This window comes from Mirounga angustirostris, unplaced genomic scaffold, assembly GCF_029215605.1.
Source record: "Mirounga angustirostris isolate CCGP_5_RB_7025 unplaced genomic scaffold, mMirAng1.0.hap1 SCAF_5, whole genome shotgun sequence".
In the NCBI taxonomy this organism is placed as follows: domain Eukaryota; kingdom Metazoa; phylum Chordata; class Mammalia; order Carnivora; family Phocidae; genus Mirounga; species Mirounga angustirostris.
In genome coordinates, this window is record NW_026991713.1 from 16,721,119 (window position 1) to 16,793,207 (window position 72,089).

The following is a 72,089-nucleotide window of genomic DNA, read 5'->3' on the forward strand; positions in this document are numbered from 1 at the left end:
ACAGCATAATGGCCATAATTAATAATAGTGTATTAAATACTGGAAATACGCAAGAGAGATTTCAAGTGATCTCATCACACATGAAAAAAAGTAACTATCTGAGGAGATGATGTGTTAATTAGCTTGATTGTGTGTTTATCAAATTGTGTTGTATAACTTTAATATATACAATTTTTATTCTAAAATATACAGATAACTTACAAAGCTACTGGTCAACAATAGATCTCATCTCCCTCCAAAATCTCTTCCCAGCAGCCCTCCAACCTCTCCCTTTTCTCTCCCATTTGCAATCTTTGCCCAGCCACACTGAATTCTTTGCTCTCTTCAAATATGCTAGACGCACGTCTGCATGGGACCTTTTAACTTGTCCCTCCCATCTCCTTAAAATCTTCTTCCTCTGGATACCCACATGGGTAAGTAGCTACTTCTTCTTCAGGTCGTTGCCTTCAAGCATCATATTTGAAGTGAGAAATCCCCTGATCATCCTATTTAAGATTAAAGTTGCAATTCCCACCTCCCCAACTAGCTCTCTATTCCCTTTTCTCTGGGTTAGTCTTCCCCATGGAACTTATTACTCTGACAAGTACGTATATAATATTTTTTTCATCTAGTGTGTCTCTCCTTTGTAAAACATAAGCCCCACGATGTCATGGGCTTTTTTCTGATTTGTTCACTGCTGCATCTCCAATGCCTAAGGCAATGACAGAGTGGCTGCTCAGGAAATAATTGTTGGATAAGTAATCAAGCAATGAATGAATTCTGCTAACAATTTTAGAAGAGAATTAGAAGAGATTTTTGTCCCATTCACTGGAATTTGCTGAGGTGCAGAAAAACCAAATGACTTGCCAAAGGCCTTAAAATTGTCTCAAAGGTACTACTGTTCTAGAGAAGACACCAAAGTTGCTCCTTGTCTGGGAGAGAGCCACAAATTATTTTGCTTTCACTACCAACATAAGGTCATTTCCTCATAGTGTGGGTCTATGGGACCCAATTCTAAGAAGAATGGAAAAGAATGTATCATTGTATACACATATACAGGAATACACCTGTCTTCCAAGGAGTCTGCAGTACTTTAATATTAAATATTTAGAGAATAAGCAAAATATGTAATTGAGTGCTAAGTTATCTAAGTGTTAAAGTCTCCGCTGAACAAAAAAGTTTGACTTCATTTAATGGAATGGTTTTTGTGGAAAAAGAAATGAGAGAAATGAGTGAAACAATAGGATGACCTCAACATTATCAAGTTCCTAATGACTAGGTATCTGGTTATATCTGGTGCTGGAAGGGGCATGACCCTGTCTTAAGGCAATGTTTCTGATATTCTTTTTTTTAAAAAAAGATTTACTTGAGAGAGAGAGCAGGGGGTGGGACAGAGGGAGAGAATCTCAAGCAGACTCCCTGCTAAGCACAGAGCCAGACATGGGCCTCATTCCCTCAACCATGAGATCATGACCTGAGCCAAAACCAAGCGTTGGATGCTCAACCAACAGAGCCACTCAGGTGCCTCAATGTTTCTGATATTCTTGATGGAACCTTTCATTTGGAACAGATGCCTATGTTTCTTCATTTGCCTTGACCCTCTGTGTTGGTTTCTATGCATTAGATAAAGAGCCACCTCTCCCAGTCTTGAAGATGTGGTCTTGTGTAGGACACAAACCTTATCAAACTCTTGGTTATCTCTCCAACCTTTCCATAAATTGCACTGTGTCTGAAAACTCCAAGTATTTTGTGTTATAGATTAAATGGGAAGGCCCCACCTTCACCATATAGAGCTAATAGTATTACTATTACTGGTAATTACTATTATAGTAAATACTACTTACCACAGTAAATACTATTAATAGTATTACTCTGTGGCCTCCCACAGAGAGACCCGCAAACCAGGAGTTGGAATAGATGGCAAGAGCAAACCTTCCAATGGCGCCCAAACAATGGGTAAATGGAAGGACCCAGCACATAAGTTCCACAACTGCTTCTCTCCCCAGTGGCTCCCCACCGCCTTCAGAAGTTCCAGCATGGCTCATGAAGCACCTCACCAGCTCACCTTGTCACCCCACCCACCCTCTTACCACCAGCTCCCACCTGGATGAACTCCTAGCAGTTCCCAGGACACACCAAGGGCCTTCAGGGCCTTCTTTGCCCCTAAGATTCTCTGCCTGAAGTCTCTTTCTTCTCCCACCTCCGGCTGGCCAACTCTCGCTCTCCCACCTGGTTCTGCAGGGGATGCCCTCTGGGGAGTCTTTCCTAACCCTAAGTCTGACTTAGCTGCTCCTGTTCTGTGCTCCCAAAATAAACCACGCCTACACCGGGCATTGCTCTGTATGTACATCGCAGGTTACCCAGTACATCCCCACTATTCTAGAGAGCCTGGAATGGGGGCACCTGGGTGGCTCCATCTGTTAAGTGTCTGCCTTCGGCTCAGGTCATGATCTCTGGGTCCTGGGTTTGAGCCCCGCATTGGGCTTCCTGCTCAGCCGGGAGTCTGCTTCTCTCTCCCTCTCTTTCTGCCTCTCCCCACCGCTCGAGTTCTCTCTCTCGCTCTTAAATAAATAAATATCTTTAAAAAATAAAAAGCCAAGAATGCAGGGACTGGGGCTTTCAGCCATACCCTTAGTAACTAGTACCCACCTGGGACACAGCAAGAACTTGACTGGTGATGGTTGATAAGTAACTGAAAATCAAAACTGGGTATTAGAACGCAATCTATGGAAAAAAGCACATCACTTTGCACTGCTTGAATTTATCATATGCATCAAGTATAAATAAGCAAATATCTTCCTGGGAAAGTCTCTTACATAACTTTTCCCTCCTGAAATTCCTCATAACCCTTCTCCCATTTGCAAAACTGAACCTGTTTTCTCTTCCTCTTCAAGTTCTTGCCAATTCAAACACTCAGAGACAGCTTCTCCATTGTGCTAACTTAGCATTGTCTATCATTCTGCCTCTCTCCCCAAAGCCTATTCCAGATCATTTTTGAGTACTCAGTTTATCAGGCCCGCCACTCTTATATAACACCCCAGATATTGGCTGTACTTGCCAAAACCACACTTCTTCATTCCAGACTGGAGCAGTTTCTCCTAAAACTAAACTCAAGCAATCTTTCTTAACAAAGACTAGGAATAAATGTCTCCAAGCTTAGAAAGTTGCTTAAGAAAACCTTTTCTAATCTATTAATCAGAAATTCTCTAAAACTCATCTATATATTTTTAATAATAATCTTGCAAAAAACCAGGATATATTGTTTGAAAAGATGTTACCTTAAATTTCAGGCATTTTTAAGGTTTCACTAATCTCTCATTTTTCTTTTGAAAGATCTTCTATTTTTTGTTTTTATTTTATTATGTTATGTTAGTCACCATTCATCATTAGTTTTTGATGTGGTGACCCACGATCCATTGTTTTCGTATAATACCCAGTGCTCCATGCAATATGTGCCCTCCTTAATACCCATTACCAGGCTAACACATCCCCCTACCCCCCTCCCCTCTAAAACCCTGTTTATTTCTCAGAGTCCATAGTCTTTCATGGTTCATCTCTCCCTCCAATTTACCCCCCTTCATTTTTCCCTTCCTTCTCCTAATGTCCTCCATGCTATTCCTTATGTTCCACAAATGAGTGAAACCAGATGATAATTGACTTTCTCTGCTTGACTTAGTTCACTTAGCGTAATCTCCTCCAGTCCCATCCATGTTGATGTAAAAGTTGGGTATTCATCCTTTCTGATGGCTGAGTAATATTCCATTGTATATGTGGACCACATCTTCTTTATCCATTCATCTGTTGAAGGGCATCTCGGCTCTTTCTACAGTTTGGCTATTGTGGACATTGCTGCTATGAACATTGGGTGCATATGGCCCTTCTTTTCACTACATCTGTGTCTTTGGGGTAAATACTCAGGAGGGCAATTGCTGGGTCATAGGGTAGCTCTATTTTTAATTTTTTGAGGCATCTCCACTCTGTTTTCCAAAGTGGCTGTACCAACTTGCATTCCCACCATCAGTGTAAGAGGGTTCCCCTTTCCCCACAACCTCTCCAACATTTGTTGTTTCTCTCCCTGTCAATTTTTGCCATTCTAACTGGTGTAAGGTGGTATCTCAATGAGGTTTTGATTTGAATTTTCCCTGATGGCTAGTGATGATGAACATTTTTTCATGTGTCTGTTAGCCATTTGTATGTCTTCTTTTGAGAAGCGTCTGTTCATGTCTTCTGCCCATTTTTTGACTTGATTATTTGTTTTTTAGGTGTTGAGTTTGAGAAGTTCTTTATAGATCTTGGATATCAGCCCTTTATCTGTAGTGTCATTTGCAAATATCTTCTCCCATTCTATGGGTTGCCTATTTGTTTTGTTGACTGTTTCCTTTGCTGTGCAGAAGCTTTTTATCTTGATGAAGTCCTAAAAGTTCATTTTTCCTTTTGTTTCACTAGGCTTTGGAGATGTATCTTGAAAGAAGTTGCTATGGCCAATGTCAAAGTGTTTACTGCCTATGTTCTCCTCTAGGATTTTGATGGATTCCTGTCTCACATTGAGATCTTTCATCCATTTTGAGTTTATCTTTGTGTATGGTGTTAGAGAATGGTCAAGTTTCATTCTTCTGCATGTGGCTGTCCAGTTTTCCCAGCACCATTTATTGAAGAGACTGTCTTTTTTCCATTGCATATTTTTTCCTGCTTTGTCGAAGATTATTTGACCATAGAGTTGAGGGTCCATATCTGGACTTTCTATTCTGTTCCATTGGTCTATATGTCTGTTTTTGTGCCAGTACCATGCTGTCTTGGTGATCACTGCTTTGTAATATAGCTTGAAATTGGGCAACGTGATGCCCCCAGCTTTGTTTTTCTTTTTCAACATTTCCGTGGCTATTCAGGGTCTTTTCTGATACCATACAAATTTTAGGATTGTTTGTTCCAGCACTTTGAAAAATGTCATTGGAATTCTGATCGGGATGGTATTGAAGGTAAAGATTGCTCTGGGTAGCATAGACATTTTAACAATGTTTATTCTCCCAATCCATGAGCATGGACTGTTTTTCCATCTTTTTGTGTCTTCTTCACTTTCTTTCATGAGTGTTCTGCAGTTCCTAGAGTATAGATTCTTTACCTCTTTGGTTAGATTTATTCCAAAGTACCTTATGGTTTTTGGTGCTATTGTAAATGGAATTGTTTCTCTAGTTTCTCTTTCTATAGTTGTGTTGTTAGTGTATAAGAAAGCAACTGATTTCTGTGCATTGATTTTGTATCCTGCCACATTACTGAATTGCTGTATGAGTTCTAGTAATTTGGGGGTGCAGTCTTTTGGGTTTTCCACATAAATGATCATGTCGTCTGCGAAAAGAGAGAGTTTCACTTCTTCTTTGCCAAATTGAATACCTTTTATTTCTTTTTGTTGTCGATTGCTGTTGCTAGGACTTCTAGTACTATGTTGAACAATAATGGCGAGAGTGGGCACCCTTGATGTGTTCCTGATCTTAAGGGAAAGCTCTCAGCTTTTCCCCACTGAGGATGATATTCGCTGTGGGTTTTTCATAGATGGATTTTATGAACTTGAGGAATATTCCCTCTATCCCTATACTCTGAAGAGTTTTAATTAGGAAAGGATGCTGTATTTTGTCAAATGCTTTTTCTGCATCAATTGAGAGGACCATATGGTTCTTCTCTCTCCTCTTATTAATGTGTTCTATCACATTGATTGATTTGCAAATGTTGGACCACCCTTGCATCCCAGGGATAAATTCCACTTGGTCGTAGTGGATGATCCTTTTAACGTACTGTTGGATCCTATTTGCTAGGATTTTGTTGAGGATTTTGGAATCCATATTCATCAGGGATATCAGTCTGAAATTCTTCTTTTTGATGGGGTCTTTGCCTGGTTTGGGGATTAAGGTAATGCTGGCCTCATAGAATGAGTCTGGAAGCTTTCCTTCTGTTTCTATTTTTGAAACAGCTTCAGTAGAAAAGGTATTATTTCTTCTTTGAATGTTTGGTAGAATTCCCCAGGGAATCCATCAGGCCCTGGATCTTGTTTTTTGGGAGGTTTTTGATCACTGCTTCAATCTCGTTACTGGTTATTGGCCTATTCAGGTTGTCAATTTCTTCCTGTTTCAGTCTTGGCAGCTTATAGGTTTCCAGGAAGGCATCCATTTCATCCAGATTGCTCAGTTTGTTGGCATATAGTTGTTGATCATAATTTCTAATAATTGTTTCTATTTCCTTGGTGTTAGTCGTAATCTCTCCCCTTTCATTCATAATTTTATTAATTTGGATCCTTTCTCTTTCCTTTTGGATAAGTCTGGGCAGTGGTTTAGCGATCTTATTAATTCTTTCAAAGAACCAGCTTCTAGTTTCGTTGATCTGATCTACTGTGTTTCTGGTTTCTAATTCATTGATCTCTGCTCTAATCTTAATTATTTCTCTTCTAATGTGTGGCTTAGGCATCGTTTGTTGCTTTTTCTCTAGTTCTTTAAGGTGTAGAGTTAGTTGGTGAATTCGGGATTTTTCTATTTTTTTGAGTGAGGCTTGGAGGGCTACGTATTTCCGTCTTAGGACCACCTTTGCAGTACCCCATAGGTTTTGGACCGATGTATTTTCGTTCTCATTGGTTTCCATGAATTGTTTACGTTCTTCTTTGATTTCCTGGTTGACCTAAACATTCTTGAGCAGAGTGGTCTTTAGCTTCCAAGTGTATGAATTTCTGCCAAATTTTTTCTTCTGATTGAGTTCCAGTTTTAAAGCATTGTGGTCTGAGGATATGCAGGGAATAATCTCAATCTTTTGGTATTGGTTGAGACCTGATTTGTGACCCAGTATGTGGTCTATTCTGGAGAAAGTTCCATGTGCACTCAAGAAGAAAGTTCCATGTGCCACCCTAAAACAACAGAATACTAAATTTCTGTTGTATATCACTCTTGGGGTCTTTCTCCTTTTATAGAACCCCCCCCTTAATATTTCTTGCAGGGCTGGCTTAGTGGTCACATATTCTTTCAGTTTCTGCCGGACTTGGAAGCTCTGCATCTCTCCATCCATTCTAAATGACAGCCTTGCTGGATAAAGTATTCTTGGCTGCATGTTCTTCTCGTTTAGTACCCTGAATATGTCTTGCCATATTCTGGCTTGCCAGGTCTCTGTGGATAGGTCTGACGTTATTCTGATGTTCCTCCCTCTGTACATAAAGAATCTCTTCCCCTGAACTGCCCTTAAGATGGTTTCCTTGGTTCTAAGATTTGCGAGTTTTACTATTACATGCCGGGGTGTTGGCCTGTTTCCCTTGATCTTGGGAGGGGTCCTCTCCGCCTCTAGGACACGAATGTTTGTTTCATTCCCCAGATTAGGGAAGTTCTCAGCTACGATTTGCTCAAATATATCTTCTAGTCCTCTCTCTCTCTCTCCACCCCCGCGGGGATTCCAATAATTCTGACATTGGAACACTTCATGGTGTCACTTATTTCTCTGATTCTATTTTCATGGATGCTGAGTTGTTTTTCCCTGGCCTCTTTTCCCTTTTTATCTATTAAATTGTCTTCCAGGTCACTAATTCATTCTTCTGCCTCACTTACCCTAGCTGTTAGATTATCTAGATTAGATTGGATCTCATTGATAGCATTTTTAAGTTCTGCCAATTCAGCTTTCATTTCTGCCCTTAGAGACTCTGTGTTGCCATTAATCAATTTCTCCATTCTAGCTACTATCTTCACAATTGCTAGCCTGAATTCCATCTCCGACATCTTGGTTATATCTGAATCCATTTGTAAATCTGCAGCTTAAGTCATAATCTCTGAGTCTTTCTTATTTTGGGGGTTCCTCCTCCTAGTCATTCTGTTGATGGGTGTTTGAGGAAATGTATAGAGTCCAAATTATTGACCACAACCCAAGCAAGATGCACCTGTTTTCTAGGGACCTTAGGGTTGCTGGACTCTTGTTCTCCCAGCCTGTCTTCTGGGGGAGGGCCCTGCCACACTGTTACTCAGGCAACCCTGTTTGGGCAGAGTTGCCCTGCCCCCCAGTGGCGGGGGATGGGCTCAGTGAAAACCAGTTTTGGGGCGCTTTTATTCATTGGCAGCTTTCCCTGGCGGCTTTCCGCATCTCTTCCAAGAGTCAGAGCAGAAGAGACCATTTCCAACCCTCTGTCTCAGAGCAGAGAGATAGAAGTCTGTTCTTCAGTGAGCTCTCCAGGTCACACTGTCTCTGTTTCTGTCTGTGCTGCTATAAACTGCAGCGTCCTGGGTTGTGCACCCCTCGCAGCGCTCCCAGTCCTCACCTCCAGGTTGGGGCATATCTCTGCCCTTTGTGCTTCTAGAACCGCCAGCTGCCCCCAGTTCACAAGCGCAGCCCCGCCGCTCGGGTTTCCGTCTAAAGTCCTTTCCCCGCCGCTACAGGTCTGCAAGTCTGTGGCCCGTCCCCAGCAAGTGAGGCTGTCGCTCACCGGCAGTGTAGGATCCCCACGGACAGGCTCCCTCCCGCTGCCATTTATTCTCTGATAACTGCCCATGGAATCACGGCTCCCCACTTCGTACCTTGGAACCAACCACCTGCGATATTCTGTTTGTAGAGATCCAGATCTTCTTACATCTCAGGCTGATTTCATGGGTGCTCAAAGTGGTCTGGTAGATATCCAGCTCAATTTCGGGGACCAGTTGGAATAGGGTCCCCTACTCCTCCACCATCTTTTCCTCTCCTACTCTCCTTTGAAAGATTTTAATGTTAATAGTTCTCCTTCTTTAAGTCTTTCACTCAAGATTCTTGAAGTACTTAATAAAGATTATAATAATTAGCCTTAAGACAGAGGTAAGTGGGTGGAAAGTATTATTAGCATGTAAGAATCACAAGGTTCTAAATAAATAATGTCTAGTTGAAGGAAAATGTTAAGACTTGTCATAATATGGAAAACACTATTCATTTATAATAAAATTTGATGAAGTTTTAGGAATATGTTTTAACTTTTGAATTGGATTTTTATTTTATAGGCCAGCTTGCTGTTAAAAGTCAACCTAAGGTGGGGGTTTGGGGGGAAGCTTGGGCCATGTCAAGAACCAACTTAAACAAATGACCAATGGTCAAAACTCAAATATTTGGAGCAAAAAAATAATGACAGTACTGGATTATAACATAAAGAACAAAATAAATATCCATGAGTCAATGCTGATATAAATAAGGGATTGAATAAGTAAGTAAATTAGGGGAGAATGGATAATTCTTCCTTAGAATAGAATTCTGAGTAATACATGTGAAGGAATGAGGGAAGCAGAAAATCACCACTGGAACACCACAGTAATCAATGCTGCAGGCAACTTCCAAGGGTGAATGCTAAAATTTGTGGGCAAACCTTTAAGGAGAAACCAGACATTGTCAGGGTCTCCAAGTATCTCCCTCAAAATACTTGACTGTGGTGCTTTTAACAAATGTCTAAAAATTCCTTGATGTTCCTCCCTCCAGGAGGTGGAGCTTTATTCTCCTTTCCTTTGAGTATGTTATAAACTTAGTGACTCACTTAGGGATGCCTGGGTGGCTCAGTTGGTTAAGCATCTGCCTTAGGCTCAGGTCATGATCCCAGGGTCCTGGGATCAACTCCCGCATCTGGCTCCCTGCTCAGTAGGGAGTCTGCTTCTCCCTCTACTTGTGTTCCCTCTCTTGCTGTGTCTCTCTCACATAAATAAATAAAATCTTTAAAAAAAAAAAAAAAAACCCTAGTGACTCACTTATAAAGGGCAGAGTTTGGAAAAGAAAAACTAGAAATCTTATAGTGGAAAAACCTGACAGATGCCCCCCTAACCTACCGGGTGATCATGGTTAATATCACCAGCAACAAGTTATGGTGAAACTGCGAGGTAGGATATGTGATAAAGGGGTACATCGCCTCTGGTATTCTTCCCACAAATCTATAACCCCAGTCTAATCATAAGAAAACATCAGACAAATCCAAATTGAGGGAAATACTGCAAAATATCTATCAGGAGGCTTCAGAAATGTCAGGGTTAGGAAAAACAAGGTGAGACTGAGGAACCATCAGGATGGGAAAAGTAAAGAGACAGGAAGACCAAATACAATAGAATGCGATGAAATCTCAGATTGGGTCCTGGAACAGAAAAAGGACATTTATGGAAAAACTAAAGGAATCCAATGAAAAGCTGTAGTTTAGTTTACACTAATATTTAATTTCTTAGTTTTGACAAGTTTATGTAAGATATTCACAGTGGGAGAAGCTGGGTGAAGGGCATATAGGAACGGTCTGTGCTAACTTTACACTCTTCCGTAAATCTAAAATTATTTCAAAATTATAAGTTTTCAAAAAGTAATCTGCTATCCTTAATGGGAGAAACTGCTGATGTTCCACCTACATGCCATTATGGGACAGGAGTATGCGTATTATGATCACGTCTTACTGATTCTTACTTAAATATATATTTTTTTCATGTTGAAGTTCCACAGGCTTTTATAAAATTCTAGGTTTATGAGAGTGAAGACCAGAGTGGTGGGCAGTGTAAAAGGAAGAGTGAGACTATGTCTTGGTATCCAGGGACAGAAACCAACATAAGCTAAAGCAAAGGGGGGAATTTATTACAGTAGTGCCATGAATTTTTTTCACAGAAGCCAAGTCACACCGCCTGGGCAGACTGGTGCCAGGGCTGTTGAGTCATTGGGAACTAAGGCGGCTCTCCCTCCGCACTTGCTGTGGAGTCTTGTGGCCTCTCATTAGTGCTTCTTTCCACACAACAGCTTATCCTCATGTGCAAATGTTAATATGATGTACCGTATTGATTGATGTGTGGACATTGACCATCCTTGCATCTCTGAGATCAATCAACCTTGATCAGGGTGTATGATCCTTTTAATGTACTGTTTAATTAGGATTGCTAGTACTTTTTTTAAGATTTTATTTATTTATTTGAGAGCGAGAGAGAGCACGGAGGGAGAGAGAGAAGCAGACTCCCTGATGAGCAAGGAGCCCAACACAGGGCTCAATCCCAGGACCCTGAGATCATGACTTGAGCAGAAGGCAGATGCTTAACCAACTGAGCCACCCAGGTGTCCCTGGTTTGCTAGTATTTTGTTGAGGACTTTTTGCATCTATGTTCATCAGGGTTATTGGCCTGGCCTTTAATTTTCTTCTCAGTAGCGTCCTTGCCTGAAGATAGGTATTTCATCTTCTTTGAATATTTGGTCGAATTCACTAGTGAAGCCATCTGGTCCTGGACTTCTGTTTGCTGGGAGGTTTTTGATTACCGATTCAATCTCCTGACTAGCAATTGGTTCATGAGATTTTCTATTTCCTCAAGATTCAGTCTTAGAAGATTGTGTGTTTCTAGGAATTTATCCATTTCTTCCAGATTGTCCAGTTTTTTGGCATATAATTGCTTATAGTGAGCGGTCTGGTATTATGATGCTTTATATTTCCATAGTATCAGTTGTAACTTCTCTTTCATTTTTTATTTTATTTGAGCCCTGTCTTTTTTAATTGGTGGGCCTGCCTTAAGGTTCATCAGTTTTATCTTTTCAAAGAACCAACTCTTCATTTCATTGATCTTTTCAGTCTCTATTTCATTTATTTCCACTCTGATCTTTATTATGGCCTTCCCTCTACTAACTTTGGGCTTCGTCTGTTCTTCTTCTAGTTCTTTTAGGTATGGAGTAAGCCAGATCCACAGGCAGCAGCTTTCAAGGTACGTTAATAGACACAGTCTCGTGGGTCTACAATCCTAAACTCTGCTGACTTCCAGACCAAGAAATCTGGAGGTGTCCCCAGGGCGACAACTGCAAACCTCGTGGCTTTAGATGTATATAAGCTCCTTTCGGGGAGGTATCAGTGAGCTGCTATGTGGCCAAGGGAGAGCACTAATACGGCTATCTCCCTGCCCATCTTCCCTTGGGGCGCCTCTGTGGCCTAGGATATATGGCCAACCTGAAGTCTGTCCCTCAGGCTGAAGCTCCAGGACAAGAAAATATGCCTCTTTCACATGAATGCTGAGGGTGTGTTTCAGTCTGCTGTTTGTGCAGTGGCCTGGGGGTGGTAACCCGTCAAGGACTGTCTGTTTCAGGCTCAGGGGTTCCAGAAGCACAATCCTCCTTGGCCATCGGAGCCAGGGGCTCAAGGGGTGCCCCTGGTGTGGGTGGCACATACCCTGTGGCTGGCGGGGTGGGCCATGGGGGAAGGTACTCACCCTTGGCTGTGGCACACGGGGGCAGGATACTTCCACCAGAGCTAGCAGGCCGGGGCAGGGAGGGCCGGGTGTACAAAAATGGTGACCACCCCCCAGCACTAGTCCCAACAAGGCAGAAGGAGAATGCAAAAATCGTGTCTGGCCAGCACCTCTGTCTCCGAGAGTCCCAACAGGTTCCTGTCTCTTTGGCAGATGCTCTAAGATTAACAAATGAGTCTCCTAAGCATATGTTCTGGGTATCTTTCAAACTTACTTTTGTGCTGGGTCCTGGGATAAGTGGGTCTGTACGTGAGCTCTTTAAGAGGGGATTTTCCATTCCCTAAAGCCCTGTGGTTCCCCTGGCCGTAAGCCCTGTGGTTTTCAAGGTCTAGGTGCTTTGGGGGCTCATCCCTCTGATGCACTTCCCAAGCGCTGGGGTGTCTGATGTGGAGCAAAAACCTCTCACTCCTCAGGGACAAGCTCTGTATTAATGAGATCCCTCCCAGTTGCTGGTCTCTGTGCCGAGGCTGGGCTTTCTTGCAAGACCATGCCTCTGCCCCTCCCACCCATCTCAATATGGCCCTTTTATCCTTTGTTGTGGAGCTGCTGTTCAGCTAGCCTGCAGGTCCTTTTCAGAGGGAACTATTTCACATGTAGCTGTAGATTTTGTGTCTGTGGGAGGAGATGAGACTAGGATCCTTTTCTCTCGCCATCTTGAACCTCTTCCCGATAAACTTTCTTAATAAAATATTGACAACAGCTAGTAGGACCAAGCAGACCTCCTAGGTTTGCTTTACTTTCTCCGTGGAGCTGGCCCCATGCCTTGTCACATCCCCAGGTACAGCCAGCAACCTCTCCAGGCAAGAGCCAAGGCTCAGCTCTCACCACCTGCTCAGAAAATCACCTTTGACGTTTTACCAATTTGATATCCCGTTGGCTGTCATATGGACCAGATTTATAAGATAATCTTTTCCTTCTTATGAAAAACTTTGGTTTTTCATGGTAACCTATTTATTCATTAGCTATATATACTGATATAGTATCTATATTCCACAATGCCATGTGTGACTTCTTTGAAAGTGACCTTTTAAAAAACAAGAAATCCAGGTAAAGAGGAATAAAAATGTTTTAATTGTTGAAATATATTGGTAAATTGAGTAATCTACATTGCAGTACTAAATGGCTACACGTGGTCATCCTCAAATTAAGAGCTTTCCAAATACCCTTAACCATCAGTCACAAGTCCTTGAAAACAGTATAGGATTAACATGATGGGATGCTGGGATCCCACAAAGGAGAATGAGAGAATCAATGACTGCAAGGGATTTGTGGTGACATCAGCCTTCGACCAAAGAAAATGGAAAGTTAATCAAAACGTGTGTAGGGCATGCAAATTTCAGGAGCTTATTTTTCAACATTGAAAGGTCATACATCGTTCCTAACGGAAGACATTCTCTGACACTTACAGAAAGCTGAAAACCAAAAAGTAAAAAAGGGAAACAGAGAACAGTAAGAATCAATTTAACCATTTTACAGCTAAAAATTAATGTAACGTAGAAATAGTGAAAGGTAACCCACAAATATATTACTTTAGGGAGTTCATTTATAGTGCTTTCTTAGCTGAAGTTATAAATAGAATACAGATTTCATTATATAAAAACTATCAAAAAAGTATCAGTGAAAAGACATGATTTTCATGAGCTGTGTTGAATGGCCAGGGAGAAAATGCCGCCAGATACAGCAGGCTGGCTCCAGACACTAGTGGTTTGTCCACTTGTCTTTCTTAGCAGAACCCCAGAAAGTTCCATATACCTATGTATTGTTTACCTGATTCCTTTCTAGTACCACAGCATTCAACATGTACCCATGGTTTCAACTACAGACTTGAGAATTTGGGTGGGGAGTGGAGGCGGAGCGAGCGACTAGTTAGAATTTCCTTAGAAATTTCTGTGCACGTCACGACGGCCCATGGAGTGCAATTCCTTCCAAATCTTAATGAGCAAGCTGTGAAGACAACAACAGCAAGAGGGAAAAGAGTTAGCAAGCTTAACAAAGGACAACTTAGAAAAAAAAAAATCAGCTTTCAGCCTACGAATTATTTACTGATTTTCTTTTCAGTAAAACACACATTCAAGGTTCACTCGATACTTAAGACTGAATAAGCGGCCAACACAGAGCTAAGAACTGATGACACTTTATATAAAGAGAGGAAGAGCCATGGGGAAAGAGACTGATAAACTTAGAATTAAAATATGACGTGATAGGGACACCTAGGTGGCTCAGTCGTTTAAGCATCTGCCTTCGGCTCAGGTCATGATCCCAGGGTCCTGGGAATGAGTCCTGCATCGGACTCCTTGCTCAGCGGGGAGCCCGCTTCTCCCTCTGCCTGCCACTCCCCCTGCTTGTACTCTCTCCCTCTCTCTGACAGATAAATTTTTTTAAAATATTTTAAAAAATTAAAAAATAAAATAAAATATGGCATGATAATGCCCAGACCAAGCTGCACATCAACATCATCCAAATTAAAGACAGACTGCTCAGCCAAATTAAAGACAGACTCCCCTACTGGGTCAGCCCCTGCTGGGAGAGGGGTAGACATCCACCCTCTCTCCAGCTCTCCCAGGGGAACCTGCTCCAGCCAGTCCCTCCACAAGCATCTGAGAGCACCACTTCAGCTCCTCCCTGCCCAGGGATGCTCCACACATCTAGGTGGGCATAACGCTCACCTGAGAGTCATCCGTAGAAGAAACTACACGTTTGTACCGTGATATAAGTATTGTAAGAGATTCTGAAATCATTCCTCAATTTCTTTCAAAAAGTCACCAAAAGAACTTTGAACTCCAGTCATTAAGGGAGTTCAGTGGCATTATTTCAAGAGATTTGGCATGTTAGGTCAAAAAAAGTGTCTCCAGTCCTCTCCATAGAATAGCTTCCTCTGCAAAGGACAGTCTTCTCCTTGGGGTTTCTGCCCAATAACTTTTTTAAAAAGATTTTATTTATCTATTTATTTGAGACAGAGCACAAGCAGGGGGAATAGCAGAGGGAGAGGGAGAAGCAGGCTCCCCGCTGAGCAGGGAGCCCGATGTGGGACTCAGTCCCAGGACCCTGAGATCATGACCTGAGCCAAAGGCAGTTGCTTAACTGACTGAGCCACCCAGGCACCTCTCTGACCAATAACTTAAGCCCAGAGAGCCATGAGCTCAGACATGTCAAGTACCTGAGTGGATGCTTAGTAACTCTGGAAAAAGAAGAGCCTTTCAACTGAGAACACTTTTCAGACAATTCAAAGGGACAGGGATAGCAATAAAATAGGTTTATACTCATGAGAATAAAGAGATATTTTAGCTAGCAGTCTCAAGTTGCAGGCTGGTTTACCAGCAAGATTGCTAAATTGTTATCAGGGAATTTGAGATCCACACACAAAGTGGAACAACCATCTTGTCCAACCATCCCATGAGAAAACTGAATTTGAGAAAGCCTGAGAGAAGGTTAGGGATTCCTCTGAGGTCCTACGTTAGTGATGGAGTTACCACACCTCCTGATACCTATCTACATGGCACCTCTTTCCACTCTATTCTCATGCTTTTTGAAATACAACCTACTTTCAGGAGGGTAACATATGCTTGTTTTCAACTAGATTATCTTTCCTATTTGATGCAAATAACAAATGTACTTCTGTACAGTGGAAAACCGGCAGGGAACCTAGAGGGTTAGAACTCTTAAAAATACTAGAAATAGAAAATCTCCAGCAAATTCCCAAAGAGAAACTCAACACTCTATAATGTGGTCATGGGCCCTAGGGAATAAAGCTCCATAATGCTTTCACCTTGAGGAGATTGTCTTCAAAAAATGGCTACCCAAGATTGTGGTATCTCTTGTCAGGAAGACACTGCTTACAGTCTCTGTGTCCCTCTCCCCCAGCGGGAAAAGTTAGTCTCCACCCGTAAGCTTATTCTGTGACCCCCTCCCCATCCCAAACACCCAAATCCAGTAACTGGCCTTGAGCAAGAAGTGGGTATCAAGTCAACATCAAGTCAGTTTTGCTTTGGGTCTGCCAAAGGCTGGATTCTCGATACAAAACAGAATAGCATGACGATGAAAACAACAGTCACTGCAACTGCCCTTTATTTCATATTGAATCCTAACAACACCCTTCAAGCTAAGCTCTGGTGCCATTTTACAGATTATAAAATGGAGGCTACAAGGGGGAAGTAACTTGCCCCGCTAGTAAGTGAAAGAGCCTGAATTCAAATCCAAGGTTGTCTGACTCCCAAAAGAGAATGGGCTATCTCAGGAGATAGGGCATTCCTGATCACAGGACATTCAGAAGAGGCCAGATGTCAGTCAGCAAGACCGAGACGCAGTGGGGATCCAAGAGTCATGTCCGTCCTTGGACCAGATGAACTGAGACTTTCTGCCTCTGTGGAAATGCTGCACAGGATCTTTTAGAAACTGGCACACAGAGGGTTAATAAAGGAAAGCTTGTTTTTTCCTGTCCTTGTTCTTGTCTTAGGATAATTCTACCTCCAAGCTCTTCACCAGGACACCAGGTCCACAGTGCATCATCTTTCAGACAATGGTTTCTTCTGTGTACATTGAACATGTTTTATAATACCCAACCGAGTTTGGTCTGTGGCTTTACTATTCCTTCCTGCATAACTACATTTCTGTATAAGGATGACTGCCCATCTCATTTGGTACAGCTACATCTCCTCTCTGTATATTAACTGACCCCTGGCTATTGCCAACACTTAATATTGATCCTAACTTATTTGCCAGTCCCAGCCTCTCTGGTCTCTCCCTATTTGTCATTTCCAAAGTCTTAGCCCCTCAGCTTTTGGCAATGAAGAGTGAAACCTTCATGTTTTAGGCAAACACTTAGCTTGTTCTTATTAAATGAATTAGGTTGCATTTGAAACAAAATGAAATGAAAAATAAATTAAATGCAAAGAAAGTTGACCTAATTATCAAAGACCCCTTTATAACATAACATGCTCCATTTCACAGATTTAACCACAAGATGAGACCCCTCTTAATCTTGAAGTCCAAGATTTCTTAGAAACAGCTAGCAACAATATTTGTAGTTCATTCATCATCAAGGCTAAATACGTACAATTATTTAGAAAAATACAGTACCTCTTGATTATGGAGTCATGATATTTTCTTCTAATCTTAAAGAGAAAATTAAGAAAAGTTAAATATTTGGATTATAAAGAACATATCTGGTTTCCTAATAAATGACAAGTAGTAGTGACTTATATGTATTTGCTAGTCCAGATCAGAATGCAGAGAAACAGCAATGAGGAACAAGAGCTACGGTATGTTACAAATAAGGTAGTATAGCCTGTGTGTAAATAAAACATATTAACAGTCCTTTAAAACTATGCATCAGACAACTGTACAGTGGTTGGTAAACCAGCATTCTTACCACGAGCCACACATTTAAGCAAGAAGCTAGCTCTGAGGCTGTTGTTGTCTGTGTCTATTATCAAAATGACATTAGCCCCACAATTACTACTTGTTGAAACAAAAAGGGGCCTCACTTCATTTAATTATACAATACGCAGTTGATTTTCCTGTAATCCTCAGACTGTTATCTGTATATTACAGGAATATGTTATAAGAATTTACCTTTATTTCTACAAAAACTCCATAAACTTACTGAAACATTTGCTTTCATTGTCATACCGATCGTCACTGAAATTAACAATAAATTTAAATTATCCATGGAGAAAAACTTTTTTCATCCATGGAACATAGCCACAAATAGAAGCTAAATTTTGCTCTGGAACTACTCTCATCATGTAGGTGGCAATTTCAACAAATGATTACAGTGAACAGATAATGGTTTTTCTACATGGTTAACTGCAACTGAGTAATATGTAGGTTGAGTCAGGCAAGCTGAAATATAAATTTTATATTTTTTTTCAAAAAACAAAAAGATAAATATTTAGAGAAAGTAAATCTCATGATTTTACTTACTTTTTCGTATAGTCTTTGTTTGATTGGATACCATATTGACAGCTTCAGATGGTAGACCTACATATACCCCTCCATAGTTTCTTAATGAAAAGAAGCAGAGAGAGAAAAATCAGACCAATATCAATGATACTCTATATTTGCAGAAAGTGATAGAAGCATGGAGTACTGCCAACAATTATAGAACTATTAAAATAACTCATGACTTTTCAAAAGTAGAATTTGGAACATTACTGCCCTTGGAAATATAATTTTTTCTATGTTAAAGAAGCTCTATATGAAAAAAGAAAGCTAAGTTGAGTGAGTAGAATTTTTAGATATTTAACTTGGAATGAGAAAGAGGAAAAGAGATTGGGATTTTTTTATAATTTAGTACAGTAATAAATATCCACAGAGTAACATGTTACAGTTAATCAGTCAATATTCATCAAGAATTCATAGTGGTCAATGTGGTAATAGGTGCTATGGACACACAGAACATTTCCCTGGAGGTAGATACAAACATAAAAGGAGCGGAGAGAGAGCTAAGGAGTAATGAGAGTAGGGTGCAGTCCACCAGAGAAGGAGAGGGAGAGTGGAGTGGGCAGGGAGAATGAACGAAGTCATCCGTTAGGGAGAACAGCACATCCAAAGGCCACAGGACAGAAACCAGCACAGGCCATGAGCACAGGACAAAACCCAAGCTTGCGTGAAGGCAAAGATTATGAACCCTGAGCAAGTCCTTTTTCAGATCACACGCTCCTACCTGTATTCTCTGTGCCAGAAGTTGTCCGGGTGTAATCTATGTTATTGGTAATGTACTACATACAATGTTAAATTACATCCATTCGTTAAATTAATCCATGAAGATGGCCAAAATTATTCAAATTAAAGCCAGCTTCAATGTCAAACATACCTCCTCTTGTCATCTTCCGTTATAGATTCTTCTGTTCTAAAAGGCCAAAAATATTTGCTATAAGCCATTTGGTCACATAGTCAGACACTTCATTTTTTATTATGAGTAAAAGAGGGCTATTAACTGAGAATCAATTTTGTTCAAGTTCTGTCATCAAATATTTTTGTAACACACTATTGTTTCTACCTCAATTATTCATGCATTAAAAAAATTAGTCATTTTCTACTTAACAAAATGTGCAAATTCAGCAAATGCCAAAAAGTCCAAGTGCTAAAAAAAGGACATATGGAGGGCCACCGAGATTGCAAAAGGCACATTAACTTGGCATCAGGAAGCCTGGTTTCTTGTCATGGGCATGCCATCAGCACAGAGAGGCTGTGGGCAAACTGCTTGCCTGCATCTCATCTGTAAAATAAGGTGGTCAACCAGATGATTCCCAAGGTCCCCTCCGGTCCTTGGGGACTATGATTCTGTGAGCCTCATGCCACTCAGTGGCACCACTCGAGGTATAAAAGATTTCTTTAGTGCAGAAGAGTTCATATCCATTTGACTTCCTCCTATCTAAAAAAAAAAAAAAAAAAAAAAAAAAGCCATTTTATACATGATCTGCACAGAGGAGGAAATGTTTAAAGGAAATTTTTAGAGGGAATCACTATTTTAAAATGCACAGCCTCTTTCCTTGCATGAGAGGAACTCATATTCTACTGATATTCCTTGGCATATTTCTAAAAGGATCAGGAAACTTTCCTTCAAGCACTAGTTAGCATACATGAGTTACTTTTCTTAAAGAAAAAAACCCCAAGATCCAAATGTATCTGGCTGAACCCAACATGTAATTCTAAAGGGCTTCAGCCAAGAAGAAAGAAAGAAAAAAAAAAAAACATCTAAACAGCTTCACTGAATCTTCTAATTTTAGGGATTGTCTAGTCATGGTTTCACCCATTTAAAAGCTGTGAATGTTTCCAATGTATATGTACAGGAGATTTTACTTCATTGCATCCGTCAGGAAAGTCTCCAGCCTATAAAGAAGGGAGGTGTAGATTTGGAAATCATCCGTTGAACACTGGCCGTGCCCACAGCTAATATTCTGATAGAGTGCAAAATCCATCTTGAGATCTGATTTATCCAAATTGAGCACACAACCTAAATTCACCAGATAATAGTCAATTTCCTTCATCTCCTGCTAAAGTTGGATCGTTTTTTAATTCAAAGGTGTCAAAGCCATAATGTATTAGAAATGGGGTTATGCTTATTGAAGTAGTATCACAAAGTGTTGTCCACTACTTTTAATTAAAATGGATTTATAACCTGTTAGTATAGATAACAGGAAAATGATGGTGACTAACTCATTGGAGTATATTAGAACTGTCTACCTCAGTCCCAAATGGCTAATGCCATCATGACATTGTTTCTGAAGCTGCATGTAACTGGTAGTTTTGGACACATACAATGTCTCATTTTCTGGCACAGCTGTTCTTTTCATATCCAACTCTGTTTATTTTAATTCTTTCTCCCCTTGCCTAATTCTGCTTAATGATATACTAAAGGCTTTAAAATATATTTTAACTCCCCCAAATGTAGGAAAACAGTAAACTATTTTTAATCTACTATCTCTTATAAAGTATTCAATACCCTGAAACCCACTCTGTGTTCTCCATTATAAAATTCATCAACAACCTTGTACATCTAACTTGCAGGAAATTATAATATAGCCACCATATTCATTGGATAATAAATTAAGCTTCAGACATATTACTAAATCGTTACCAATACCATTTATGAAGACTTATTGGATGTCTATTCTTTTAAGCCTTCAAATAAGTTACAATGCTTGCCTTTGTATATATGCCCCCCACATATGAGACTGCTGCTTTACCCGTTCCTTCCACAAACAATTACTCTACAATACGAAGACCACATGGGTAAAAACAGCAGCATCACTGAGTCTCTCCTGCGTGTTAGATACAGGGCAGGACACTTCATGGGCATCACTGCAATTTCTCACAACAGCTCTGAGAGTTTAGACCTGGGAAAATAGGTCCACAGAGCCACGTAATTAAGAAATATGCAAGACCAATATGTAAGACTGACATTTAGACCCCATCTGACACCAAAAACCATGCTCCACACTCCAATTCGTCACTTGCCTCTCAAATAGGAAGATGGAAAACTAAAAACACTGCCAGTGACAAACCAGCCTGGTAGCTGCTCCTGACCTGGGGACTGCCTCCACACCACTCCTGCAAAAGCTCTGAGCATCACCTCGTCCTCACAGCCTCCTGGGGAACTGATCAGGCACACGCTAGTGCTGTTATACGGTTTCCTTCAATCCTCATCACAATCCTGCACGGCGGGGATGAGCCACATTTTTAAGAACTTTTATTTATTTATTTGAGAGAGCGAGCTCGTGTGAGAGGGGGGAGGGGCAGAAGACGATGGGGAGAGAGAGTTCCAAGCAGACTCCGAACTGAGCCTGGAGCCCGATGTGGGGCTTGATCCCAGGACCCGGAGATCATGACCTGAGCTGAAATCAAGAGTCAGACGCTTAACCAACTGAGGCACGCCGGCGCCCCAGCCACATTTTAAAGATGAAAAGCTGAGGCTCTGAAAGGTTGAGTAGCATGGCCCAAGGTGACACAGCTAGGTGACCAGTTTGCGTGATTCCAACTCCCACTCCATAAACTGTGAGCCCACATTCAGGTGTATCAGAGAAACACCCCATCTCCCAAGCTGGATCTCTCCAATTTTTATCACCCCACTTAAGAGGGAAGCAAGACAGTAGGAAGACGGCTCTTTCCAGCTTTGCTTGCTGCCCCAGTCTGCATCACCGCAGCCGCTGGTTCGTTTCCAGAACAAGCCCTGGATAACAAAATTCAGACGTGACAGCCCCGACCTGGCGGTGCGCTTCAGAAGTCTGGGTCCCTTCTCCTTCTCCTCCAACTCCTAGATGTTCATACCCCCATCCTCTCTCCTTTGTCACTCCAGCCTGAGGTGTGGTAGCCGCTTCCTGCTTTTACCACCCCTGATCTCTCAGTCTCGCTTCCGTACATCCACAATCCTCCCAGACCCCCTTAACTAATTCCTCATAGCGAATTCTCTCTGTTAGGGTAGTTAATGTGTTTTTCTCTTCTCTATCTGGACACTAACCGATACATTACTTGGTAGCAAGAATGGGGTTTATCTCCCACCTCCTGGATTGAAGACGTCTTACTGAAGCATCTAAAGTACTTGTCCCTTGCTGTTTATCAGGTCAATGTACTGGACCAGCCTGCCGTGCTGAGGGATATCAGTAAGATCAGGATATTGCAGAACAAAGGATGAGAGGGAGCAGGGGGATCTATGGAACAGAGGTAAGACAGGGATGTAAACTGTCGGCCATGCCAGGTAAAAGCAACCTGCTTCTGTAATCCCTGCAAAGTGGTTCAGAAAGAAAGTACCTGCCAGACCAAAGGTTGCCTAACAGGAGCTGGAGGCTATGTTGATTATTTTCAATAAAGACACACCTTGAATAGCAGCTAAAATCACCCCTTCATGAAGTTTACAATAATCAAAGTCACTCTCTGAAATAAAGCTGCCTTCTGCACGGGCCACCCAGGCAAGTTAAATGGGGATGTGTGAAGTTTCTCCGCGCTTCCATTTTTTCAAGTCTTTGGTGTCAGCACTAATTTCTCCAACTCCCCCCTAGAGATGCTGTATGCCTTTTTCTTTATTATTCTGGTAGGGAAGGAAAATTCTATGGGCTTCTACTTGGCCCTTCCTACCATGACAGCCATTACTTCACAGGTCAAGGGACCAATGGGTGGCTTCTGCCAATTGCCAAATACATCTCCTCTGATTATGAATTCAAGAACTGAGGGAATAACCAAGCATGGGTCTCCAGACTACTGGGCACAGTATAATTTGAACAGCAGCCAAATGTCCTGACTATCATAAGCCCACCCATGGACTGGTGGGCCACAGGCATTTTGGGTCCTCAGATATTAACATCAATTCAGACCTGGTATCTAGAAAGCGCTAAAAAGTTCAGGTCCTTCCTTTTGCTCTGGACACAATTGCTCTAGTAAATGGACACAAGTCCCTTTGAGGAAGACGTGGAGAAATATCTACAGTACCTACGGGAGGCAGTGTTGAAAGTTCCCTCAAGGCAACGTGGCCTCAATCACTGGGAGTCTGACTTGGGTCTGGAAACTGGGTTAAGTGGGTATGCCTTTCCACTGTGGTGACTCGAGTTAGGTTTCTGGTTACAGACCAGAAGTTCTCCTCTTATAAAAATACAGAGAGGGAGAAAATGAACCTTTAGAAGGCTGTCCTTCAGAGGTGCCTGGGTGGCTCAGTCAGTTAAGCATCTGCCTTCGGCTCAGGTCATGATCCCAGGGTCCTGGGATCGAGCCCGCATCGGGCTCCCTGCTCAGCGGGGAACCTGCTTCTCCTTCTGCTCGTGCTCACTCTCTGTCTCTCTAATAAGTAAATAAAATCTTAAAAAAAAATAGAAGGCTGTCCTTCTAATTTATCCCTAGGGAAACCGTAATCAACCAGCCATCATCAAAGTTCCTTCCAGGATGAGCCATTGTGCCCCTTCATCCCAACTCTGTCCATGATGGCAAGCGTGCCTACCTTGTCTCAAGTGGTTAAGTTCTGCCACTCAGTAGAAATGTGATCCTGCCCTCTGGGATCCCGTCCTGCCCGGTGAGATAAAGAGCCCATCTCGGGCAGTGACTCCTCTGTCACAGCCCCCTTACAGAGGACCACCTTAGAGTTTATCAGGGACCCCCTCTCACTATGCATTCCTCAAATTTCTCAAAGCCTTAGTGGAGGGGGTATCCTCTGCAGTGGGGAGCAGGTCATACTTGAAAAATTCACACCAATATCCTCTTCTCCTTTAGCCTTTGGACTCCTTCCTCCCCAGCATCCCACAAAAGTTCTAGCCTACTCCGCCCCTGGTTAGAGTGTAAGCTCACTGTGTCTGAGGGTCCCCAACCAGGATAATTAACCTGTTAGAGTCCCCTCCATGCACCTAAAGGATTAAATCCAGAACACTATCAATACATTCAATCTAACTCAGTACATATACTCCTTCCTATTTGGTCTCCCACCCTTAGAATCCCATTTCCACACACATGCCTTCGGTTCCTGGTAGTATAAACTACAAAATCCTGCAATTACTTTGCAATATAGGCTCACTCCTTTCAGGTCAGACTGTGTGTGTCTGTCCCATGGAAGCACACGGAGCTCTGACTCTATCTGTGTATCTAGAGGCAGGAAGCGGTGGCTGGAGTAGGTCTGGAGCATAAGGGTCACCTAACAAAGCCACCTCCCCAGGCGAGGGGACCCAACTCTACGCCTCCCCACCCAGCTGGCCCACCCCTCTCCCAAAGGCACTCCTGGGAAAACTGGAAGTTTCTGGCTGGCAAAGATGGGGAAAGTAAGTCAGCTTCGTTTCACCTCAATTCTAATTTAGGCCATTCTAGTGCCCTCGCATGAGGAGTGAGAACCAGAAGCTAAAACAGCCATCTCTAGCCAAGCCAGGGACTAAAAAGCTACAGAGTGCTCCCTACAGTGTGGAACAGAATCTAAAACAACTAAGAGGAAAAGCCCTTCCATTTGACACAGTTTCAATGCCCCAAAGCAACAAGACAAGAAAGTCACAGCCCCCTTCATTCGCCGTTTCCCCAACTCAGTAAAGAGTAATGGGAGGGAAGGAAAAATGTGAAGAGGAAGTAGACTCCTTTTATTCAGTAGTGTAAGCAAACACCTACTTGAATAAGTTTAAGGGTCTGGAAAGGCCAAGATTTAAATACAGTTTCATTTACTGGCTCAAGTTATAATTTCAAGTTCTCGATTATCAGTCACATGGGCCCCGGTCTCAGTGAGGCGGGGAGGCACATGAGAGAGAATGGAAGGCGACCGGAGGGAAGGGGCTAGAAGTAGGAGCTGGGGTTCAGATATAAACAGGGTCCATTTCGCAGCTGTGCCCAGGACCAGTCTTAGAAGGAAGACTTACTTCTGTAATGCCAAGAGCAAAGGAGCAAAGTAGTGCTAACAGACTCAAATTAATTTTAACAAGTATGCACTCCACCTTCTGGCTACGTGTAAGCCACACTACAGAGCACCCTTACGGGATGCACTTGTTTTCTCCAGAGGGAGCAGGGCTGAAAGCCTGCTGCTAAGTGACTTTCTCTGGTATCGAGACAGTATTTTCTTTATGATCATACACAGCATATGAAAATGTGTGGAAAGTGATATAATCTTGGGGAAAAAAATATTAACAATAAAATCGTCTTAATCATAAGCTCACATCCCATCTTATGAGGAAAACCTTTTAAGCCCCAAGAACCTTTCTAACCAACATGTGGCTTATGTATGAACAATTTTGGATCAGGTTTAAGAAATACAGTGGGCATTTCATTAAAATTGGGTCTCCTTTTGTTGGCAAAGATTTAGCTTCTTTTATCAAAGACTAGATATTCACAGGGAAAGCATGTGTCGAGGGTAAAGCCACCCCTTGAGGCTCATGATGATTTCATAGAGTAAGAGGACATGCTCACAGACTCTGACTCAGGTTCTTGGCCATGGCACCACCACCAACGTTTGCAGAGACAAGTGTTACTGAGGGTGGACCACAAGTCAACAGATTTCCCCCACTTTGGAGATGGGTGAAAAGATAAATCCTCAGTTGATAGTTTAAAATGACACACCCTTGCAGAGCAGTAGACTCTTTGGTGGTATCTATCTCACCAAAATTGACCCAACCCATGGCCCTCTCACAGGCATGTCAGAAAAAGAAGAAGAAAAAAAGCAAAAAACCAACCGACCAATGGCAACCACCGCAACTAAGCTTAACTTCAGGTTTCACAACTGCTTTCTTCGAGCTCAGCATTTCCATCAAATACTTCCAGCCTACTTCCTGTGAACTCCCTAGCACCGACATGGTGCTCTTGCAAGCCTTCTCAGATGGAATGTCTACGCTGATCCAGAATCTCTAGGTAACTGCACGCCCATCTGCTTCACACCAGCTGTGTAGACCTTTCCTAAATGAACCAGAGAGACTGAATTCCTCTCTAAACATAAATAAGCGCTGACTTCTTTAAAGTCAAGATTCCAGAAACGGAGCTGCCTCCAAACCAGCTATGTGTCTGTGGTTGCTCTTTGGGGCAGGCTGGCTCCCTTCTGCCTATCCTTCTTGCATGAATACAGTTGTGAATGCCTGTTTAAAACCAAATACCCAAAGAGAACACTTCAACCTTTTAGGTTATTCTACCGTGATTTTCATCTTATCAGTAACCATCACTTTAATGAAGAGAAACCTTATTTAGAGTTACTCTATAAAATATAAGCCACTGCTTTTTCTTCCTCAGTAATACCTGGTAGTCAAAATATTTTTGTCACTGTATTTGCTTGGTAAAATAATGGAACCATGGCACTGATACATTATGTGCACTTTCAAGAACAAATACAGATGATAAATATTAGCCAGCAGCCGGCCACTCCAATTAGCATCTCCTGTTTCAGCCTGGCTACAGCTTGCCTTAAAACTCACAAAGTTCTCATTTCCCTGGCCTTTCAGAATGAACACAGTTTTGTGGCAAAGAAATGATTTATTTTTTACTTATTTATCAAAAAAAACATTCTAAATATTAGTGATAATCTAAGAAGTAGAAAAGCGGCGTGCAGTCTTTTCTTTTTCCATATTTGCAGTATCACTAAAGAGGCCAAACTTATTTTGATTTGCAAACAATAAAATTTAATATGGAAACCTCTGGAGACCACGTGCGTAGCTCTAATTATTTTTAGATGCCATTCACAATAATATTTTGGAATAGGCTTATTAATTCATAATGTTTATTTCCTGGACACTACAGCTCTCCGGATAAAGTATAATCATTTAATTTTCTTTATAATATGTTCTTATGATGGCTTCTGCTTTTTTAGGGTGATTTCAAGCAATTCTACCACTTAATTACATATGATTTTGGACAGGATTAATATTTTATCATTGACTATTTTGGACTCTATGTAATCTCATTCATTTCTTCAAAATTCCAAAATTCCTTTGGACAGTTATCTTTAAATCTCTCTCCTTGTATGAGCCCCTTGGCCAATATGGGTGCCTTTCTTTCTTCCAGAACGTATTAGTGGAAAATACGAATAACATTAACTCTTTGTCTGGAGGCAATGGATCAAGAGTCAATTTGCAATTTCCCTACCCTCCTTCTGCTCTCCTTCTAAGAAGCACACAGTGCTCAGGATTATTTTGGCATTGGCTGTAGAAGCATCATTTTGCTAAAGACAGGAATGTTCTCTCCACCTCCTTACCTTAAGAAAATTTGCTTTTCTTCATGGTATCACTTTGCTCAAAATATCCCAGTGTCTCCAAACAGAAGATGAAGCCAGCAGGCTCCCAACCTCCCCACAGAGCGCTTTCAAATGGGACCGATTTCACCTTCACTCAAACCCTCTCCTCTGGGCATTGGAACCCTGCGACTGCAGCCCCAAACACCCTAAAGATTTTTGGCCCTGACCCAAAGGTTTTCTTCTGAACCATCATTACCTTGGATCACTTTAAATTCCGTGAAAATCACCCAATTAAGCTTTGCTTCACATTTTGCTGACTTACTCTATTCCAACAACTTGTATCGCTACGCTAATAACTCACTCCCATGACTGCTCTGAGGAGCTTATTAGTTCCTGGAACTACTTCACCTCTGACATTTTACAGTAGACAATCTCACTCCCTAGAAGGGGGGGGAATCATCCTTCCGCTCTTCCCCTCCCCGCATCCATCCTAAGAAGCCTCCAGTCCAGCCACCCTCCCCCTCTCTCCATTCCTCAGCCTCGTAGGGCTCCCCGTCTCTAGCATGTGCCTTGCAGCCAGCATTTTGGCAACACTTGCTGGTCACCACCCATCTCTCTCTGTCCCGGGATGAATGCACCCATCTGTTTTCTCTCTTTCTGTTCCTACTGCACTGGCCCTACCTAAGGAGAATCTGACCATGTACTGATAGACCAACAATGGGACTGTGTATTTCTTAACTTCAGCTATGCACTGGTTCTTCTACTGTCCTATTCATGACAGAGCCTCTGCCAAGTCTTTTCAATGACACTTAAAACATCTAATAATCCTAGCTACTATTTATGGGCAGCAGGAAAGCATAATGCCAAGTATTATCCCAGGATACTAAATATACTGTACTAATAATTATCAAAACCCTTGGGCAGTTACTTAACCTCTCTGTGCCCCATAGCCTCGCTTGTAAAATGAAACAGCATTACTATCTCCATCAGATTGTCGTGGGTACAGAATGAGATAACGCATAATCACTATATGGCATGCGGTCCTCAAAAAAGGGGAGCTCTAGTAACAGAATGATGATGATAAGGATGAAGATGGTTGCCCTGTACACTTATTATTATCCCAATTTTATGGCCAAGATTACTGAGGACACAATATCACACAGCTGGTAAATGGTGGTAGGAAGTTCAAATGCAGGTCTCCCTGCTTCCAAAACACATGCTTTTTCAATGCTATTTCCACAGCATCCTCCTCAACCTCCCTGCTACTTCAGGAGGAGGAGTAAGCCCATCAGATACCCTCAGATTTGTAAGGAGCACTAAAGAGGGCTCAGCTGACAGGTGCATGGGCATGAGAAATCCATAAAGGATTCCAAGGACACTCAAGATGAAAGACTCATAATTTCATTTTATGTAAAAGGCGGTGCTTCAATGTGTTTTGTTCATTCATTCTGAGATATTCTTCTCTATAGTCACTACCTTCCATAACAATAGAACTGCTTTGTAAGAAAGGAATCTTTATGAAATGTCACCATACAAGTTTTAAGTGAAAGACATATTTGATTTACCTTGTTTAAACTGAGTGGCTATGATCTTTTATTTTCAACAGCAAACATTAAATTCGTGTCAACTAATTTCATACTGTTCTTACCAAAACATGTTTGTAATAGTCCCATAAATATTGCTTAAAATTTAAATAAAGAAATTCTTTTAATAACATGAAAATTGACCTACTGCAGAACATACTTTGTTGCTGCCTGCCCAGTTTTAAGTGCCTTCCATTTGGGTAACAGCATCCGGATTTGTCTTTAGCCACTCTCCCAAACTTTGACCACCTGGTCAGGTGGAGCTAATGGTGCTGGTTGGCTCCAGTGGTGGGCATGTGACCCAGGCCTGGCCAATGAGAAACCCACGTTCCCCTGGCTCATTGGTTGATTCAGAGGGAGGCACATGACCTCATGTTGTGGCAGGGAGAGCCCTAGCCCCAGGACTTTTGATCACACTACTGGGAAAGAAAAGCTCTTTTTCCACAGGAGTTATTAAGCTGCTAAGAGATGACCATCTCCATTACCACTTGGGGAAAGCTTCCTAAAAATGGAGCTCAAAACAAGAAAGCAGAAATGAGTTTCTTCCGTCATTTGATCACCTGGATCCAGCTGTGCCTGGGGCCAAACCCCTGGAGCTTTTCCATTACACATGCCAATAAATTCCTTTTTGTTTGTTTGTTTAGGCCAGTTTAAGCTGGACTTCTGCCATTTCCAACCAAAAATATCCCAAAGCAACCTATTTGTGCCAAATAGCTAAGATAATTCACTGAAATAAAATGGTTGATTTTTCCAGGTTTGTGAAAGCAGCCAAATGTCGTCACACTGAATTCATGTCTATTTTGTTTTGCATGTTACAGAACTGTGATTTAATTTTGAAGAGACAGAGGAAGAGAGAATAAGAAAGACTCACTTGCTGATATGCATGAGTCTGTGTTGTGGTGATTCAATTTCTATACAAGCATACCTCAGAGATAATGCAGGCTAGGTTCCAAACAACAGCCATAAAAGGAATAAAGCGAGTCACATGAATTTTTTGGTTTTTCAGTGCATATAAAAATTATGTTTTTATAACTACACTATACTATAGTTTATTAAGTGTGCAATAACATTATGTCTACAAAAACAATGTATATACCTTAATTAAAAAATACATTATTGCTAAAAAAATGCAAACAATCATCTGAACTTTCAGCAAGTCATGATCACTGATCACAGATCACCATAACAAACCTAACAATGAAAAAGTCTGAAATATTATGAGATTACCCAAATATGACACAGACAGGAAGTGAGCAAACGCTGTTGGAAAAATGGCTCCAACATAAAAAATAAAATAAATAAAATTAAAAAAAAAAAAAAGAAAGAAAAATGGCTCCAACAGACTTGCCTGACGCAGGGCGGACACAGAACTTCAATCTTTAAAAAATGCATTATCCGCAGAGCGCAATAAAACGGGGTGCAATAAAACAGGGGGTGTGCCTGTGAATCTTCACCCCTACTTCCCTCCTCATCTCAAGTTTCTAAGGTTAACCTCCTAAGTTGTTGAGCCTTCCCACCTGTTCTGGGATTCACTTCCATCACAGATCCCCCTCCTCAAAGATGACCCCCTCCCCAAGCCACCCCCAGCACGTCTCACTCCACTGATTCCTACCCCGGAGTCCACAGGTGTGTGTGTAAGACTGATGAATCACAGACCTCTACCCCTGAAACAAGTAATACATTATATGTTAATAAAATAAATAAATAAATAAATAAATAAACAAACAGAAAAAGCAAAACAAACTTCCATACACAAGATCATCCATGCACCCAACGGTGCAGAAACAGAAGAAATGAAGAAACGGAAGAAAAGCATGTAAAATGTTAATGGTGGCTGTCTCTGGTGGTAGATAAGAGCTGATGTTTTCTTTCTTCAAAAAATATTTTTCAAATTTTCTAGGTATTCCTTTTTTTTTTTTTCTTTAAAGATTTTACTTATTTATTTGACAGAGAGAGATAGCGAGAGCAGGAACACAAGCAGGGGGAGTGGGAGAGCGAGAAGCAGGCTTCCTGCCGAGCAGGGAGCCCAATGCGGGACTCGATCCCAGGACCCGGGAATCATGACCTGAGCCGAAGGCAGACACCTAACGACTGAGCCACCCAGGTGCCCCCTAGGTATTCCTTTTCTAACAGAAATATATTTTTTTAAATGCTTCCTCTTTTTTTTTTTTTAACTTTTTAAAAAGTTTCTACGTAAATTCCAGTTAGTTAGCATACGGTGTAATATGAGTTTCAGGTGCACAATACAGTGATTCAGCACTTCTGCCCATCTCCATCTTTAACCTGCTAACACCCTTCCCTCCCTTACTAGCAAACATTGTAAGAAGAGAGGCCACATACCACCTCCCCGCTCCTTGCCCACTTCCACTTTCACCCAATTACTACTCACATCCCTCGATGGAAACTACAGTCCCCCAGGTGCCCAGTGGTTTTTCTTCCCCCATTAGCCCGGCTGACCTCTTTGGATTAACGGCCATCCCTTCCCTCAGCTCAGATTTGAAATCGCAGCATGATCCTTAGATTTTCCTCTCCTTTCCTTCCCCATTCTGTCATTCAACAAATCTTGATCATATTCCAAGCATACTTTGAACTCATCGGCTCTTCTCTCTCCCATTGCTACTGTCCGCGGTCTGCCCCTCTGGTGGCCTCACGGCCTTCCCTCCCTGTGCCTCCACCCTTCCCCCACCTCACATACCACGCTGCTTTGGGACTTAGCACCCTAAAGCGCAAATATAATCGTCGCCTCCCCCCCACCTTAAAATTCCTAATGGTTCTTGAATGCGTGCAATATCGAGTGGAATTACTGGTCTGGCACCAAAGGCCCTTCACAAGCCAGCTCCAGCCCCTTGGCCTCATCCTTCATCTCTGCAGAGCACGCGCCATGGACTCCAGAACAAACCAACAGGCTCCCTGCAGGAGAGTTGAGGTTCTCTTACACCCATGAGCCTCTTGTCATGCTCTTTCCTCTGCTCTGGGCTGCCATTCTTCCCTTCTCTGCACGAACTCTTATTCATCCATCAAGACCCAAACCGGCATTAAATTCTGACTATGTCAATAAATGGCACTTGTCACACTGTATTTTGGTCCCCAGTAGACACTAACCTACTTAAGGGCAGAAGTGTCATTTTATCTGTTATTGTATCCTGGCTTCTTGCCTGTAGAAAATTGGCAAATAAACAGGAAAGAGGAGAGAGAGAGTAAAAATCACAAACCTTCCCTAGAGAATGGATTTTTTGTTATATTAAGAGAGTAACTACAGTATTTCTCTCTCCTAAAAATAACCATAATTCCCACTCCCCACAAAAGACTTATGTTGCCTGTATAATATGGTGGCTGCCCTATTTGAAATTCTGTACTTCTTAGCACCCATTATGTGATTTTGGCCACTTCTTTTGGTTTCGAATCAGTCTCTCTAGATTAGAAAAGAAATTTTTAGATCTTCATAATAAAAAGTTTAAATTGTCTTAATTTCTTAGCACCTTGTTCACTCATAATCAAGATTTATAAATCTATACCTTCTACCTAAAAAAGGAACATGTTTGAATATACTTTTGTGCAAGGAAAAATAATACTATAATATTCTTTTAACTTTTCTTGTTTACTACATTTATTTCTAAAAGGGTCAAGTATTAAATAAAATTATATCTTCCTAGGACATACAATGAGGTATATATAGTCACAGAAAATTTAAATCCAGAGAATTCAGGATTTCAAAAAGTAATTAAGTGGCATCTCCCATCGTGGAATAGTTAATTTTGTTGACAATGGCATCACGAAATTTTATTAGAAATGTCCATGCCTCTAAAAGAAAGAAGTCAAGACATCAATCTCTCCTTGAATAGAAATGATGGGATTCCTCAGCAACTGTTCATTAAACACCACGTTCAAAACACGATACTGTAACTATGGGAGACCTTCAGATGAGTAAGATATTTCACTTCCCTCACTGCCCAAGAGGGACAAGAAGATAAATAACTACAATATAAGCCCCATATGATGTGTCATAAGAACGGTCCAAAATGCTCGAAAAGTTCAGAAGAAAAAGACATTCTATCCAATTGAGAGATCCAAGAAATTCTTCTTGCAAAGAACAAGACAGAAGCCCTGAAGAATAGCTAAGATTTTTTTACAAACAGAATTGAGAAAAAGGCCATTCCAGGCACAGGAAATAGCAGAAACTGAGGCAGAACATGGGAGGTCAGTTTGGGCCCTGTGAGAGGTCTCAGTGCAGCATGTCAGCTCACTTCTCATCCTCGGCCTTGCTCACTCCCACTGCAGTGCTTCCTTCCACCTCATGCAGAGTCCGTCAGAGAAAAGCTAAAAACATAAATGGCCTTCCTGTTCCCAAAGGATTCTGGGCTCGGTCCAGCAGGCAATGGAGAATAATTACAAGTTTTTGAGCAGAGGTCCTACAAGGGCAGGGGAGTGCTTGAGGAAATTAATCTGGCAATAATGTATAGAAATGGAAAGGAGAGACCCAGATACTGCAATGAAAGAAATAGGGTAAGGATGCTGAACTGGTTATTGCTACATGTTTTGGTAATAAACTCAAACAGTGCAACCAGGAGTTTGAAACAATGTATATTGCTTCTTGGGTACCTAAAGTCCCATAGAAAATATATATTTAACTCCTGAAAAACCTTATAATCCCATTCTCATCTTCTCTAATTCCTCTTTATTATAATAATAATAATAAATCTGACTCTATTTTTGATGTTTGACCACTGACAGCTTTCAAGTCCAACCACTCCCCCTTCTGCCTCACATCAGTGCAAGCTGATTAGAAAGCTGGGGAATGCCTTCCTTTGTGCTGGTGGGGAAGATAAAACTATGCAAACCTCTCCCATGCACAGAAGCCCTCGACCAGCCTCACTCCCAACTGCAATAAAAACCAAAGCCACTCCCGCCTCCCCTTCCTTCACTTTTATGTGAGTAAGAAATCTTCGTGCCCTCCTTGGTGTGTGTGTGTGTGTGTGTGTGTGTGTGTGTGACCATCAGTCCTAACATCCAAACCGACTGTGGGTGGGTGGGGCAGGGGTCCATCCACTCTCCACGGAGTAACCACAAACACTCTTAAATAGTGAACTACTGCAATGTCCCTACTGTTCTAGATGAGGTGTGGAAAGATGCAGAGAAGGGGCATGATGGAAATACTGGAAGGGCTCCTGAGCTCCAGAAACATCTCCTTGGGGGATACCTGCCCCTTGATTAAATGTCCTGTGGTTTGACTAGGTTGAATGGTCATATACATTCACTCAAATATCCAATCATCAACTTTAAAACAATTCAATGTGTGTTTGGTACATGCTTGCCCCAGCCTCTCCCCACTGACTCACCCTAACACATAGTCACAGGAGCTACGTGCTTAATTAATTCTCCCATACCTACTTGCTTTCAATTAGAAAAAAATCTCAGCACAAGTTGGGAAGGAAGCACAATTAAACATTTCCCTCTCTTAAAGTTCTGAGTTACAGTGCTAGGGCAACTGAAAGGCAGAATAAATAATAACAGAATAAGTAATAACACAATGATATTCTTCAAATAGCAGTTTAGTTATAAACTAGATGCTAATCTTGATTTTTGCATAATATAGCATGTATTCCCATATCTTTTCAGGCATACCTACATCTATCGAAAGGGCACAATCATGAAAAACAGCATCTTCCTCAAAAAGAGTTTAGAAAATCATAATATTAACTACTTACACATCTTTAGCTGCTCCTGCAGGGCCTAGGGGGGAAAAAAAGGTTTTGCATTATTGTGCTAGAATTAAGACAAAAATGTGAAGCCCAATACCCATCTAAAATAAAGTTCTAGAAAAGACAAGTTGAAAACATGCCTTTTAAAAAGATCATTTCAAAAGGAAGAAAGAAAAAAGAGTAGGAAAACCATTACATTCAAATCTTATGTTTTGAATTTATTTTGCCATTTTTAACAATTCCTATAAATTATAAGGTGTCGGTTCTGGAAGGGATTTTACAGATCACCTAATCCAATCCCTTCATTTTACAGATAAACTGACAGAGTCGGGAAGTATTTTCATTTCTAAGTCACACGCCTTCTAAGCTGGTGTCCACATGGCCTTGTTCTAAGTCACACAATGCACTAGCCACAAAGCGAAGTGACGTAACAAGACAGAGGGAGGTGATATCCTCAATTAGAAGTCTCAAGGATACCAGCCTAGCTCCAAAGGGAGTTACATGCATTTCTAACTCTGCTCCTATTTGCTACTGAGCCCCTCCCCTTGTCCCTGCTTCCCACCCACATGCCAAAAACAACCCGTCTCTTTCAGACCCCATTCCTATCATTCATCACAGATTCTCTGCCACACATGTTTGGTCCCATTTCCACACTTCCTCCTCCCACTATCCTCATCTGAGCAACACAGACCTTGGTTCCATCTTTAGTAGGTACATAGCATTAATTGTCTTTTAACCTCTTAAAACCTCACTTCCCTCACTTGTGTCAAATGAGGATAATAAGAGTACCTTTTTCAAAAGTCAATGTGCAACAGAGAGAATAAATGAAATGACCACTGCTAAGAGAGTTATTGAAAATGGAGCTGGGAGGACACTAAGGAGGCGGGGCTCATGCACATCTTCTGCCCCAAATTCTCAGAATTCTTTTTGCTGAACTCAGCTAAAAGCCAAGGCATCTATTTATGTCATAACGGACATAAACGGACTTTCTCTCTAACATGAGTGCTAGCAACCAATCACACAGTTTAATGTAACTGTACTTAAACCAGGGCCAAACACCTTTTCTTCAAAACAAGTTATGTAAGTCTTCTCTTTCTTCTTAAAAAACTCTAACCTCCTTTGTCTCTCCAGAGCACGTTTTCAACTTCGTTTGAATCCCGTCTCCTGGATTGCAATCCCTAAGACCCCAAATAAACGCCCATATGTAATTTTGCAGCTTGCAGTTTTGTCTTTTGTTATTTGACGTTACTGTGAAGATTTGTTTTTTTAAAGATGCATGTCAACACTTAGCACGAAGTCTGGTACATAAAAACAGCTCACTAAGTTGTTATTATTAGCAGTAAATTTAATTAGAAATTAATATCTCAATTTCCATATCTACGAAATGGGAATTAAAATAACCTCTACCCAAGTCACGGAAATGTGAAAAGAAAGAAAGATGTGCTACACAGTAAGCAAATAAGCCTGCAGGAAAGGTTATTGCCCAAACTGCAAGAACTGTACCCTGGTGATATTAATTTAAGATCCGTTAATCTGCAAATTCAAAACAGAGGATAAAGATAATAAACACTATGCCTCAAACAAATTCTTGTAAGGCTCTGGCCAAACCTTAACTTTGTAACAAACCTCATTCCTTTCTTTATGAAAGATTAACATTTCTATGTCACAACTATCATTAAAATTATATAAATAAAAACTGCTTTGGGGCGCCTAGGTGGCACCACCAGTTGAGTGTCCGACTCTTGGTTTCAGCTCAGGTCGTGATCTTGGGGTCCTGGGATCCAGCCCCACATCGGGCTCTGTGCTCAGCATAGAGTCTACTTGAGATTCTCTCTCTCCCTCTCCCTCTGCCCCTCCTGCTCATGCTCTCTCTCTCTCTCTCTCTAAAATAAATAAATAAATAAATGCATGCTTTGGAATCTGAGATCATAAAACAAAACAAAACAAAAATCCTAAAATTGAAAAAAAAATTCTTAACATAAGAACAAAGGAGCACTTTGATAGGAAAAGATAAGCAAAGGATTAGTAACACAAAAAACCTGTGCAGATGAATATTTTATTTCAGAGTCAAAACAAGCATGAAAATCTGGAAGAAAGTCTAGAAAGAAAGTAATATCCTGATTTTCATATTTTCATGTTCATGGGAAAAGTACGGAGAACGTTCCGGGGTTTTGTCGTGGACAGGGGATGGGAGAGCCAGAGGGATCACAAACTCTGATTCTGCAAAGTCTTACAGAGAGAAGAAAGCAGAGATCATAATGAGGACAGTGAGTCCTCAGCAGAGAGATGAAGGGCCATCAAATACAATCCACAGCAAGAGCAGAGGGGACAGAAGCCATCCCACTTCATCTCAGGGGGGGCCCAGGGTGGCAGGGAAAGAACAGCAGGGAACAGGAAGGCAAAGACCCACACAGAGTCCTTGCTCAGATCATTCATCCAAAGGTCACGAAATCAGTGCTTCGGTTTCTAATACTGGGCAGGTAAAGGCAGCTGAGAAGACAAAGCACAAAAACGTGCGTGGAACTAGTTTCAAAACAGCAACATGTTGTCTAATGAATACTGATTTTAATCAGCCACCAGGAACCCTCCATCCATTTCACCTGATTGCTCCGGGCTCCAGGCACCCTCAAAGCTGCTTCCCTGCTGGGATCACCACCTAGCATCCCAGTGGGCCCTGGGCAGATGCCTGGTGTTACCTTCCAAAAGGAAATCAGCACACCATTTCTTCTGTTCTCAAATGTCCCTCCTTTAAAGGGTACCGTCTATTTAATACGCACAATGGGGGTGGGCAAAGACGTCAGAAACTACATGCAGTATACGCGTGACTGTAATATGGGCTCCGTTTTTTTGTTTTTTTTAAAAGGGAAGAAAATGTGCATCTTAGAAGCAAGGGAGCATGATATTAATGATCAGCTTATAACGAGGACAGGTAGAACATGACTCCCGAACATAAAACTTCTCAGAGTGGGGGAAAAAAAAATGTGTAATTGTTAGAAACCCTTGGAAAACTATCAGAATACGTAGGTATATAAAAGGTAGAATATCTCTTTGTTCTGCAAAAGTATAAAATCATAAAATTAATAAACAGAAGAAAAATTATTATTACCCTCACTACAACCTTGTAATCACACTTCACCTATATATTGATTGTAATTAACCAGATGGAGATCTCTACTCTTAGAGAATTTATGCAAAAAAACACTTTATCTAGAACAATTCAGATAGTGGCAAAATCCCATTTGCTTTAAGTTGTGTTTATGGTTGTGTGACTTACCCTTTGCTAAACAAATATTTATAATGGTATCTAATTCTTTCTAGGCCCCTGGGATAGAGCATTGATTCCTGTTAGCACCACTCCATTCCTGCCAAAATGACTTTTTACTGTTTAAACATAGCCTTGATGTATTAACATAATGGCTTAGAAGAAGCAGAGATGGGGGTAATGTAACAACGCTTCTTGTAGAATGAAAGCACCACAAAGTACATAAGACTAAAGATTTGATGATTATATAAAGAATGATAATTTTAAGTATCTTCCTAAAAAAGAAAAAGGGGGGAAGGTTTGCTCTCAGAAAAGTATTATATGCAGTTTCAGTGACAAAAAAAGTAATTATAAATGGTTAGAGGTCTGTAAGGAAGAACATTTCCTTCTGAAAAGTAGGAAACAATTAAACATTGTTGGTTGTTCAAAACATCACTTCACCATGACCGTGTATACCTTTTACTTTACGCACTTCAAAAGATTTTAATATTTTGTTCGAGTCTCAAAGTCAAAAGTCTCCGTCACTTAAAAATACATAGCAAACCCAATTTATCCATGGGGCGCCTGGGTGGCTCAGTCGTTAAGCGTCTGCCTTCGGCTCAGGTCATGGTCCCAGGGTCCTGGGATCGAGCCCTACATCGGGCTCCCTGCTCTGCGGGAGGCCTGCTTCTCCCTCTCCCACTCCCTCTGCTTGTGTTCCCTCTCTCGCTGTGTCTCTCTCTGTCAAATAAATAAATAAAATCTTTTAAAAAAAAGAGAGAACTGTATAAACATAACTGCAGAAAAATAAACAAAATTCTCTTTAATTCTGACAGCTCGTGATGTCTTCTCTGACCCATAATAGTTCCAAAACTACATCATAGTCTCAGTTTGGCCAAAAGAAGTAGAAAAACAGCTCTCAGTTCATCCAAAGCAATGTTATTTTTCAAGAAGCCAATAAAAGAACTAGATTCATAAGTCATTTTTTTCAATAAAGGAGAAAAAAAATCAGGTCAATATGTCCTAGAAATATAAAATTCTGTTCATGAATATGGAAGCTCTTGCAGAAAATCTCTTCATTTGCAGGTTGTCCTTGTTGAGCATCTACACTTTAGGGAGCTAAAAATTAATAAAGGCAGCCACATAAGGACAGACATAGATAAGGCAGTGACACCTGGCTACTGTATTATAATTTAAGCCATGTCTACACTGAGCGGTAAGTGGCTTGTGGCTGAACTGACTACCTCACTGAGGTCACCTTCACGACCCCTGCACGTGGCCGTGAGGTCAGTTTCAGGGAGCTGGGACGCATGAACGTCCCGATTCCGTCACATAGGTGATAAGTGCCTGGACAGAGGTATTTCCATCTCCCATCATTCACTGTCACTTCCAACATGGAACCTCCAAGAGTGTACTGGTCACCTACCTCTTCGAAGCTGCCTTCCCTTTAGAGGCAGCAGAACCTTCCAGTTACCCAGGCATTAGTTTGGGTTCATGTTTATTTCTCCCTCCCATTCAGCCCATCCTCAGCCTGGCTCTCCCAGGGGTCTCTGGCATCAACGCCTCCAGACCCTTCTCACTGCCCTGACCCCAGACAGCCACTGCTGTATGCCCACTCTTTCCTTCTACACCAGTTACAAAAGTCTGTCCCTATATTCATAATAAATAGCATAGTGAGTACTCACAATGTACGAGGCACTGTTCTAAGCACTTTACTAACATTAACTCATTTCATGTTGCAGTCGGTTCTATTCTTACTCCTCCATTTTACAGTTGAGAAAACCAAGGTACAGTTTAAGCAAGTTAGCCCAAGGTCATGCAGCTGATAAATGACAAAAGCTGGATTCGAATTTGGGTCTTTCGACACCAGAGCCCACCCTCAACTCCGAGGCTTGGCTTTCCTGCTTGTCTGTCCTCCTCACCCTCCATTCTACCCACTCTTCCTCTCCAACACCCTATAACACACGTGAACTACTAAAGCCAGTCAGGCCAGACTTACTGCCCTGAAATGCATGGAGCCGATTTCTGTCCCTATGATTTCATACAGCACTAAGAATGCCCTCCCTTCCATTATCTGCTTATCCAAACATGACCTATTCTTCAGAACCAAATCAAGTGCCACTTCTTCCAAGCAGGCTGCCCTGACTGCCTGAGGTTTTATTTTATTCTCTCAATTGCTGTATCAAGCACACAATTTAGGACGTCATTTTGCATCTTCTTTGTTTCCCCAGTATGTTCGTTCATTCAACAATAACAACAAAAAAACTTCTTTGGGAGCCAAAAATTCCATTGAAAGTTTGGATCCTAGTCTAGAGGCTGAGGGTACAGCTGAACAAGATGCAGGAGGCTTTCATGAGGCCTACATTTGCAGGAAGGGAACAGAAGAGGCGGTGTATAAATAAACAAAATATCAGCTCTCCAGCAAAGAGAGTTTCAAACAGAGAGAAAACAACAAGAGTCAGTTCAGCATGTTCAGGGAACTGAAAGAGGGATGGTGGGGCTGGGGTCTGGGGGTGGCGGCAGGGAAATAGCAGGAGACATAAGTGACTTCTTGGATGCTATCAACAAAATTTTATATTATGTCCCCGATATGGCCTGGGCTCATGCTAAGCACAGCAGCAACATCTCAGTCCTACCAAACCATTTAAAGATGTAAATTAAGGCTGGACCACAGAGCTACATCAAGAGAAGAGAATGCAATTATCTAGCCAATTGAGGACGAAGAGAAAACTAATCTAAATAATTGGACCCAAAAGGATTGTATTAACTCCCTGGGTACACTGACAAAATAGGATAAATATTAAACTCCTCCTCTTCAGACTATTGTTATATAAATAGCAGAAGAACCATTACAGAAACATTCTGACAATAAACTGCCACGGAGTTATGATCAGACAGTTGCCAGTTACAAATCTCTGATAGAAAAACAACAACTAAAAAATTCAGTCAGCTATCATGAGCAGAATACATCTGAAATAAGTCCTCTGCAGCAAAGAATTTCTACAGCCTTAGCCTGTATTGACACAGGCTATTGTAAATATTTGGAACCATCCAAACATTTTAAGGGATTTTCTGGTTTACCTGAAAAGAGATTGCCTGGCTTACATTACAGACTTGCTTACCCATCTATATGTATAAGTGTATAAAAGGGAATGGCCGACCTGTTCAGATCATTAGCTCAACCGCAGGGCTGCTCATTTCTCTGCCTAGTTAAAAACCATGTTCAAGGAAAAACGAGGGGACAGAGAATCTGCTGAGAGAGAGAGGTGGGGCTGGAGAGCAGAGAGAAACAGATCAAGAGCTCCCTGCCTAATAGAAAATGCAACACTTTTAAAATGGATTATTTAATCCAGATGTTTCTCTATAGTTTAGGGGCTAGACTCTATGCAGGACAAATACAGTAAATCTTCACTGAATGGAAAATAGAAGAAGTCCTCCTAATACAGTTCTAGGTTGGGGAAATCAAATTCCTATGTTGAGAGAGTGACCTTACTAAAACATGAAAATGGAGAAAGCTCTCGTGCAAATGAAATTGTTCTCATGACCCCATCTGGACTGACAGCTCAACTCCTCCCCGAAGCCACCTGTGATTAAACTATATTATTCAACATCTCCTGGGCACTTGGATGTTCACATGTATTCTATCATACTTTGCCTTGCTATTGTTCTCCAATGGTTAATCTTCCTACCTAGACTATCAGCTTCTCAAGAGCATGAAAGTTTGATTTCGTTCAACCACCCACTGCTGGATGCCCAAGCCTTGCCTTATAAGTTCCTAGTGAAGTGCAGTGCTCTGCATGGAGAGGTGGACTGGGTGCAAGCTTACAGTTAGAAATCTTTAGGAGAAATCTAACTGGAATTATTTAGAGCCTGAGTGATCTAGAGGCTGATTTCTATGGCTGTTTGATCATTTTACTGCACATCAGTTTTTCTACCTCTTGGACATACAGAATCCAATTTACTCAAGCACACTACTAAATATCAGTTTGTCATATTAACCAATTTCTCTAGACAAAAGCCAAGAAAGGCAGTTGTTCAGATAGCTCAGGGAGAGGGCAATTATCTCGTTTTACCTCATTACTTACAGAGTAAAACAGGGCTTATAATGGAGATTTCAGGTTTAAGGGTATTATTATAATGTGCTAATGCACCCTTTGGAAGTAGATTTGCCATGTTCTTCTAGAAAAATGATCAGTGAAAGCCATTTCACCTTCGACATGGTAATATTCCACTATTCTATAATAATTACAGTTTACACAGTGTTTTCACTCTGTAACTCAGAAATGTGAAATGAAATGCCCATAGCAACGCAACCAGCATAAAGCCGAAGTCAAGCTTGAGCCTCACTCTCCAGGCTCCAAGTTCAGCACCCTTCCCACCTTCTCTCTGTACTTTGTTATTTATGTATCTGTGGCTGGCTGGATGGGTGGACTGGTTGATTGCTGAAAAGCTTAAGTATAACTATTGAATTGTATGATCCTGGGACATTTCAGGAGTTGGGCATTGTAAAGTACCTGGAGGACAGAAACAACATCTATTTTTTTTTAAGATTTTGTGTTTATTTATGGTGGGGGGGAGGAGGGGGAGGAGCAGAGGGAGAGGGATAAGCAGACCCCACACTGAGGGCAATGGAGCCCAATGCGGGGCTCAATCCCAGGACCCTGAGATCATGACCTGAGCCGAAACCAAAAGTCACTCAGTGACGAACTGAGTCATCTGGGGGGGCACCCCCGGGACATCTACTTAATGCATTTATTTCATGCCACTTGGGTTCGGGACCACAAGTTCGCAACTTGGTCAATAGCATATTTGATGCTGATGTCAAAGTTCACAACGAAAAAATATTCAAATACCTTTGCCCTGTGGTTTATTTTTCTTCATCTTACTATTTCCTTTCTGAAACTAAAGTCCTACCACCAGCTGACAGAAAAATTTCAAAACAACAATGACCAAATCCCAAAGCTAGCCAGCTGGACTCTAGCAAGGACATGTTTGGGGAATGACTTCTCAAAGACTAGGGCAGATCCATCAAAGAGGTGATTCAATAAGTCCCTACTCATCATGTTCCCTCCTTAATGTTTTACAGTCTGCACTCTCTATCTGGTGCTTCCCTGAACAAAAAGCAATTTTTAGCAAAGTGCAAGCTAGAGGAGACAACAACATGCTCTGCCGTGAACTGTCCTTCATAAACAAAACAGGCTGCTCAACAAGAAGGCGTGCACTTGGAGTGGTTTTTTCAATATAACTATACCTCCTTTTACGTAGCAAGGGATGTGCACCTCAGCAAAAAAAAAAAAAAAAAAAAAAAAAAAAAAGGTCAACTAAATATCTGTAAGGAGAATCAGATTTTCCCATTTTCTGACATTACCATTTCCAAATTACCTTATCATCACTCTGTTTTAGCAACAGTGCCCCTCCCGCCTATCCCTAAATCTGACAGGCATTTCATCAATAAATAAAAATGTTAATGAAGTAACCTAGCTCCATTTGAAAGGAAATGTTACAAATCCTTACTATGATTTTTTTTTAATGTGGATAACTGTTCTTAGCCTTTTTAAAGAGAGGGTGCCCATGCAGTGGATTGCATAGGACCCCAGTGCCTGTTAGATTGAGAGACACAACGCCTGGTGCAGGATGTGGCCTGGATACTGTTCCAAGTTTCCATGCAGAGCTTTCTGGCCATTCTCAGAATCTCGTTTGCCCTTGTTGGCATAAGACGCCAACTAGGATAACTAACCTGTCTCACGGTTATATGAACGGAAAAGATTTGTTCTCTGGTGGCTCCCTGCATATCCCAAGGAGGAGAATTTCATTTAAGATGGTAAAGATTATCTTTCAGAGATCAACTTTACAGTGAATCATTACCTGGGTTCATTCACAGCTCTAGGACTACAATCCCACATATTTTAGTGTCTTCTCGGGGAAAACAGAATATTCCATGTGTAGTTACAGACAAAGAGGAAAAACAAACTTGGCCAATTCACAGAGCAGATTTCTACATCTGATCCCACGAAGTAAACGTCAAAATAAACTTTAAAATAAATAAACGAAAAAGGCTTGAATCTCAAGCGCCATCTTCCACAGATGTCTGGGTTAAGAGAAGAGAAGGCCCAAGGTCACGAAGTTATTGAGAGGGCATCCACCCCAGTCTGCTAGGAAATACTGCAGCATCGGACAGCTGTTTCCGTCTGCAGGTGGGGATGGGAGTTCTTTATCCAAAAGGATCCTAAAAGAGGCCAGCAGATATTACTCAAAACAGATCCAGATTCTTAAATCGGGAGACACGAGCTGGGTTAAAAGAGAAGATTGAGTTTGGTAATAAGTCACTTGACACAAAGCCTGGCTGACTGGGGGAATCTAGAAGATCTCGCCTGCCAATCAACAAAATGAAGTGGTATAAAAGAAGTTTTAATATATTTTTCTAATGAAAAATATATGAACAGATCACTGCTAATATTAAAGCTCTGTCACACTTAATCTAAAGCATCCTTAATACTGCAGCTTCTCAGAGAAATCCTACGAGCAACCCAGCCGCTCTCAGGTATCAGGACAGACTCCGATGAATTTTCAGAGCCCGGCTCGCAGTTTTTCCCAACCCCACTCACACCACCACCACCACCACCACCACCACCACCAAAAAAAGTCCTGAATTGCTCTGCCGCACTTTCCCGTTGCAGCTTCAGGGTTCCGACGGGCTGGCGGCGGGTCTGCGGGGCGAGCGTGGGGGGTGAGGGAGCGGATGCTGGCCACCGCCAGGAATCCTCACCCCCCGGAGGGCACCGGGCTACCCGCTGCAGGGGAGCCCCGCCGCGCGTCCTCCGCGCGCACCCTCCGCAGGATCGCCCTGCAGGCTCCCCTCGTCCGGGCGTGACCGCCCCCGCTCGGGGGAAATGCCCCGCTTCGGGTCCCTCCAAAAAGTGGGCGGCCTGGCCCACCCGCCCCCGCCCCGTCCCGAAAACGGGGACGCGGAGAGGGGGTTGCGCGCCCTCCCTCCCGCGGGTCCCCGCCGCGCCCCGCCGCCTCTCCCCTGGCCTCTCCCGCAGCGGCCGCCCGCCCGGCAGACCTCCCCGCCGCCCCCGAGTCCCCGGCCCGCGCCCCCGCTCACCTCGGCCGGCGCCCGCGCTGGTGGCGGTGGAGTTCCCGCAGCCCATCGCGCCGCTGGCCGGGGAGGCAGCGCTCGGGAGCTGGCGGCCGCCGGTCCTGGGGGCGGAGACGGAGGCGGAGGGCGGCGCGCCCCGGACCGGAGGCCGGCGGGGGGCGCGCGGGGCCTCCCCTCCCGCCGCCGAGGGGTGCGGGCCAGGGCGCTGCTGGCCGGCGCGGGCCGGGCCGGAAGCCGCCCGGCACCCCTCGCCCTAGCCGCGGTCGGGGTCCCCGCCGGACCCACCCGTCACCTCGGCAACCGCGGCGACGCCCAATCCCCGGCCTCCTTCGGGCTCTCCGGCCGGGCATTGGTCGTCGTGAAGAGGGGGCGGGAGTTTAAAGTGGGTTTGGGGGCGAGGGCGAGGCTGGGGGCGTGGCCGGCGCGGGCAGCGGGGCGAGGCAGCAGGGCCGAGGATGCTCACCTACCCACCTCCACGCCCTCTTTGCCTTTTCTTCCCCACTTCCCTTCCCTGCTTCAGGATGTGGGCAGGAGGGGAAGCGGCAGAAACACCTATTTTGCATACAGTGGGCGCCCAATAAATGTTATTGAATGATGATATTCAGGTCTGAAGTCAACACCGAAATCCCATTTCTTCTTTAACAGAGAGCTAATGGAGCTCTGTTCCCCAACACACTTTGACTAGGAAAGAGCATGAAGTCTTCCCTAGGCCGGTCATATCAGCCTACTCCACTTTCATTGCATTTGCTGCAATTCTGATAGCCTGCAGGGCCTTCACTCACTTAATGACAGAACTGTGAATTCACTTGGCACCTTTCAACCCAATATTTGGGCAAGTGTTACTGGAGTCAGACTGAGTCACAATCCCTGCTCTGCCCCTTAATAATTGTGTGACCTCAGCAAAGTTACTTAACCCGTCAGTGTATCAGTTGTTTTACCTGTGAGATGGCGGGAATAACTGAAGCACATGTAAACACCTAACACAGTGCCCGATCCCAAATAAATGCCAGCTATTCTTGTTCTTAAGTCCTATTAGAATTGAATAATTATTCCCTGAAGGTAAAGACTGATTTATCATAGCATCCTCCTGGCTCATAGTACAGACTCGGTAAGTGTTTTGTGAGATGAATTCAAGCCAGGAATTAAATCTCCATTTTAAATCCATTTAATATTTATAGAGAGCCTAGCCTGTGCCAAGTCCTTTGTTAAAATTAAGTTCCAGTGATACAAACATGTAAGGAGCCAGTCTAACCAGGCAGACAGCTTATAAACAAATTAATTACAATATAGCAGGGATGTTAACAAAGGAATACAGGGTGCCACAGGAGCCCAGAGGATGCTGGGATCCTGGTTAAAAGACTTTTCTAAAACAAAACAATCGTATTTAGAGAAAACCTTGAGCTAGAACCGAGGCCCTGATGGACTGTTGAGCATGACCTTCGAGGCAATGGAGAGCATGGGGTAATTTTCTCATTCAGGATACACCATCCCTCCTTTGAAAATTAGATATACCTGGGTGTGTTGTGAGATGGGAATTAATTCTTGGGCAAATAAGGGTGTTTCTGAGTTGTCTGACTTCTAGAAGCCCTGCTTCTCTACCTTGGCCTCCACCATCTTGGTTCAGTGGCTCCCTCCTTACAAATCCAGACTTAGGCGGGGGAGAGTAAAAGGGGAGGACTATCAAGTAACCAAAGGAAATACTCTTGCTTACTTCTGTGCTGATGCTGGACTCCAGTCCTAGGACACTTGGACGAAAGAGAAAAACAAAGCCTGACATCCAGTCAGTGGCCTGACACAGCGAGGCCTTTGGGTTCTTCTGTTAAACACAGTTACACAGAACACCAATCTCAGGGCCACTCTAACTCTGAGGAAGTGAGACCAAAAATAAGACCACTCAGTAATCTTGTCTGAGTATGACAAGAACAGGGTCACTGGCAAACCACAAACACAGCATCACTCAATCCTGGCTAACATGAATAATCTGCTACTTTTTTACCAGTTACAGTTTTGGCCCCAACCCAGACTTCCTGCCTCATAGATGAAATTTATTAAGAATATCCCACCATAGAACTGTCCCTCCTTCCTGACAATACCCAATCCAGAAAAAAAGAAGCCCTGCTTTCTTAAACCCCAACCATAACCACCTAACTTGAACCCAAATCCTATAGAATCTTTTCTAACATCCCATTACTGAGATACCTCATGGTTCCTTGTGGTGTGCATTCTCTTTCACTGCAAAAGCAATAAGCCCAAATTGCCCAGCTACCAGCATGTTCCTGGTGGTCTTTGGTGGGAGGACATTGACCCTTGTAAATGATATGTACTCTGCCTTATAAGGTTATAGAGTGTGTTATCTATTCATTCTTTCAACAAACACCATTGAGTGTTTGCTTTGTGCTAACCACTTTTCTAAATGCTTGAGATGGGGCAGCGAGCAAGGTACAGAGGAAAAATCTAGTGGGAGGAGACAGATCAAAATCAAACAAAAGATCACTTTAGATACTATAAGTGTGATGGAAACAAAATAAAGCGGGGCACTGAAATAGGGGTAGAGGGAGAGGTGCTGTTCTAGGTAGGATCATCAAGGAAGACCTCTCTAAAGAATGGATATTTTAGCTGAGGTGTGATTGATGAGAAGAAATCAAACATGTGAAGGCCAAGCAAAGAGCATCCCAGGCAGAGGAAATGGCAAGTGCAAGAGCCCTGAGGTAGGAACATGTACCTTGCTCGCTGCCCCATCTCAAGCAGAAAAAAAGGCCAGGATGGCAGGACTAGAGCAAAGATGGAGGAGGGTAGTTGGGGAGATAAGCCAGATACACTGGGTACGATGGGCTTTGTGAGGAGTTAAAATTTTATTCAAAGGGCAATGCAAAGTCATTTGATGAGACAATGTATGCAAAGTTCCTAATAAACTTCCTAGTAAGTGCCTTATAAATATCAGTCCTCTCCCTGATGTGAAGTGAAAGAAGTCTAGCATCTCCTTTTTCCTTTTTAGGAATTTATTTTATTTTTATAAACAACAGTTAATTGCATTTGGGTGTTTTCAAAAACAATGAGTCAAAAGAAAATCATTAATGCGTGTCTCATTTCCTGACTGGTCAGTTTTGGCTTCTTTCTCTATGCCAGTTAAATCACACCACTGAGCTGTTGTTTTCATTCTTCAAACAAGAACTGATGTGGTGGTGTGAGGGAGAGAGAAGATATTCATGACTGAAATTGATCTGGCAAGGAAAAGAAAGCAAGACACAGGAGAACATGGAGCTAAATAAGTCTCAGCTTTCATGGTTTTTCTTCCATAAAGGGTTCCCCACGAAAGGTTTGGCAGCCTGAGTTTTATTTTTGTTTTTCTCCTTTTCCCTGTTGACATGCTGCAAGATGGCTGCCTCAGCTCTGGGTAGCTCATCCACACACAACAGAACTCAGCAACAAAAGGGGGATGTTTTTTCCCCCCCACTTCGGGTCCCTTTTTTAAAGCTGAGAGGCACTGGGAACACTTCCTCTCCCATTTCTTTGGCCAGGATTTGGATCATACGACTTTTCCTGATCCAACCACTGGGAAGGTAAAAAAAAGTAGTAATTGGCTCTGGTAAGTTACAATTTACCCCTGAGTCATGACAGGGAGTGCAGGGTAGACACCTGAACAAAACTGGGGCTCTGCCCTGGGAGGAAAGGGGGAGTAATTAATAGCTGTTTAACCAGATATTCATAGTCATAGTACATACATGCCCCTTTGTACTCTCTCTTCTGGATGAGTTCTCTTCTGGATTAGGCTTCGTACCCCCTTGGAGATGGGCACAGACCTATGACTGGCTTTGACCAGTGAAATGTGAACAAAAGTGACATATGACTCAGAGGCTCTGTGAGTTCCCATCTGCTGAGAGTTAGGAGATAGGTGTACAAGAGATTTGTTATGGGTACTGCCTGAAGGATCCAGGGGAGCGGGATCAGGAGTAGGCAGGGAAAGCCTTCAGGCTGCCTTGCAGGTCTGACACCCATCAGACAAGTAAGAAGAGGGATATATAAAGAGGAGTGGGTAGGAAGAAGCTCGGACTATAATGCCGCTCTGAAAAAGTCTTGGCCAAGGCCAAAGAGAACTTCAAATGCGGACTGCTTGTGGGGTAGCCCCTTGTTGGGCAGAGATGGCCAGGCCCTAGTAACGTGGCTGGGCTGTGAGCTGCCCAGAGAGAGCTTGGCCTCAGCTGGAACACAGCAGCAGACCCAAAGTGCCCACAGCTGGGGGCTGTCAACCAACTCCACTCCTCAGAGCAGGTTCTCTCAAAGGGAGATCTGAGGTGGGCATCACCAAGCCCTCCACACAAGAAACAGCTCTTGACTGAAAGTTCTAGATTCTCCAGTTTCCAGGACCCTGGAAGCACATGTGGAAGAGTTGCAACTTCCATCAGCCTGGATCCCTAAGTCGCACCAGACCTAAAGCATGGGGAAAAAAGAAACTTTTGTTGGGTTAAGCCACTGAGATGTTGTTGTGTTTAAGCCACTGAGATGTGTTGTCATAACATACCATAACATATAAAAGCAGAGCACAGCGTTTCATAATGGATCATAACACAGAGCTGTGTCTGCAGTGACAGACATTTTTAATGTTAATTTAATTTCAAATGCCATAAAATTGACCACAGTATTTACTCGTGGTGATTTTTATCTCTTTTTTATCTGTGGTTGTGCCCCCTTCTGCCTTCCTATAGTGTTTATTTGCACGTTTTCTTTCTTGATTAGCTCTGCTATAGAGTTGTCCGTTTTATTGGAGTTTTGGAATCCATTTTTAATTTTTTTGACCATCTCTTTTTATTTTGTGTTCTATTTATTTTCAGCCCTTATCTTTATGATTTTCTTCTAATTTCTTTGAGATTACTCTCTTACTTGTATACTTTCTTAAACACCAAACTCCTTTAAGTCTTTTTTCTTCCTTCCTTTCTTTCTTTCTTCCTTCCTTCCTACCTTCCTTCTTTCCTTCCTTTCTTTTCTTCTCAATACAGTTTAGGTTGCATCCAAAATTTTGATATTTCATTAATTTCACTGTTGTTCAGATATAAATTCTTTGTAACTTCTGTTACTTATTAATCCATAAATCATTGAGAACTTTTTGTTACCAAATGAATTTCTTTTTTAAATGCATCCATATTTTTACTATTGATGTTGATTGCTCTTGGAGAGAGTTACCCTGAAATGCTCTGCAATGTATGGGGACTTCCCCTGCCATTCTCCATGTATAACATTTGAACATGTTTCAACACCTTTTTTTCTGGCATGTGCTATTATTCAACCTACAAATGACGTTTTTTAACAGACACCGTTGAATACGTATAAGTCGTATGTCTCTGATTAAACTGTTAGCTCCTTGAGGACAGGGATGGTGTCCTACACTCTGCTTTGTTACTGCACTAGGGGAGCAAGTAAATGTCTTTGTGTGAGTATAAACAGAGAAAAGTAAGAGACAGAATCATAAAAACATTTTTTAGCTCAACAACCATTATTAATCCCAGGGCTGGTTTTTCAAGACAATTTGCATCATCTTTCAGAAAACAATAATTATGAATGTTTTGAGCTCTTCCCATGAGTCAGGCACAATGCTGACTCCTTTGATGAATTATCTCATTTAATCCTCATAAAACCTCCAGGGCGTCACTCCCTTCAGCTGAGAGAGAAGTGGGGAGCTCTGCTTCCCATCGTGACTAAAACAGCAGGAGATCTCCCCAAAACTTGAGAGAGGGTTCACTTCCTGAGTTCTTTAAAGGCAGTTATCCACCCTAACATGTTTAACATTTGATTTAAGGACACCAAAACCAATGCTTTCATTCGAGAGTGAGGAAACAGAGCAGAGAGCTAGCTCCCCATTCCATTATTTGTTATCAGAGTTAGAACTTAAACCCAGAGCTTTTCATTTCCTGTTCCACTCTCTCGATGATACCGTTCTGCCTCTTTCATCCTGAAAGACAGACTGAGCCAATGGCATCTCCCTGACTCTCATCCTCCCTTGCAGGTACTCCTCCTCCTTTGGGAGAAGGAAAGATTGAGGAAGGCCAACCTTTGGGTCTCAAATAACCATCCGATTTGGGAGGTGGCTTTGCCTCTGAAATCTAGAGAGTTGGCTGAGAAGCCCAGAGTTGCTGGCTGGGGAGGCAGTGCTGGAAGGTACTTAGCAGGGTGCGCCCATCCTGGGTGGGAGAGAAGGATGATCACATCTCTCCCCTGGGCATGGCCACAGACTTGTCTCCCTGGAGATGAAGCTTGGCCTCAGTGGATGCCACACCTCTCCTTTTCCATCCTGCAGCTTCCAGGGCTTTCTGACCTTTCTGGTGCCCTGGCTCCCTCCCTTTCCCCTTTACATCAGCCAGAGTAGCCCCAAGCTTCCAACAGGAACTTTACTAGGAACCTTAAAGACAAAAGTACCCTTTCCAGCACAGGGAAGGGTAAATTTACACAAACTCTCCTAACTAGATTGGAATTTCAGATACCCAAAAATACATCTTCCCAGGCAATGGGGCCATTTCTTTCCCGCTCCGCCTCGGATGCCACCTCTGCTTGGCAGGAGTAGTCGAATCAGGAGTTCCTGTTCTCTTGCACAGTCCTAAAGCAGCAGAGGGGCATGGGCACATGGAGACGGCTTCCATGCTCCCCTAATTGCCCATCGGCCCTCTCAGTCTTTGGGGGTACGGTGGCAAATGCAAAACCAGAAACATTGGCTCATGCAATCAAAAGTACATAAGCAAGGACAACTTAGCCGTGCTTCGACAAGATACTGAAAGCCAGTGGGACTCAGCTTCGCACCATCTCTCAGTGTGACCTCATTCTCAGGTCCCATTTGGCGGCCCTGGTAGCATCAGACTCTTCACATCACAGTGGCAAGACAGCTGTAGCAGCTCTTCCTGTGTGCTTGGGTTCAAGGCCAAAGAGAAAGCCCCCTAGTCACGCTGACTGAGCCAGCTTTCCATCCCCTGTTCCTCCATGAACCAGTCATTGAGGACAAAAGGGTTCGACAGTTTGATTGGCAAGCCTACACCACCCCCATCTCTCTGTCCAGACTGCCGGGCTAAGAGTGAGGAAACGGGAAGCCAGACCTTAGCCAGGCATCAAGGCCGGCTTCTCTTCCCTCTCCATTCCTTGCACTAGAGTCCTTTTCAGAATGTAATTCTGATCAAGTCAACCCTTCCCATCTTCCTTAGAATCTTCAAGAGCTTCCCACTACTCTCACAATAAACACAAAAAATCCTAAAGCTGGCCTACAGGGCCTCGCCTGCTCTGACCTCTATCCACTTCTGCTTTTGTTCTCCATCCATTCTTTGTTTTCTTGTTCTCCTCCTGTCCCTGCCACCACTGGGTCTTTGCACTAGCTCCTCTCACTGCCTGGAACGGTCTCTATCCTCTTTGCCTAATTAATTCTTCTTGGCTTTCAAGCTTTACTCAAGTATTACTTCGTCAGAGAAGCCTGCCTCGCCTCCCTGACAAGGTTAAATGTCCCTATTACAGAGCCTCTAGGTCCTCCGAACAGCTGTGACAGTTGCAGTCTTAGGTTTCTACGTGATTCTTGGCTTAACATCTGTCTCTTTCACTAGAATTTGTTCATTAGCACAGAGACCAGGCCTGGTTTGGCTTAATTGCTTCTCCAGCACCTCACTCAGTGTTTGGACCAAAGCAGGGCCCCAGGAGTATGTGTGAGCATCCATCCATACCACTGTGGAGCTGACCTTCAGGAGAAGGAGACAGACCTTAAAAAAAAAATCCCCAAATCAAAAAGATGCCCCAAAATCATCAGTTGGGGTAAATGAAGATATTCATCCACACAACAGATCAAGATTAAAAACACAAGTAGAGAAGATGCCTAGGTGGTCATGGTGATATTTAAGGTGACACTGAGGAAAGGAAGGATCTGGACTCTTAAGTTTCCTGGCTTTGTGATTCACTCATACATGGCCACCTCAGGGCACCAAGACTTGGGGCTTGAAACCCAGGAACCTGCAGAGCCCTCAAGAGTGGAGGTGTGCTCAGCATATTTCCTAGGATTTCAGAACAAGAATGGACCCCAGGAAATGTCTGGTGCCCTTCTGGTGGGACCCCATGGTAGGGCTCACACAATGTACCCACTTCCTTTTCTTTAGACTGACATCTAATTAGTTTGCTGTTTTTAAAGGGAGATGGGGACAGAAGCCAAAAGTAGGCGTGTGATTTCAATTTCCTTGTAAAGCACCCTTTTCTCTCACCACTCATCACTGCCTGCTCTCACAACTTGATGTATTACCTTTTTTAAAAAAATTATGTAAAATTCACATGGCACAAATAAACCATTTTAAACTGTTTAATTCAGTGGCATTTAGCCTTTCCAGCCCCACGATCTCATTCCAAGCTGTTCTCCTCACCCCAAAAGGAAATCTTGCACTGGTGAGCAGTCCCTCCCCGTTCCCTACCCTCATGCCCAGCCCCTGGCAACCGCTAATCTGCTTCCTGTCTCTACACACTTGCCTATTCTGGATATTTCATACAAATGGAGAGGTTACTGCATTTTAAATTTGGGCTTATTCCAGAGTATTCTTACATTATCAAAGCTTGTACATTGTTTTGTGCTCCCATGAACTTAGAGACTAACTAGTTCTAACTGAGGTCTAGGATAAAAGGCTTTATTCAGAAGTCAGTGGTTATTTACAATAATGAGGAGGAACCAGGAAAAGATTTACAGCAGGCAAGTGACAAACCTGTTGCTTGGTACCGAATCAGCACCATGATGAAGTCTAATGTGCATGTAAAAGAAATAATGTCATGTCCTTTTCTCTGAAGCAAACTATTGAAATATCCTCATTTCCTTGGGGCAACTGAGAGCATTTTCTTTGGATATCTGAACATTCAGAATGTGAAAGACATCTGTTGACCTGTGTGGAGGGGATGATGAATTGGTGAGAACTCAATCGGGAATTCAGACCCTGAGCAGGAAATGATTTGCCTGAAATTGTCTTTGTTTGTGTTGTTTTTTTTTTTTAAGATTTTATTTATTTATTTAATTGACAGAGAGAGAGAGACAGCGAGAGAGGGAACACAAGCAGGGGGAGTGGGAGAGGGAGAAGCAGGCTTCCCACTGAGCAGGGAGCCTGATGCAGGGCTTGATCCCAGGACCTTGGGATCATGACCTGAGCCGAAGGCAGTCGCTTAACGAACTGAGCCACCCAGGCACCACTTTGTGTATTTTTAAACAAGATTTTATTTATTTATTTGCGCGCGCGAGAGAGAACAGGAGCAGGGGGAGTGGCAGGCAGAGGGAGAAGCAGACTCCCCTCTGAGCAGGGAGCCCAATGTGGGGCTTGATCCCAGGACCCTGAGATCATGACCTAAGCCAAAGGCAGACATTTAACTGACTGAGCCACCCAGGAGCCCCTTTGTATTTTTTTAACTTATTATTTTTGAAGATTTGAAACATGGCCAAATAATCTTTGATGGCTTGAAAGACTCTTTCAATGTTATATATTCATTTACAAATTTAATGTTAAACTTGTAAATGCTCTTTCACTTGAATTACACTTAAGATCACATATTTTAAATTAGGAAATACAATCAAGTCTTAGGGAAAACCGGGAGTGATGGTTTAGATGTGTATATATGAAGTCTTCATTGCAACAGACTGTCATTTTATAAATTCAGTTTTAAAAATGGGATGTTAACAATTACATATTTGTTTCTCTAAACAGGAAAATAAAAGGAAGCTTGATATTGAAATTCTGAAAACTACATCTTTCTTGAAAAGTCCTTTTCTTCAAAAGGAATTCCTCTCCCCTCTGGATTATGTTTTTCACAAGCTGCTTTCGCTGAAACCAGTTGAGCTACATTTTCATTCCTGTGATTGCCTTATACATATATTTGAAAGCCAAAATGATGTATTCTCACACACCAAGGAAACTTCTTTGGTTACCACACCATCATTTCCAAGTGCATTGTCAATTCACAAAGATCAGTCAAACCCTTATTCTAGGATCTCAAAACTGTGGCCAACACAGCTGGACTGTCAATATCACATCTAAATTTAGTTGCTAATTGGTCAATCAAATGGCCTCGTTGCCATGACTAACTAAACAATATACATGAATGGCTAAGATTAAATTGCTTGGAAAAAAGGGAGAGAACTGGAAGGTGAAAAGGAGGCATTTAATCATTAGCTAAAGCACATGGAATTTGGACTCCTGTGTCTGGAATCAAAGGGATTTCTAAAGGAAGTGATTTCCAAGTTCAAGCTCTTTTAGTAGAGAAAATCTGCCAGGATTCAGATAGATAATGAGGACATCACTTTCTGATCTTAAATGCTTCAACAGATGACCAAAAAAAGTTTGTATTAAACTAATATAAAACTAATATAGTGGTTCCTAGCTGGAAGATCTTAAACAGTGATTCAGATACAGTGCCTCATGCTGGAAATTTCCTAGATCAAAGTTGCATTCCCAATTTCTTACCGACTCTCCATCCACCCACCTTGAGTTTGCCCAGCCACCCCCACAACTGGTTGCTTCTAATCCCACCATGAATCAGACTTCTCCCTATGATGCTTTGTTTAATTCTGCAGACATTTAGTTTTCTGGATGCCTTAGTAATAACCCCGGTGAACACTCACATTATGTTTGCAGTGGAACAGGGCAGGGAATTGAAGCCTTAGGAGTCTGGAGCCAGACAGATACGGGGTCAATTCCTAACATTTATCACTGAATAGCCTGAAGCCCCCTAACCTCTTCAAACTTATGCTATGCATGCAATCTAATCAACAGACAGCACCCAGATTCTAAAGCCGGACTGCCTGGGTCCAAATCTAATTCATCACTTACTAGTCAGTTACTTCCTCACTCTCTGTCTCAGTTTCCTTATTTGTAAAAAAATAAGGAATAATGGTACCTGCATCAGAAGGTTGCTATGAGAATCAAATGAGTTAATATATGTAAATCATAGCAGTATTTGGTACATGGTAAGAGACATATGTGATTTCAGTAGTAGGAGCTGTTGTTGTAGCGGTGATAGGATTAGTAGTAACAGAAATGTTATTGCCACTGTTATCGAATAATTGTATGGGAATTGAAGGAGATCACAAAGTGCCTCACAAAGAGTAAGCATTCAATCAATGGTACTTACTAGCTATCACAGCTTCAGCAATTACAAAGGCAGGGATGCTCATTCTCCTTCATTTGACAATAAACATTTCTAGCGAGCAACCGTGAAAGGCTGGGGACTGTGCCGGGTGCCGACCCCACGGAGAAGCAGAGGAGAGAGGCCACTTCCCAACAACGCTCAGGCGAGCAGGGAGACGAATGTGCGATTCCGTGCCCCGGGTGCTGTGATCCATGTTCCCTCCAGAGCAGGGAGATCAGGGAGGGCTCCCTACAGGAAAGGACACTGGAGCTGAATCTTTAAATATGAACAGTGCCAACCAGATGGAGAAGTCCAGGGGCTTTCCACGGGAGGAAGCAGCCACACCCACGCTGCCACCACGGGGTCCTTCTGTTCCCAACACACCTGATCACATCACTCCCTCCTTTGCATCCCATTTTGGCCCCTCACTGCCAAGAGACCAAGGCTAAGCTCTCTAGTGGGCATTCAAACAAAGCCTTTTTATCATCTGACCCTACCCGCTTTGTAAACCCATCTGCAGCCACTCCTCTTCCTGAGCACTGTGTTCTGAGCACTCCATTCCGGCTTTCAACAGCTCACCTTGGCTCACACATCTGCCCCTGGATGGCACTCCTTCCTCTCTCTCCTCCATCCCCCATCTGCTTCTTCACACCCCACCTTCAAGGCCCATCAAATGTCACCTCCTTGGCAAATCTGCTCCTGTCTTCCCGGTAAGAAATAATTCTTTCTCCCTTTATACCTTAGGCACACTCTTTACCACATTGTATCATTATGTCTTGTTTATTCCCCCTCTCCCCATGCCCCCACTAAAATAGAAATTCTGCAAGGTCAAGGTTTTATCTGACTTTACATTCCCAGAGCTTAGCCAACACATGGTGAGCTCTTGAGAAACTTGAACTATTATTTCTCCGATGGATGCTGAGCAAATACTCACTGAGTCACGGAGTTAGTACACACAGTGCTTGTTGATAAAGGAGTTAGACTACCAGATCAGAGATTGGTCACAGCAATTTTGTGCAGGGAAGATCAAGCACCATTGCCTGACTTCTCTCTCCTTAGTCTCCCTAGCGCTTGCTTTTGAAATATACAGCCAAGAAGAAAAAAGGAATTGGAAGAAATTACCCCTTGGGAGTCCCATGTCCCCACGAAATGCACAGTACTGGTATCTGAGCCTCTCTTGCCATCCAGTGAGCTCTCATCAGCTGTTAGAGATCATGGCCTCAATTTCCCTGCACAATAAATTGGAAGTGATTTCCACCTATTCATATCCTCCATAGATTGCCAGGAACATACATGAGATCAATTCAGACTCTGCAATTAGAAGCAGGGACCTGGGGGCACCTGGGTGGATACCTTTGGCTCAGGTCATGTGGGATCAAGCCCCACATCGGGCTCCCTGCTCAGGAGAGCCTGCTTCTCCCTCTGCCTGCAGCTCCCCCTGCTTGTGCTCGCTCTCTCCCTCTCCCTCTCCCTCTGTGTGAGTGTGTGTGTGTGTGTGTGTCAAGTAAATAAAATCTTAGAAAGAAAGAAGAAAGAAAGAAAGAAAGAAAGAAAGAAAGAAAGAAAGAAAGAAAGAAAGAAAGAAAGAAAGAAAAGAAAGAAGAAAAGAAAGAAGCGGGGACCTAGCCCTCAGAACACACTGCATGGTGCTGAGAGGTGCTTCACCAATGTCACTGGGAATGAACAGCACCTAACAGAAGAACACCACTGACAGCAAAGTAGAATGAAGGCACTTAAAATCAGCAAACTTTTTTTCTCTCTTATTTGCCACATCACCAGGATTGGGTAGCTGGGGTGGCCACATAATGTGGCCATGCCCATGAAAAATTGAAATAGGCATTGTCAACCCCATACCACTTTTTTCTGCAAGTGGCTACCCCACCACCTGAGCCTTAGATTCTACCCCATGCTACCAAAAAAAGACATCTCACTTTTATTCCTCTCATCTCTCAGAACTCTGACTCTTGAGCAGAGTGACACGAGGGTGGAAAGCAGTTGGATCTGTCACCCTAATGGCAATGCCCAAAAGAGCCTGTTCATGGAATCTCCAAAGCTCTACTGGTTACTCTTTTCCTAAGGCTTGCTATTAACTAAAATATTAACTGCTGTTAGAGCAATTCACGAGGACCCAAGTTCAAAGTAAAGATGATTTTGAAAGAAGGGAATACGTTTAGCTTTTTAAAAAAAGTTTAATTTTAATTATTTTGCCATTATTTATCTATTCATATGACAAACTCCTCCTTTGATTTTGTAAAACTATACCATTTCCCTTCAATATATCCCATTTTTCTTAGGTTAACCTGATTTGGTTTGTAACTGTAACCAAAGGAATGTAACTGACATAGTGACTAATAAAAATATTAATTAATGAATGCTCAACTTAGAAGTACAAGCTCAAAGTTATAATATGCATTCAAATGCGGTTTGATTTCTTAAGGTGACAATTTCCAAAATGGGATAGTCCCATAGCTGATAAAATCCAAATTGGAATCTCTGACTTTGAAAGTGTTTAGCCTCGGGGTGCCTGGGTGGCTCAGTTGGTTGAGCATCTGACTCTCTATTTCAACTCAGGTCATGATCTCATAGTCTTGAGATCGAGCCCTGTGTCCAGGTCTGCATTCAACATGAGCCTGCGTGAGATTCTCTCCTTCTCCCTCTGCCCCTCCCCACTCACACACACTCTCTCTAAAATAAATAAATCTTTAAGAAAAAGAAAAAAAAAAGAAAGCATTCAACTTCTATTCCAGTTGTTCCTATATATGTGACAAAAAATATATATATACATATATATGCTTAAAAGATCTTATGAGTTTTGTTTGATTATATTTTTCATTTGGAAAATATAATGTGGTTAAAATGAAGTTTAATCTTCATGCCTGGGGATCTCATCGTTTCTGCTACATGTCACAAGCTAGGGAGATGTTCAGGTTGGAGGGGTAGGTCCCTTCCTCTAAGCTAAGAAATTTAAAGGACCCAGTGTCAAGTACCCCCCCCCAAACACACACACCCCATTTGTAATCTTTCCTAAGGATAAAATAGACTCTAACTTATATTACTTTAATTAGTGTTCTTGGCAAGTCTTCATTTGACCGGCCAAGATTCATCCTACAGAAAAACACAGTTTACTGTTGGGGGATGATAAGCTGCTAATGCTGAGAAGCCCTAGAGAAGCTCCTTAGCAGGTTGATTGACTTGTCATTGTTTCCTAGAAGACTATTCAAAACCTCCCCCTATGGTTTTGGATAGCATTTTTCAAAAATGAAGAAAATGAAAATGAAAAAAAACAATGGTTAAGACAATTCACCAGGACACAAGTTCAAGGTAAAGATGATTTTGACAGAAGATAAATACTTCTAGCTTTAAAGGAGGGGGAGGGATATTTAATTGGGGGGATAACGTTGCCATTATTCATCTCTTTATCTATGAACATCAGGTGTTTATTCTGGGCTCTGCATGCAGACCTGTAAGTACCATGTTTAGGTGACTTCTTTCTGACACTCTCCCAGTAGAAATGTTGCCTTATTCTTATGATAAATCCCACCCCTTAGCTTCCATACTTGCCACCAGTTGCCAAGGAAACTTTCCTGCCTTGTGCATATAGGAGAATTTTATCATCTTAAAAAAAAAAATCCTTGTGGGCAATTGTTTATTTCTCATTCTTATCAGGCAGTGGGAAGGAAAACACAGTTTCTAATCCTAATGAAGAAAAGTTTCAGTTTGCCACAAAACCATGTTTTGCCACATGAGCTAAGACAGTGGTTTCTAAATGCGAGTTCAGGGACAAGCTTACATCAGAAATAATGGAGGAGCTTCACTAAAAAGCACAAATCTCTGGGCTTCACCTGATCCAATGAATCAGTCATTTTAATGGAAAACAGGTCCATTTGAAAGACCGAAGTGTAGTTGCACTTGCTATATACAAAGGTGTCCAAGAGACTGCAGCCAGGAAAAGCAAGGGATGGAGCAGTAGGTACAAAAATGATCACATTTGGGGCGCCTGGGTGGCTCAGTCGTTAAGCATCTGCCTTCAGCTCAGGTCATGATCCCAGAGTCCTGGGATCGAGCCCCACATCGGGCTCCCTGCTCCGCGGGAAGCCTGCGTCTCCCTCTCCCCCTCCCCCTGCTTGTGTTCCCTCTCTCGCTGTGTCTCTCTCTGTCAAATAAATAAATAAAATCTTTTAAAAAAAAAAAAAGATCACATTTGAGAAAAATAGATATAAACATTCATATGATTGTACTACGTACAAAGGGATTTGGAAGACGATACACAAAATACGTGAACAGTGGGGTTATTCTAGGAAGTGCAAAGTGGAAGAGGGGATTTACTTTCCGCTTTTACCCTTCGGCACACTTTTTTGAATTATTATCATACTAACCAATAGCATGAACAACTATTAAATTTGAAATTAATTTATCAACAGTGAAAATATATTAAAAGCTTTCCAGAGCATTCTGATCATCAACAGTTTCAGGGACCATTGCACCAGGCAAATGATATAAAAGTCCATTAGTTTAATTTCTCATTAAAGGAACTGGGCGTACCCTCAAGATGCAAGTTCTTCCAATTATCCCGTAAATACCAGGCCGCCAAGCAATGTTGACACCTGCTAGCATTTAGCTACCCAGAAAGTAATAATGAAGAATAAATGTTGAGGGAATAAACAACTCACATTGAAATTGGAGTGGAAACATTATAGCTCCGCAAGAAAAAAGTCTTACAACTGTTTTTACAGGGAAGACAGACTGAGAAACTAAATTCTTACTCACCATCTTATATGTCCCATGAACAGAATACTTCATCTCACTTCTTTCAGGAAAAAGATCTGTAAGTCAAGCTAAACTTTTTACTGCTCTGGTTCCCTCCTGGAAAAGTTTGATTGTTAGTGGCCAGCATATTGAGTGTTATGGTTAAGAATTGTAATCACTTCAATATAGGTCTTTTTTTTTTCTAGTTCGACTTAATGACTTTATTGCTTGAGGACATAGACAAATTTATGCAACCAGAGCAGAGGCTGTGGATGACTTGTATTTCCAGTTGGAGGGGAGGACTCTTTGGTCTTATAATATCAAGTCAACGGCTAATACAGCTCTCGATCAGCATCAGTCAGATTTAGCATCCTTTCTGTTCCTCTCAAGATGCTTTTGAACAGCAACAACTTTCTTAATCCAATGGTAGAGATCCTCAGGAAGAGAGGGAGCAAGTCTTTTGGACTTAAGAATCCTCAGGATTTGATTGCCTGTCACAAAACATACTTGTGCAACACCATGTGAGTCTCTCAGAATCACACCAGTTTGTGAGGGAGTCAGGCCCTTCTTGGCCAGTTTGTAGATCTGCTCCTTCATGTCATCAGATGGTGGTAAGGCAGAGCCCACAAGGGCAGGCCCTTCCCGGGAGCATGCATGCGACCCATGAAGGCACCGGTCAGAAGGCAAAAACCCATTCTGATTCAGGTCTTAATGAAATAGGCTGCATCAGCCCCAAATGGAATATTCTTCAGCATTCCTCGGTAATAATATTCCACTGCCACTAGCCAAAGAGAAAGAATCTCCTACTGCTTAGATTATCACTTTGGGATACTAGCTCTAACACATTTTTACTCTTTCTCATCCTCCTCCATGCCATTGTCTTGGCCCAACACCCTGCCATTAGCCATTTATAGATGAAAGCAGCTCAACAGGCATGTAGACCAAATCTCAGGACAGAAATTCCTGCAGGTCGGAATTCAGGAAGACACACGTGATTCTCAGCTCGGGTCCTCCATCAGAGCAACACTCAAGGCCAGGTCAGCATTCAGATTCCCAGGGGCCAAATCTGGAAATACGGATTCAGAAAGTTAGGTACTGGGCCCAGGAATCTGAATTTTAGCCAGTGCCCCAAGTGATTTTGCTACTCCCCATAGGAGACCCAGTACAGTGAAGATAGTTTTGAACAAAGAGTTCAAAGTGCTTAGATTCTATAGGCTGAGGTCTGGTGCTGTCCGGGTTATTTTGAGGAAGTCACACCACCTTAATCTGCTTTCATTTTCTCCCTGTTGAACAAAGGATTACATTACAATGATTTCTGAGGTCTCTTCTACCTCTGAATTTTTGTGATACTATAAATTAACACAGGGATCAGGCCTTTATGGAAACTCTCCATGTTGCTTCCTAGCCATCCAGTTGTTCTGTCATTTAATGCAAGAACATTTTTTTTTTAAGATTTTATTCATTTATTTGACAGAGATAGACATAGCAAGAGAGGGAACACAAGCAGGGGGAGTGGGAGAGGGAGAAGCAGGCCTCCCGCTGAGCGGGGAGCCCGATGCCAGGTGCGATCCCAGGACCCTGGGATCATGACCTGAGCCTAAGGCAGACGCTTAACGACTGAGCCACCCAGGCGCCCAATGCAAGAACATTCTTAATGGGCTTTCCCGGGAAGCAAAGAATCAAGGTCCTTTGCTTTGGGTATCTCCAAGTGTTATTTTCAGGGCCAGACCAGGCTAGACCACAGCCTTGCCCCAGACGGCTGATCAGTAATGCTCAGTGGGCCTCCCAGCCATGGATGTCTCCCTGAACTAACACCTCTCCTCAGGCCTCGGCTGGTCATTTGGGTACGTTCCAGTTATCAACTTCTCCAACCAGGTTGCTCTAACCATCTAATCACGCTTTGACAGATGGAAGTTGTTTCACAGACATTGACCCCCACCCTGGTCCTCACTAGAGGAAGCCCAATTTTATTCAGGGCAGCTGAAAATATCTGAGTTCCCAGTTCACTTTGCAGCTGGGATGGTCATATGACACAGTTCTGTCCAATGAGATACAGGCAAAAGTCCCCAGGGACACCATCCCTTCCTCAATAAAAAGACAAAAGCCTTTGTCTCTTCCTTCTTCACTGCCCATGCCCTACCCTTCCCTTTTTTGGCTTAGAATTTGGATGTGAGGCCTGGAGATGCAGCAATCATATTGCAACCCCGAGATGAGAGGTATGACGATAAAGGCTTATGTGGAAGGAGAATAGGATGATGGGAAATGCTGGGCCCCTGATGGTGTTTCTGAGCCACTGTCCCAGTCCTGCACTCACTCCCCCTGCACACGAGACAAATCAACTTCTGGGCTTAAGCTACCCAGTGGAGTTTCCTGTTACTTGTAGAGTCCACTAAAATGCACGTGTTAGCAGGCCAATGCAGTCCCTCACCCTCATTGAAGTGCTATGGCTGCTAGTCACCCGTTTCCCTAAAAAGCTTCTTTTTCTTTTTTTCCACCCTTGTTCCCAAAGACTCTTCACAACTTCACATTTTTAACTTGGAAGACCATGCCTCCCCTAGTCCAAGAAGTTTGTCCTGCCTCTTCCTATCATTAATAGTTTCAAGATGTAAAGATGCCTAAATCCAAGATGCCTACTTAAAGACTAGATAACCTCAAGACTGTCACTCTCCTAGCAGTCATTAATTCATCTATTTATTCATTCACTTGGCAAATGCTTGTTGCATATATACTATCTGCAGGCCGATGTACTAAGCACTGAAGGATATTCAAAGAGAATAAAATCCACCTTCTCCCCTGGAGCTGGGGAATAAAAGATATACAAGCCTGAAACAGCTATGTAATAATAATGCAAAGAAAGCAGGTGACCAAGTGGTAAAAGAGAGGTTTTGCTGAAAATTTATTATCATTTTAGAGAGGATGGAAATTGGTTGGAATAATTTTCTAGACGATTTTTTTTTCTAAATAAAATGTTTGCTTCAGCGAATCAAACTTTTCTGACAATTTTTTTCCCAAGGGCAAATAGTCTATTTTGGATCAAGGGGGGTTATTTATAAAAAAGAGAAAGTCAGAAAGTATTTGTAGAAGAAAGCAAATGTTTCCAAGTCCAGCCCTTAGTTCTAAATATCTCCTTTTAATTTTTCCCAAGAGACCCATTAAACCCTCAAGGAAATATGAAATATAAAAATGATTCCAGATCATTCCTGTGAACTAGAATTCCATAAGGGTGATGCAGATGATTTTCTTAAGCACCCTGTTTGTGTACGGACGACGAACCCGCACCTCAGAGCCTATAATCACACCATGTGCAGATTGGTGTTTCCTCTACCAGATCCCTGTGGGCATGAGTTTGGTGCCTCTTCAAACCTGGAGTGGCAGAAAATCTTTTGATTTAAATTATGAAGAGATCATGTATGTGAAGTCATGTTAAAGGCAGAGAAATTGATATAGAAACAAATTTGTGTAAGAGGGTAATGCAAGCTGGTGCAGCCACTCTGGAAAACAGCATGGAGGTTCCTCAGGAAGTTAAAAATCGAGCTACTCTACGACCCAGCAATTGTACTACTGGGTATTTACCCCAAAGATACAGATGTGGTGAAACAAAGGGGCCCCAATGTTCATAGCAGCAATGTCCGCAATAGCCAAACTGTGGAAGGAGCCAACATGCCCTTCAGCAGATGAATGGATAAAGATGTGGTTCATATATACAATGGAATACTACTCAGCCATCAAAAAGGATGAATACCTACCATTTACATTGACATGGATGGAACTGGAGGGTATTATGCTAAGTGAAGTAAGTCAATCAGAGAAAGACAATTATCGTTGTTTATTTTTCTCTCTGAATAAGAAATCCAAAGTTCAGAGATGACAGGGGCTCCACAACACAACTAAATGACTGAGCCCTTTCTGTTCCTTCCTAAGATGGCGTGCTGACTTTCCTTTTCAAGCCGTAAGAGAGTCGCTACACCTCCAGGATTATGTCAGCCATACAGGCAGGAAGAATGAGGAAGAGTTTCTCCTTTCAAGGATTCGTCTCATATTTCGGATGGATTCTCCCCCTACCTCACCCATCAGCCAATTTGCCCTGACATCTCTCTAGCCATAACAAGCCTACCTTTAGACCAACTCCTGGCCAAAGGGGCAGAGATTTCTATGACTATTTTGACCAATTATTATTCATATCCTGTGACTAGAATAAGATATAGATAGGGCCACCTGAGGTCAGGAGAGATACTGACAATATCTAAACAGATCCATGTTGCGTTAGCAGGGAGGAAGGAAAAGATGGCTATTGACAGGCAGTAAAATTAGCAGAACTGTAGCACAGAGAGGTTAAGTGATGAGACAAGATTCCAATCCAGGCAGCCCAGCCTGGAAGCCTGTTCTCCTAACCAGATAAACAGGGGAACAGTGGGCCCAGTGGCCAATAAGCCAAACTGAGTTAATGATTGCGTAGGCCTTGTTATTTTAGAACACTGATAGAAATGGGAACATAAAGAGGTAGACATATCAGAATCTCCTGAAGGGCTTTTTCTAAACAATAGCTCTCCCCATCCATCCTGTTGTGACCTCCAAGGACATGTGGCCCATGGCCAACCCCCATTGGATTCTGTGTGTTTGTGAGCCTCTGTTCCCAATGGCTATGTTGAATTAGGGGGAAAGGTTGAGAACCACTGTAGTAAGGAATATCCAAATTGTACATATGTTCAGTTTTATGCCGTTTAATTGATTTTGAGGGACTTGGCTTTTGTTTTTTTCGTTTTGTGTTCCAATAATATTTCTTTTACAAAATTCTGAATCCTTGAATTAAGTGAGGGGGGGATCTGTTTAAATTTAAAGAAGCAAATTCTGAATATTAATCACTTGAAGTTATTTTTTGGAAAAAAGATAAAGAAGAAAAAAATAAATCTGTTTCTGCACTAAAGATTAAGTTGTGATTTAGTCCGTGTAATTCAATTCCACAAATATTTACCGTGTGCCACTTCTGAGACACAGTACTATGTACAAAAATGAGTAGTTCAGCAAAACAAAACAAAACAAAACTTCAGGGAAGTCTGAAAACCCCTAAAATTTGTTGCAAAGCTTCAAGATACTTACTTAAATGATACGTACATTTATAAACAGGTCTTTTAAACCTTCAGTGGATTCTCAAGTATATCAGCAGGTGTTTACAACACAAAAAGTTGATTCGCCGATCAGAGTGGCCCACACCCGTAGGTGGGGGGGGGGGGCGGTGGCCACAGTGGTTTTTAGGTGGCGAAGAGATGCATCTCAAGGTGGTGGCATTATTTTGTTTCTAGGAGGAATTTTACCAGGGATGAAGGGAAATTCCAGCCAGTGGACAGGAAAGAGAAGATGGTTCAGCTCCCCCGGAAAAGCTTGGCAGGAGTTCCAGTCACAGGAGTCATGAGTTAGCTCTGCCTGTTAGACCAGACACACCGTGAGTGAAAAAGGAAGGCTGGAGTCAGTCGCTCCTGTGGTACCAGGGTCAATAAAAACCCATCCAGGGGAACAACAGAAATTCCAATTCCCGCTTGTCATGCAAATGGGGGCATTTTATATGCTTGGCCAGCATTGACTCAGAATCCGCGTCTATAGGTTGGAAATCCAGGTCAAGTGTACCTTGGGCATTCATGTTTTTTTGGTGGTGGTTAGCTTGCAGTGTGGGGAGATACACAGAAAATCAAATTATTCTATTACAAATAATGGCTGTATTTCCCTGGTAAGAGAAGAGATCAGATAAGCATGCAGAGAAATTTGGGGTGGAAGGCATAGGTGTTGATGAACTTGGCTTTGTCAGTGAAGGCTTCTTGCAGGCACTGAACCCAGCAGGTTTATGAAACTATTAATAATCAGAGACAGCAGTGAAGCAAAGACAAGACTGTCAGAAGAGGGCAGTAGTTAAGGCAACGCAAGTATGATAATCACCAGGTACTGGAGCAAGACCGCCTAGGTTCAAATCCTGACTCTGCCACCTACTGGCAGCTTGACCTCAGGCAAGTTATTTAGCTACTCTGAACCTCAGCTCCTTGCTTGTAAAATGAGCTAAGGACTATAATAGTCCTTATAGTCCTTAGCTCATAGAATTGTTGTGATGGTTAAATGGGTTAATCACTGGAAAGAGCTGAGCACCATGTCCAATGCAGAGTAAAAGTTGAAAACCATCACTGAGTCAGGGCTGAGAGCCACCAGAAGGCCAAGGAGGTGAGTGGATTTAGGGATCTGGTGAATTAATTAATGAGTCATACGGCCCAAGGTAGAAAGGGAAGAAAATAAAAATGAAGCCTTGGGTGCGGGGGTGGAGACAGGCTTGAAGGATAAGGAGGAATAAAGAGGGAAAGATAAAAGGAGCATAAGGAAGAGGTAGACGGATACAATGCTTTGGTAAGAGGGAAATTTCAGAACTTTAATTTCTAGAGATGGCACATTGGAAGAAATGGCAGTGGACAGGAAAGGGGGCAAGTAGAGGTGGCCAAATGGATTGGAGAGAAATATTATTGGAGCATAATTGCTGGGGGTCTGGATCTGGGAGGACAGGGATGGTAGATGACTTATCTAAGGGATGTTGAAGATCCCAGAGACAGTAAAGGCAGGAAAACCAAAAGTCAGATGCCAAGGTTCTGTGGTCCAGCTTGCTTTTCCCACACATGCACACACCCTCTGTCCTTCCCCCATTTCTCAGGCACCCAAGCATCACACATATGGTACACTCATAGCGTGTGGGCTTTGGAGTCAGGCTCCATCAGTCCCGACTCTGCCCACCATTTACTTGCTGCTTACACTAATTTCTTCACATCCCGCTTTTCGCACTTGTGAAATGGGACTCAGACAATCTGCCTCATAGAATTAAAGGAATTAAATGAAATAATTTGTGGGAAGCACTTAGCACATAGTTAGGGCTGAGAAAGCAGGCTTTAGCATCCAGGCACTGGTCTGATGCCCTCGGCCAGTGCTTCTCCTATTGAACACTCACAAACTCACAGCACACTGACAGACAAGGTAACTCTGAGACCATGATAAAGTGAGACAAAACAAGGCTTTCTGTGCAGCCCACAAAATTCCAGACATCTCCCTCTCTCTGCAAAAGTGAATGACCACTACTTTACCATTATAGCCTTTCCTGACTCAGGTCTGTCCTCCCTAGAGGTAAGATTTATTGAGATGCCCAGTCTTGAGATTGCCCTTGCTTTCTGACGGCACCCAGTCTAGATGGACTCTTGCTTCATTAGAACCTTCCCCAAATTACCCAACGAATGCCCAAATTCTGTAAGTTTTTTCTAACACCCTCTTACTGAGATGCTGCATGGTTCCCCATGGTGTGTGTTCTCCGTAGCTGCAATGAGCAATAAACCCAGCCTGTTCAACCGTAGGTGTGTTCCTGAGGTCTGAACCAGTTCCTCAGGATGAAGGACATTGACAGTGCTCAATGATGGTTATTATTTGGGGAGTTAAATTCTTCTCGTCTGTGGAGGTTGGAACATGCTCACAAAATATAAACATTGTATTTTTCCTTCGTGTTAAGGTGGAAAATCTAAGATATTCCTAGCTGTGTGGTTCTGAAAGTCTGTGATTTTAAATTCGACACTCCCCAAATGAATGGGACTGATTCACTTATTCTATATCATTTCATTTACAATTATATAAAAAAACAAACATCTCATTCCTATGCCCATGTGCAGCACTTTAGATTTTTCTGTAATAATACGTTTCAGAAGAATGACCAAAGCCATGCGCTCTCCATTAAACTGATGACATTGTGGATTCGTTTCATGAAAAGAAGTTTTGGTGGTATTTTTAATCTCTTCTGAGATCACTGAGTGCTAGCTAAAAAGGAATCTCGAGGTATTACAGAATACTTTTCTCTTTATCTAAGATTCCTACACAGCAACTGCCAGGTTATTATTTGGCTCATAATCACTTGGCTTTTGTTAGTTTAGTATGTCCCAGGTTTGAAATGATACAAAGTTTTAGTCTTGTTTATGTAAAGGCCCATTTTTGATCTAAGTACAATAAGGCCCCACAGGAGTGTGGGGACATGCTGGTCCCTTGGAACAGCGAGGAAGCCAGTGACCTTGGCATTATAAAGGGACATCAGAATGGACTGGTGATCTACTGCTACCACTCCCACTTTATTTTTCCTCTCATCACTAGAAGATGGTTATGGTTCCTTTTAATTATAAAATTCCAGACCCTTGCTCTCTAACTGGCTGCCATTTTGTTTTTCTTCACCCTACAATATGAAGTAAATTCAGCAAACATTTTCTGAGCACCTACTATATGCACGGCACAATTTTAGGCACTGTGAAGACTATAAAGATGAAAAAGACATGTCTTCAGTCTAAAAGAGCCAGAAAGTAGGCGGTAGGGTTGGGTGATATGAGGATACAACCAAACAGGTTCACGCAGAATGTGAAAAATGAGTCTGTGAACTTCTACATGGAGGTGCCTGGTTAGAAGGAACTTGAGGGAGAGAAGCTGCCCTTTAAGAATTGCCAGATCCTTTTAAAAATGGAAACAGCAGATCATCTTGGTGCAGAGTTTCTCTGTTCTGGGAAGAATTATGTAGGTGGCTTCTCTTGGTGCTGTAAATGGGACGAAGGTTGGTACCTATTGTCCTGGGGGAGGTCATAACAGGATTGTGACCTGACAAAGGCTATTTGTTGGAGCATCAAAAATATTAAAAGCTGTTAAAGAATACTTTTTAGAAGAAGGTATAATCGGGGCGCCTGGGTGGCTCAGTCGTTAAGTGTCTGCCTTCGGCTCGGGTCATGATCCCAGGGTCCTGGGATCGAGCCCCACATCTGGCTCCCTGCTCCGTGGGGAGCCTGCTTCTCCCTCGGCCTCTCCCCCTGCTTGTGTTCCATCTCTCGCTGTCTCTTTCTCCATCAAATAAATAAATAAAATCTTTAAAAAAAAAAAAAAAGAAAAGAAGGTATAATCATGACTCTCGTTTAAATGTAAAAGGGACATTGGTCAAAAATTTTATTTAACTCATTAATTAATGAGGAGCCAGAAGAGGTTGCAATCTGTTCCAAAGAATATTCAAAGTACCACACTTGCAGGGCGCCTGGGTCGCTCAGCCAGTTAAGCTGCCTTCGGCTCAGGTCGTGATCCCGGGGTCCTGGGATCAAGCCCCACGTCGGGCTCCCTGCTCAGTGGCGAGCTTGCTTCTCCCTCTCCCTCTACAGCTCCCCCTGCTCGTGCTCTCTCTCTCTCAAGTAAATAAATAAAAGCTTAAAAAAAAAAAAACCACCAAAGTACCACACTTGCATAGATCAGTCATGAGTGCTTAAGTGAATTTAGAAATAAATGCAACACTGGCTTCTCCTGTTGAAGGGAAGGGAACAATTGTCCTTACAACAGAGAGAATTTGCATACATTGCTATCAGTTGTTGACAAGTTACAGCATTATAAAATCCCTCAAAACAATGAAAGGCACAGAGCTCCCCTAGAATCCGATAATCCTGGGGAAAAAAAAAACCGAGCTAGATAACACTTTGTTTTTCATTAAAGACACTCGGTAATCTTATGCTTCATTTTAAAGTCTCTGACACCGGGACGCTTGGGTGGCTCAGTCAGTTAAGCATCTGCCTTTGGCTCAGGTCCTGGGATTGAGTCCCACAACGGGCTCTTTGCTCAGCAAGGAGCCTGCTTCTCTCTCTGCCTGCAGCTCCCCCTGTTTGTGCTTGCTCTCTCTCTCTCTGGCAAATAAATAAATAAAATCTTTTAAAAAAAAGTCTGACAATTTTTCCTACAAACCTCTCCAGGACACTGAGATTGTTCTAATCGATTCCAACTGACAGAGCAAGGCAGCAAGGCAACTTGGAGGAATTCTCCAGAGGGAAGGAATTCTCCACAGGCTCAAGAGCAGGGGCTTGGGGGCTCATCCTGGCATGTGGCCGAGGCAGTCCCTCTGCTTCAGACCCCCAGAGCACAGCTCAGATGTTGCAGGAGCTATGACAGAGGACGTGAGTGTGAGTCCTGGACTGGGAATATCGGAGGCCACGAAAGAGGCCTGTGGGGGTACTTGAGCCAACAAGGGCATCCTACAGAACAGGACAAGGACCCAGTGACTGTACCAGGTGGGTCGTCAGTGGATGCACTAGTATTACTGAAAAGTGGACCCCTAGACTTCTAGTGCTTTCAGCTCTGTGAGACATTTGGAAGTAGTCCCCTGCAGTCTGAATGTTTCAGAGGAGGCGGTGTTCTGAGAAGCCTCAATGTTTAAAGAGCAAATAGAGAATTGAGGTTGGCAATTTCTTAGATACAAGTTTTAGGGGAGTGACGGGTATAGATGCCGGATTGTAAATGGCTGAGAGGTAAATGTGATATTAAAAAGTAATGATAATGAGTATAGATAACGTAAGTATAGGAAGCGTAGGAAGTTTATAATAATCAGCAGATGCCATTTCTTATCTATTAAAGCAACTGAGACTGGTTATTATGTAGTTAATTTTTAAAAACTAGATAGAGCATGGATTCATAAAAAAATTCATGAATACTTTAGGCATAATTTGAATTTAAAATTTAAAACATATAATTGTATATACAGTCACCAATCAATTGATGCACTCTAGCCAGACTTTTACGTGAGTATAGGTCTGTGATTAGAGTCCTGTATCATGTTTCTTGAATAAAACACACTCATAAAAGCATTTTGTAGGCAGAGTCCTTCTAGAGCTTTACTATTTTCCCCAATCTTTTACATTAGCAGTGCTCATATTGTATTTTGTAGCAATTCTTTTTAGCAATTCCCTTTTAACCAAGTCTTTCCAAAATATCCACAAAGCATCCCAAAGAGGTTTCACCAAAACAACTCTCTTTTCACACTTATATGACGTTGGTTTAGTACTAATGAATAAGTAATTATAACAAGCACAACTGGAATAAACAGGTCTTGGACCAATTGCAACTTAGAAGGTGAGAACAGAAGTGTCCAGATATTCAGCATACCATATACGTATTGTGGGTGTCTATCTGTATGTTTAAGAGAGCGTGAAGAATGGAGTTTAATCAGATGGATGGTTTAAATACATGATAGTTAACAGAGCTTCTATGAAATATAACACTGATTATATTCTTACTAGGCCCAAACATCCAAGTGTTGCTTTGGCTTATCTCATTTAATCTTCTCAGCAACCAATGAAATAAATGCTATTATTATCTTTATTTTACAAAGAGGACATTGAAGCACAAAGAGGTTCAGTCATTTGTCCAAGGACTCACCAAGTCAGTAAGTGGTGGTAACAGAATTTCAACACAGAATGTCTTACTCCAAAGCTGGTGCTTTCGACGGCTTCTTTACAATATTCTCTTTT

General features: G+C 42.4%; 1 protein-coding gene and 1 pseudogene across 1 annotated transcript; both read right to left on the reverse strand.

Moving 5' to 3' along the window:
* Positions 1 to 13,236: 13,236 nt before the first annotated feature.
* On the reverse strand, positions 13,237 to 45,266 carry CUNH12orf75 (chromosome unknown C12orf75 homolog). Its single transcript, XM_064590238.1, has 5 exons — positions 44,923 to 45,266; positions 19,003 to 19,038; positions 18,111 to 18,190; positions 17,265 to 17,299; positions 13,237 to 14,132 (listed from the first exon to the last, which is right to left on the reverse strand). Exons 1-4 carry the CDS (start codon positions 45,264 to 45,266, stop codon positions 17,295 to 17,297), a joined length of 465 nt encoding a protein of 154 aa, XP_064446308.1. The 3' UTR covers positions 13,237 to 14,132; positions 17,265 to 17,294.
* A 15,751-nt stretch (positions 45,267 to 61,017) lies between these two features.
* LOC123837819 (small ribosomal subunit protein uS15-like) lies at positions 61,018 to 61,436 on the reverse strand (annotated as a pseudogene).
* Between the last annotated feature and the right edge of the window lie 10,653 nt (positions 61,437 to 72,089).

Excerpts from the sequence above, each read along its gene's own strand:
- CUNH12orf75 (XM_064590238.1), bottom strand. The coding sequence starts at position 45,266 with ATGCCCGGCCGGAGAGCCCGAAGGAGGCCGGGGATTGGGCGTCGCCGC. Across the intron at positions 19,039-44,922 it reads CAGCGCGGGCGCCGGCCGAG|AACAGAAGAATCTATAACGG; the intron begins GTGAGCGGGGGC and ends TTGGCCTTTTAG. Across the intron at positions 18,191-19,002 it reads ACGGAAGATGACAAGAGGAG|AAACTATGGAGGGGTATATG; the intron begins GTATGTTTGACA and ends CTTTTCATTAAG.